At 43.4% G+C, this 71,607-nt stretch overlaps 4 protein-coding genes and 3 pseudogenes across 12 annotated transcripts; 5 read left to right on the forward strand and 2 right to left on the reverse strand.

Moving 5' to 3' along the window:
* Window positions 1-1,012: 1,012 nt before the first annotated feature.
* LOC125524834 (phospholipase D alpha 2) lies at window positions 1,013-4,515 on the forward strand. The gene is made up of 3 exons (XM_048689860.2): window positions 1,013-1,233; window positions 1,794-3,729; window positions 3,819-4,515. Exons 1-3 carry the CDS (start codon window positions 1,126-1,128, stop codon window positions 4,253-4,255), a joined length of 2,481 nt encoding a protein of 826 aa, XP_048545817.2. The 5' UTR covers window positions 1,013-1,125; the 3' UTR covers window positions 4,256-4,515.
* Window positions 4,516-21,042: 16,527 nt separating this feature from the next.
* Window positions 21,043-25,742, forward strand: LOC147962384 (uncharacterized). Its single transcript, XM_087534178.1, has 12 exons — window positions 21,043-21,168; window positions 21,400-21,493; window positions 21,578-21,640; window positions 21,727-21,930; window positions 22,022-22,113; window positions 22,209-22,259; window positions 22,349-22,477; window positions 22,540-23,394; window positions 23,485-23,815; window positions 23,958-24,540; window positions 24,660-24,866; window positions 25,466-25,742. The coding sequence occupies exons 1-12, from the start codon at window positions 21,043-21,045 to the stop codon at window positions 25,740-25,742; spliced, it is 3,012 nt and encodes a 1,003-aa protein (XP_087390304.1).
* Window positions 25,743-26,102: 360 nt separating this feature from the next.
* On the forward strand, window positions 26,103-26,984 carry LOC147962385 (uncharacterized; annotated as a pseudogene).
* A 6,488-nt stretch (window positions 26,985-33,472) lies between these two features.
* LOC125522426 (thiosulfate sulfurtransferase 16, chloroplastic) lies at window positions 33,473-35,171 on the forward strand. Its single transcript, XM_048687491.2, has 7 exons — window positions 33,473-33,561; window positions 33,639-33,707; window positions 33,797-33,922; window positions 34,065-34,138; window positions 34,580-34,650; window positions 34,748-34,801; window positions 34,888-35,171. Exons 1-7 carry the CDS (start codon window positions 33,473-33,475, stop codon window positions 34,960-34,962), a joined length of 558 nt encoding a protein of 185 aa, XP_048543448.1. The 3' UTR covers window positions 34,963-35,171.
* A 966-nt stretch (window positions 35,172-36,137) lies between these two features.
* LOC125523234 (hydroxyphenylpyruvate reductase pseudogene) lies at window positions 36,138-44,928 on the forward strand (annotated as a pseudogene). 8 transcript variants are annotated; one of them, XR_007290146.2, is made up of 4 exons: window positions 36,138-36,645; window positions 37,522-37,588; window positions 43,018-43,053; window positions 44,368-44,928. The product of XR_007290146.2 is annotated as a hydroxyphenylpyruvate reductase pseudogene, transcript variant X2 (transcript). The 8 variants fall into 8 exon arrangements; XR_015612283.1 differs by having other exon boundaries at window positions 44,459-44,928; XR_007290145.2 differs by having other exon boundaries at window positions 36,142-36,626.
* Window positions 37,595-39,490, reverse strand: LOC147962386 (uncharacterized). Its single transcript, XM_087537857.1, has one exon. The coding sequence runs from the start codon at window positions 39,481-39,483 to the stop codon at window positions 37,753-37,755; it is 1,731 nt and encodes a 576-aa protein (XP_087393983.1). The 5' UTR covers window positions 39,484-39,490; the 3' UTR covers window positions 37,595-37,752.
* On the reverse strand, window positions 41,351-43,687 carry LOC147962387 (uncharacterized; annotated as a pseudogene).
* Window positions 44,929-71,607: the final 26,679 nt, after the last annotated feature.

Here is a 71,607-nt window from a genome sequence, read left to right on the forward strand (position 1 = left end):
AAGGCTGCACCTCCTTATGGACACTGCAGATCTGAAGTAAGAGTTATTTACCTTAGCCTCCAGCTCTCAGTTTACACTTGAAGCAAGGTGCAGAATATGTGCGTGCGAAGCAAATCTAGGTTACCAAAGTCCTAGCAAACTGGTTTTGCAGCTCGTAATCACATGCGTAGTAAAATTATGAATGCCCATCTCATTGATGGATCTGGTCAACTAGATTGACGGCACCACGTAGTATGACTTATGTCATTAAAAGCTAAATATGTCTATTATTAAGGTGAAAATAATAATATTGGACTTCTCATGCATTAATAATATTTCGATGGTGCTTGTTTCCAATGATTTCCATGTGTACGAAAAAGTAACAGCCAAACAAGCATGTTAAAGACTATTTTATTTGTAACAAGTCGGATAAGGATGTAGCTAGCGTCAAGATTGGGCTTTCCGCACGGTTCGGTTTAGCACATGCGACTGAGGAAGTGGCACATGATTAACCTATAGACCAATTCGTGGGTGCTAGGTTATGTGAATGGCATCTAGCCATGCAAGTGGCACATGATGGATTAACCTATAAATCACTTGGCTAATTTGGCGCTAGGTGATTTGAATAGGATCCACAGCTGCACCTCGATCCTTGTGGACGCGGCGGATCTGAAAGCAAGAATCGATGAACTTAGCCTCCAGCTCTCAGTCCACACGCACGTTTTGAAGCATCTTTCTCGTTGGACCTGTGCGCAACGCTTAGCAACACTTCCAATTGGCCAATTGGTAATTTGGATAGGATCCGTTGAATGCACTGCCTAGAATCGACTGAGGCAACTGGCCGTGGCACATCATTAACCAACGAACCAATTGGCCAAGTGGCACTGACACATGATTAACATACAAATCACTTTGCCAATTGGGCGCTTGGTAATTTGAATAGTGCACCTCCTTGTGGACGCTGCTGGTCTTATCTGAAGCAAGAATGGATGAACTTAGCCTCCATCTCTCAATCTTCTGCTATAAATGCACTGCCTAGCAACACCTTGTGACATCATCCAAGTGAAGCAGCTTGCCCACCGGTCACCACTCACCACCACATCCTCCATTCCCGTTCTCCTTAGCAATCCAAGGAGCTAGCAAGCAATGGCGAATCTGCGGCTCCATGGCACCATCAATGCTACCATCGTGGGGGCCGACAACATCCAGGATCGCTCCCGCCACACCGGCATCGTCCCCAGTTTCCTCGGCAATGTACGTCAGCTGGATGTCTTGTTGGTCTTTTCATTTTACACCAAAGTTAGCTTCGCTATAGTGTCACTAATTAAAGAGCCCTCCCGTTAAAGCTTTACATTTTTAGTGATAAATCGAAAATGCTGCTAAAACTTGCTATTTTCTGCTGTAGTACTAAATCTGGAGTCATTTAGCAGCGCTATAAGTTGCTATTGGACTAAAACTTTCTAGGCTTTTCGAAAGTCACGTCGCAGCGGCCCAAATTTCTATCTCATTCTACCTTCTTGTTATATATATTGATGCAAAACTTGGTTATTGAATTAGGATGCCTTATCAGTGCTCGAATGTTTTAGTGTGAACATTTATATGTCAAGTATATGGGATATATCACATGTGATGCATGATTGCATGCATATTTTTTCATTTATTATTATTATTTTAGAAATGCTAAATGGGCTTTAGCTAGCTTTGCTATAGTTTTTGACAGAGTCATCGCTGAATGACATAACTAGCTATTTAAAACTATGGTCTACCTTACACTCTGAATTATCGACTTAACTAAAAGCTATTCCCGTACGTAGATTGTGCAAGGTGTCCAGGAGACGACGGGTTTGGGCAAGGGCCTGCCGCGGGTGTACGCGGCCATCTACCTCGGCAGTGCATGCGTCGCCCGGACGCGTACCATAGCCGTCCCTTCAACGGGAATCGCGCGATGGAACGAGCCGCTCCGCGCCTACTGCGCCCACCACGCCGCCGACGTCGTCATCTCGGTCATGATCGAGCAGCTCGGCCTCGCCGATGACACAGTCCTCGGCAGCGCCTACCTGCCCGCTCTGGAGCTCCTCAACAGCGACGACACGATCGACCGCTGGTTCGACGTCCTTGGCGCCAACAGGAAGAAGCTCTGGGATGGGCCCAAGATACAGGTGCAGATCAACTTCCGCGATGTCGCTGACCAAGGCCTGGCGTGGGGCGGCGGTGTCGGCGTTGGCGGCGCCAAGGTGCCCCATACCTTCTTTTCGCAGAGGACGGGGTGCAAGGTCACCCTGTACCAGGACGCGCACGCGTCTGAGGAGTTCGACCCCAAGATCCAGCTCGACGGCGGCGGGCTCTACAAGCCTGGGCACTGCTGGGAAGACCTGTACGACGCCATCAGCAATGCACGGCATCTGGTGTACATCACCGGCTGGTCGGTGTTCCCCCACATCACGCTGGTGCGGGACGGGGAGCAGCAGGAAACCCTCGGCGAGCTCCTGAAGCGCAAGGCCAGCGAGGGCGTGCACGTGCTCCTGCTGGTGTGGAACGACGTCTCCTCCATCGAAGGCGTGTATGAAGCCGGCCTCTTGGACACGAGGGATGAGCTGACGGAAAAGTACTTCCGCGGCAGCCGCGTGCAGTGCGTCCTCTGCCCGAGGAACATGTACCTCAGAGGCTACATCTTCGACGCCAAGAGACCTACCGACTCCATCTTTTACAGCCACCACCAGAAGGCAATCGTCGTCGACCAGGAGCTGCCTTCGTCGTCGTTGTCGGACGGGCGCCGCCAGATCGTCAGCTTCCTCGGCGGCCTCGACGTGAGCTATGGACGCTACGACACGCAGTCCCACTCCCTGTTCAGGACGCTGGGCACGGGGCAGGCGCACAGCAAGGACTTCAACCAAACCAACTTCAGGGACGAGGGTGCGACGCTCGAGAAGGGCGGGCCCAGGGAGCCATGGCACGACATCCACGCCAAGGTCGAGGGCCCTGTGGCATGGGACGTGCTCCACAACTTCGAGCAACGATGGAGGATACAAGGCGGTGACAAGGAGCACCTGGTCGACCTTGTAGCCATCGAGGGCAAGGTCGCACCGTCCTCATTGCCAGTGACACTCCCCGGCGACCAGGAGGCGTGGAGTGTGCAGCTGTTCCGGTCCATCGACAACATGGCCACCGTGGGCTTCCCCGACTCCATGGAGGCTACCTACGAGGCCGGCCTCGTCCAGGACAAGCACCATGTGTTCGAGAGGAGCATCCAGGACGCCTACATCCATGCCATACGTGCCGCAAAGAGCTTCATCTACATCGAGAACCAGTACTTCATCGGCAGTTCCTTCCAGTGGAAGTCCGGCGTCGGCATAGATCCGGCGGCAGTCCAGGCGAATCACACGATCCCCAGAGAGCTGTCTCTCAAGATCGTGAGGAAGATCGAGGCCGGTGAGCGCTTCGCGGTCTACGTCGTGGTCCCCATGTGGTCGGAAGGCTACCCTACGCATATGTACAGGCAGGCGATGCTGGACAACCAGAGGAGGACCATGTCCATGATGTACAACGACATCGCCGCTGCGCTGCAGGCCAAGAACATAGACGCCGATCCCAGGGACTACCTTACCTTCTTCTGCTTAGGGAACCGCGAGGCGAGGAACCCAGAGGGCGGCGAGTACCAGCCTGCGAAAAGCCCAGAGGACGGGACGGACTATGCCAAGGCGCAGAATGCACGCCGGTTCATGATCTACGTTCACTCCAAGATGATGATAGGTACGTAATATCTCCCCTCTGTTATTGTGTGCTTGCATTGCATTGCATTGCTTGATCGCTAACTAATATGCACGTCTCGTCTTGTTCAGTTGATGACGAGTACATCATTGTCGGATCTGCCAACCTCAATGAGCGGTCCATGGCGGGGAACAGGGACACCGAGATTGCAATTGGCGCGTACCAGCCGCACCGCATCAACACCGGTACTGAGCTCGCCAAAGGACACGTCCATGGCTTCCGGATGTCGCTCTGGTATGAGCACCTCGGCAAGACGCACGACGACTTCCTCCGCCCGGGGAGCGTAGAATGCGTGCGGAGGGTCAACAAGATGGCCGATGAGTACTGGAACCTCTATGTCGGCGACGAGCTTACGAGCGACCTCCCAGGCCACCTTCTCACCTACCCCGTCGCCGTAAGCAAGGCCGGCACGACCTGGATGATACCGGGATTCGAATTCTTCCCTGACACTCAGGCTCGCGTCCTTGGTAAGCCAACTGGACATGACGATTATTTCATGAGCACATAGATGGAGCCAGGTTTGCTAGCTGCTCCTAGCTAGTAGTGGTGTTTGATTAATTCTGGCACGTCAGCTTTCTTAGTTACTCCTAGGATTTAGTTACTGTTTTCCTAAAACTATTTCCCATTTTCTGTTAGCTAGTTTGTTAGCATGAACCGCGTTTTGTGCGAGCCATGCCTTTGTACCGCGAGCAGGCAGTTCACACGCTTTCCCTTTCATGAATAAATGGAGGAAGAAATAATGAGAAAACACTCTCTCAAGCTCTCATATATAGCTCTGGCCAACAGCTTGATTCTACTCCCTCCGAACCAAAGTGTCGTGTCGTGGTTTTAGTTCAAATATTAACTAAAACCTCGACACTTATTTTGGATCGGCGGGAATACCATTTATCTTCAGCTGTTGATGTCGTGTTTTGAGTCAGAGTACCATTTAGCTAGGGTTTTGAGTCAGAGTTTGTGCGATGGAGACTGATTATTTTCGCTACAAATACAACATGCCGACATAGTACTAGTATATATCTTACAGAAGCACATATCAATATTACTCTGTAAGCATTTTAAATCTCACAAATAAATCTGAAAACACGCATTAAATAAGTCATCACACCTTATTTCTCTGGAGAAGGGATTGAAATAGCGATGACCTTGTTCTCTGCAGAAACGTTACCGGAAAAGAGATGCAATGTTTCCTGCCCTCCCTGTTATGCAACGATTCTACAATTAAAATATGTAAAATTATCAGTTCTACAGAAAAACTTTCAGATATTCAGTGGCATCGAATTAGTGAGTTACAGTATATGCACAACCGAACAACTAAACAATTGAGGAAGCTAGCTAGGCATTCTGACAACCCATGGTAGTACGTTATTTGCTTTGCCGAAAGAGTTTGAACCCCAACCCTGAAAGCTGACTGCAGCCCCGTTATTCAGAGGATGTTACTGGAATCTTTTGAAAGATTTAATTCTTTAGTAGTGTACTACCTTGGCAAGTGTGGATTTTCAATTCATGAGTCAAAGTCGTTGCCCCCAAGTAAGTAAATCATCCATTAGCCTTAGATCTTGCGCTGGCCGCCAATTTAAAAGGCGCTGGACTGTTACTAAACTAAACTAAACACTGTTATATGTTAGTAAAGCATGCCATTGAGCCACACTATAAACAACACTACTTGGCTTCAGATCTCGTGCTGGCGGTGTAGCGGTCTTCAAGGCCCGTGCACGTGACATCACTTAAGCATCCATCAGCGTACCATCGAGTGAAACGAAACATGATATTTCCTGTCTCTTCCTCGTGGTTTGTTAGTAGGCAGAAAGAGTTTATTTGTCTCCAGCCCAGGGGAAGAAAGAAAATAACAAGTGGTTGGTGAAGATGGGGAAAGAACACAGGAAGCTGAAGAGTGGACGGAGGGAGTAAGCAAGCAGGGCCTTCAATGTAGATTGTGGCCTTTTTAACCTGCTCTGCCACCGTGCTATAGTAAGCTGCAACCATGAGCATGAGGAGTACCACTACCAGTTCACTGCAATAATATTGAGTAGCTGTCTGTGATCAGGTATTCAGGTTCATTGTGCAAGCTACGTACCTACAGTAGCTTTGTGTGATCGATGTAGCTTAATTATCCATAATGCTGATCGAGGTATGAGGTGCTATCCTTGCGTCTCAGTGGGTGAAAAATCCACACGTCTCTAATCCAAGAATTCCAGTCGTTTCGGTCTATTCAAACAGTCCGATCGAATTTCACCAAGAGATGAAATAATCCATCGATGATGAAAGGTAAAACAAAACAGGAGGCAAATTAATTAATACCTTCCTTGATGCAGTCGATGTCGACGAGAAGTTGTTCCTGCAATTTTTGCAGATAATATAATTCACCCTCCAGCAAACGAAAACAGAACGGAGGAAACCGGTTTGGGGGAATTGATTTGTTGGTCCGTAGTGTACGTACCTAGGGTTCCTGGATGCAGACATGCAGTAGGCCAGTAGCCGAGCTCCCTGCGCTGCGCGCCTGCGGCCAGGGAGGCAAAGGCGTCATCGGTGAGGTGGGCCATGTTGGATTATGGATGGGCTTAGGCCCATATAAGACACTAATCCCTGATTAATCTCTAAGGTCCATGCGTGTGTACGGTAAGTGGTGGAAAGTATGAGAAGTTTAGTCCCATACTGCTACAGTAAGAAGAGTGAGACCTTTTTATAAGGGCTGCTCTACCACTTGCTATTGGGAGCTTGGGAATAGGAGCTGTACACGCGCACTCCTCCTCCTCCTCCGCCGCCCGCCTCGCCTTGCCTCGTCACGCCTCGTCACGCGGCGGGTTACGGGAATGAGAGCAGGTGCCGTCAATAAGGTTTTTGGGGAGCGTCTCAACGCGACTGCTCCCGATCCGTCCCCAACTTCGTCCGCCTCTGCTTCCACTACTTCCCCTGCATCAACACCATGGCCGACGACGCCGCCTCCAAGAAGAAGGCCACGGACGACGCCGAGGCTGCTGCTGCCATAGATGGTTCGATTCTATGTTCTGTACGTGCTAGTATGCTTAGGTATCGCTATGAGATGCATACCTTTTATGCCATGCTTACTGTTCACTCGTGGATAAGTCTAATCGAAAAAGTGCTAATATTTCCAACATGCCCAGGTGAACACCCCGCCGCCGATAGGGCAAGCAGACCCCACGGGCCGCTAGCGAAGAGTACAACCGAGGAGAAGCTCCTACCGCCATGGCAGTGGGGATTCAGATGGGGACAGAGATGAAGACCAGCCCGAGCTGGAGGGGAGGGTTTGGGGAGGAGGAGAAGGTGGGGGTGCTCTCGCTCTCGCAGGAAAGAGGAGGGGAGAATGTGGAACCTCCCGTCGTCAGTGTGGCCGGAGCAGGAGGGGACGGCGGAGACACACAAGTCCTGTTCTATTGATCAAATACCACTTAAAGTGGGATACAATAAGGATCGTGGGGTTGAAATCAAACATGGTGTCCCTCATCCAGAGAATTGAAAAACTTAGCTAAACTATCTGCTTCTTTATTTGCCGTTCGTCCTTCAAAGATAAATTTGCAGTTAAAATTGGCTGCACGCTCCTTGATCTCTCTTACAATGCTCTCATAGTTGCTCATTGTGCCTTCATATATCTAGTTGACAATTAGCTTCGCATCCGACGCAACAACAAAATTATGGATGTGCAAATCCTCAGCTAGCGACAGGGCCTCTCGGCAAGCAATTGCTTCGAGAATAACCAAGGCTGAGCTACCCATAAACGAACCCCCTGCACTTCGGCAAAACGCAACTGCAGATCTGCCAAGTCCAGAACATGCAACACTAGCATCCACGTGGATTTTTGCATGGTCCGGCGGTGGCGCCTTTGATCTGGTAGTTATGTCTGTTGGAATAGTATGGATTGATATCCTTGTAACCGGAACAATCTCAAGGTCAGCAATGAATCTATTTATAAACTGATGGGTTGCTGAGGGCGTTTGATATATCTCTTCATGGATGACTTTTCTCCTGGCCCACCAGATTGCCCATAGTGTCACTGATAGTCTGGCAAAAGACTCATGTGAAAGTGTGTCAACCATCGAGAACAACCATTGTTTCGCACTCGGTTCCGTAGTTCTGCACAAGTGTTCTGCTAGATCACCATCAACAAGTGCTCATACGCATCTTGCCATAGTGCACTCAAGTAAAGAATGTCTCCAGAAATCTGCACCTCCACATAATGTACACTGACTCGAAGTAGCCATTTTTCTATGTGCTCTCACATCCTCAGTCGGAAGGGAATTTTTTGCTAACCTCCAGAGAAATATTCGTATCTTGCCTGGGACTGGCATTTTCCATAATGTGGCATCTTGATCATTACTCAAAGAGCCAGAAGCCTAGGCGCCCTGAATCGCTGCCGTTCGCGTGGATCGGTAGGTGGGCCGCGGCCCAATAGCATTTACCTGTTGGCTCGTTCGTCTGCTCGTCCGTCACTGATTTTGAAAGAGTTCACAAAATTTAAAAATGTCCTAGATTTTTTTAAAATTCACAAAAATTGAGGAAAAAGTTCATTAAGTTTTAGAAGTTTCAATTTTTTTAAAAAATATTGAATTTTAAAAATTCTAAATTAAAAAGAGAATAACGGATTTGGAAAAGGATCACCAGTTTGAAAAATGATAGTGATTAGGAAAAAGTTCACTAAATTTAGAAAAATTCGTCAATTTCAAAATAACCCTGAATTTGAAAATAGTTCGTGCATTTGAATAGAAATGGAAATGAAAACCAAAAAAGAAAAAAAAAGTAAACTAGGTTCCGCTCACTACATCAACTAAAGCAACTGCATCTGGAGCACTTACCAGGGAAAATAGAATAAATAATGACGTAGTACGAGGGGATTTTTTTTCTCACTATTTTGCCATCCCGTGATCAGTTCCAATTTCGTAGTAGGCGACATACTCAAAGTCAATAGATTCATGTCCTTTTTCTATAGAAATAGGCTTGGTCAAGTGCTTAAAAAAGAGGTGACCCGAATGATTTTTAAGTAGAAAAAGAAAAATAGATAGAAACTGAACAGTAATCCATGACAAAGAAAACCAGAGAAACCACCCCGAAAAAAATCCAGCGGGAACTGTCCCCCAAACCAGCGCTATCGTGCTAGGGAGAGGATCATTTTGGGTCTGCATGTTATGTGTCGTTTTAGAAAACAGGTTACTAAACTGAGAAAAGTTCAAGAACTTAAATAAAATATTGAATTTAAAAGAAATGCAAAATTATAAAGAGAATCATGTGTAGGTGCCGGGTACTAATAGGCATACTCTGAAAGCGTTCTAAAGAAAGTGTGCTACCAAGTTCTATGCATATCAGCCTAAGGAGCATAGCATGAGGCCATGCAGTGAGTGAGTTGTCTTGCAAGCCAACCTAAGGCATTCCACCATCGCCATGTGATTTAATTTAACATTGAATTTTCAGCTTGTATCTTTAGCCATGAATTTCGAACCTCAAATGTTGAGGCTCATAATCTCACAAAGTATGCTTTATCCCTAGGGTTCGCCGCCATGTTTGGTTAGGCGACCCCGGTGATCTTGTGTTCATCCTTGTAAACATTGAGATGTCGTAATAAAGCTTAGTGAGATTGTAAAAGAAAGTTATTTACCGATAAAATTATTTTGGAATAGGGAGTCTTTCGCCATCACACGGTTGTTAATAAATTAATAATACTCTAAGCCAAGTTTAATTAGACATACACATGATTGCAATGATATTAATTTTTGAAGGGGTTAAGTTTCAACCACTTGCATTACATGAAATTTCAAAAATGATTGCATGCAAATCATGCTCCTAAAGTCTTCTACGACATGAAAGGGGTGCCACACAAACACACACAAAGGAGCTTCTCCATGACGGACATGAAATAGTGTTATCCTAAAAGTATGAGTACTCCTAGAAATTATATGTTTCTAAAAAGAACTTCCATCAAATAGAGAGTTTCCCTAAAAAGGAAGATAAACAAAGAAATGGATGACTAGAGAATAAATATGGTTACCATTCTGTCGTTTGGTCCCTGATCGTGCCATCGCCCTTGTTAGAACTTGTTGTTCCATGCATAGAAAATCCATGGTGTCTATTTTGAACCTGTTTTTCTTTACATATGATGGCTTACTGGTTTGAAGGGTAACTAATTTCTTCTGCACTTCTGTCATATACAACCAGCTGTGTGCATGCATCCTAGTTCGTTGGGCCAATTCGCAAGTCGTTGGATTAGTTGATTCTTCTTGGTACAAATGAATGCATGTCGATCTAACGTTCTATGTGCGTGCAAAGGTGAAATATATACCTCAAAATTAATAATAATATCAAAGGGAGGATCATTTCTTCCTCCAAAAGTTGCGTATGTTGCTTCTGTTCATCGTTTGCGCGCATCGCCCGTCTAGGGAAGCATTCACATCGTTTGTACGCTCCAAATCTACTATTCCTGGTGCCGTCCTCCGCACCCAAGCCATCTCATCATCATGGTGTTCAATGAATCACTCATACGCCAGATGGCCACGACCTAGGTGGTTACCGACACAATCTAATCGCCAGGGTGTTCCCAAAAGCGCTTAATGTTGACCGAAAAGATAGCCCCTATTATTTCATGTATTATTTCAAAAAATTCTGGAAGTTTCGTTCGTTGGTTTTTCGAAATCGGTCATGCGGATCGAGCCAGTCACGGTCATCCACCTCGGCGAGGACATGTTCAGGACTACTTCAGGTGCAGCTTTCTTCCCGCTTGCTACCAACCATTGTCATAAACCAAGTAGCTTGGTAGTATAACTGTCTCCCCAAACCATGTGCAAGTGCAAGGTTAACGTTGGATAGGACAAGAAAACACGTGGTTTCCCTTCTGTTATTGTTACAGTATATTAGATGGGAGAGACCAATGGAGCAGTGGGTAAAGTTGAACACGGATGGATTCTTCTTATCGGATGGAACAACCGGTAGTGGCATGATCCTTCGTGACCACCAGGGAGAAATTGTGTTCAGCACCTGCCACCACCTTTTTCATTGTCATGATGCGTTAGAATTTAAACACTGTTGGCCATTAAAGAGGGAGTCTTACTTGCATTACAATGGAGCCAAAAGCAAATTATCGTTGAATCAGACTGTTTGAAGGCATTAAGTCTTATTAAGAGAGAGAGAGAGAGAGAGAGAGAGAGAGAGAGAGAGAGAGAGAGAGAGAGAGAGATGGACATATCACAAGTTCACAACATAGCTTTACTGATCATGAGATCAAATTGCTCAAGGAACAAAGAAATTCATGTATTACTTACATTAGACGTAGTCAAAATAATGCTAGCCGCCTCTTGGCTTCTTATTTTTGATAAAGGATGGATTTTATTGATTCATAACGTCGCGTCAAGAAAATACAATCATCATGAACACACCCGACCTCTGCACAACTAGGATGCACACAGCCAACACCAACACACACACACAAAGAAAAAAGAAAAAGCGACCTCTAAAAGTCTTGTTGAAGCGAACTACAGGCATGTAGCTGCAACCATCAACATCAACCACCACCGATGACAGTATCCAAACTGTGAGAAAAGTGCTTCAACAACGATGCCTCAAAGAAGGACACAAGAAATCTTGATAGTGCTGTGGTTGGTCGGCATGGTGTCGAGCACCCAACTCATGCATTTTTTCCTGATAGTGGTGTGGTTCAAGTAGGGCGCAATGGAAGTTTTTGAATCGGTGAACATTGTTTTAAATCAATGGAAGTTTTTGTGAAATTCATGAATATCTCGCAACCAAGTCCCTGACAATTTAGCACAAGTCAGGTGAAATTTCACCGGAAATTTCGGCAGCATAACGCGTCATTATGTTGGGAATGAAGAATCGCAACATGCATGCACAACGACGCCACAAATCAAATCGCTCCACGGCCATAGCTTCTGTTTTGTGTGCCTTGGTGAATCGTTTCCATGGATTTATTTATTTCTAGCTAGATTATTTACTTCAAAAGGAACTGTGGTGTGTACCTAGCACAACTTATTAGCTTAAGGCAGTGTTCTTTGTTTAGCTCGGTCATAGCGTAAATGTGCTGCCGTGCTCATGTTGGTGGTACCGTGAAATCATTTTTTAAGATAGTGACTGGGGAGTCTGATTTCTGACAACACACTACTCACTACTAGCATACGAGATATCGCACTTCTTGAAAAGGAAAAGGACTAGGGCCATTGGCTATGCAGCATTAAAATTGGATATGAGTAAAACTTACGATCGAGTGGGACTTTCTGGAGAGGATCCTACATCAGCTGGGATTTTGTGATGGTTTTGTGAAACGAGAGGGGAAGTTCAGCACCATGGTTCACCCAAACCTAGACTCGGCACCGTTCGATCTCGTACTGTTTTCATGTGGATCTGAGCTCAGTCAGCATTCAAACTTCCTTGATCTTGTACTGTTTTCCTTGATTCATCTCTCAATCAGGTTGCCTATAGCCCTGCGTAGGCTTTTTTTTAACCCGGTGGGCTGGCACACTTATCAATGTATTGTAGCATGTGAGTCCAATCCCTAGTGCTTAAAATACATTATTCTGTTCATGCATGTATGCATGCAGATTTGGATGTTCTGTATCCTCATAAACAATTTCAGAAAATAATGTTGATATTTGCATGTTTTACAAAAAACCATGCAGCAGGGGTCAAAAGTCCATTCAAATTTGTAGAAACACAGCCAAACTTCATATTTTTGCACAGATCACATCCATATGTTTTATTTTTGTGACACACTGATGCATGACTCAAAACCCTCCGGTCTCCGAAAATGTTTTACTATGCCCATCTAAATCTACAATATTTTTGCATTAGAATTATCTTTTTTTACTTTATCTGACACCTGACACATAGTTTCTTCATCTTTAATAGAGGCCAAAGAAATATACAAATAGTCAGGCAATATTTTGGTGTGCAGCCTGTAGCATTTAAAAGAAAAACTGTAGCTATGTAATTGGTCAGGGCACCATGCCAGGAAAAGCACCACGGTGGAGGCGAATATAAAATTGTAGACTGATCTGGGTGCACTGTAGATAGCCATTGCATCGACGAGGGGATTTTTTATAGCCTATACTACGGGCATGCAGTAGGTTTTATTAGTAAATGTTAGTGTGATAAGTAGTTCTTGATCACCCCCGCCAATTTTCCTGATGCAAGTTGTGCACACATCCCGGTATATCCTGCCTGTAGATGTACGGTGTGGAGCATGGGTTCGACTGGACCATGGCTCCACACAATATTTTCATTTGTGAAACTTATTTCTAAGTGCATCCGTCCGGTTTCCTATAAGTTCAAGATAAATAATTCTTATACTGAGATGATTGTACTAGGGAGAGGCTTGAGGCAAGGGGATCCTATATCCCTGTATCTTTTTCTGCTGTGTGCGGAGGGTTTTTCGGCTACAGCAAACGGAGCAGGCGGGTAGTTTGAGAGGCATCCAGGTGGCTTCGATGGCTCCAACGGTTACCCATCTCCTTTACGCCGATGATTCCTTGGTTCTGTTTGAGGCCAATGCTGAAGGTGCGTCTGAGGTCAATCGTATATTGCAAGCATATGAAGCAGGCTCGGGACAGATGATAAATCAAGACAAGTCGTCTATAATATTCAGTAGGAATACCAAGGTTGCTGCGAAGGATACAGTGATGCTTGCACTGGGGCTTCAACAGGAGACTACCAACGGGAAGTATCTAGGCCTTCCAATGTACGTTGGCCGATCTGTTTCACAGTGCTTCGAATATATCAAGGATCGTTTGTGGTTGAGAATACATGGCTGGCTTGAGAGGTTTCTGTCAATGAAAGGGAAAGAGATCCTGATAAAGTCAGTGGCCCAAGCCATTCCGTCTTACGCCATGAGTTGTTTTGATCTTACAAAAGGGCTGTGTGAGGAGTTAAGTAAAATGATCTGCAAATATTGGTGGTCGCAGCAGACTTGGGAGGAGAAAATGCATTGGGTCGGATGGGAAAAAATGAAGCTATCCAAGGAGGAAGGCGGGCTGGGCTTCCGGGATCTATATTCCTTTAATATATCATTGCTCGCTCGGCAGGCTTGGCGTCTGATTCAATCGCCTGATTCGCTTTGCGCTAGGGTGCTGAAAGCTAAATATTTTCCTGAATGTGACATTCTCTCGGCTACTCCGATGGCCAACATGAGCTATACATGGAGAAGTATTCTCAGAGGACTGGAAGTTGTAAAGGAAGGTTATATCTGGAGGGTGGGGACAGGAGAGAACATTAGGATTTGGTCTGACCCATGGATCCCGAGAGACCATTCCAGGCAGCCGCTGACTAGACAAGGTCCTCATCTGCTGACGAAGGTCTCAGAGCTGATTGATCCGATGTCGTCTGCATGGGATGAGCAGTTGGTTCGACAGACGTTCATACAACCTGATGCAGAAGCAATATTGTCCATTCCAGTCTGCGAGCAGCACGATGATTTCATCGCTTGGCACTATGATACAAGGGGTCTGTTTTCTATCCGCTCTGCTTACCGGGTACACACCGAGATGTGTAACAGACAACTAATCAGACCAAGGGGTGAAAGTACTGATAACTCAGCTTGGAAGAAAGCAGTCTGGTCTGGCATTTGGCGTGTGAATTGCCCTGGGAAAATTCATCATTTCATGTGGCGTTTTGCACACAATAGCCACCCGTTGCATATGAATATTGAGAGGAGAGGTGTTCAGCTTGACACGCGATGTGCTGTTTGTGCCCATATTTTTGAGGATGGAGGGCATTTTTTCTTCCGTTGTAAGCATGTCAAAGCCATTTGGAGGGAGGCAGGTTTAGAGCAACAACGATGCATTCTAATGCAGGCTTCCACGCCGCTGGAAGTCCTAGAAAAGGTACTGTCTATGCCGGAAAAGGACAAACTGATGATTATTTATCTACTGTGGCGCTGGTGGTCAGAAAGGAATAGGATCAAACACGGCGAACGTCGACTTATGCCCAGCTCCCTCGTAAGCCAAGTTTCAGAGATGATTACTGAGTGGCAGCATACAAATATTTCAGAGCATAAGCCCTCTGCGAGAACAAAACCAAGTTGGAAAGTCCCTCCCGCTGATTGGGTGATGATCAATACGGATGCAACTTTTATTAGCGACAGTAGAATGGGAGGGTGGGGATGTATTGCTCGGGGCGCGTCTGGTGATGTCTTGTTTGCTGCGGCGGGTAAGCTAACAAATATTTCTGAACCTCTGCAAGCGGAAACAATGGCCCTTTTGAAAGCATTACATTTGGCGGAGGATTTTGGAATGGGATGAGTTATTTTCAGTACAGACTGCCTGGTCCTAAGTCAAGCTTTCGGCTCAACTTCTGCGGATCGTGCAAGACTGGGGACTCTATTCCCTGAGACAAAGTTTCTGCTCCGTATGGGTTTTATTGAATACAAGGTTGTTTTTCGTCCCCGTGAGTGTAATGTGCCGGCACACTTGCTTGCTGGTCGTGGTGTGAAGCTAGAACCAGGAAGCCAACATGTTTGGCTCACTGGCTTGCCCTCTGACGTAATGGGTGTTGTGGCCGCCGATTTGGTCGAGCCCACTAGCTAATGGAATGCATGGTGTTCCACGTCAAAAAAAAAGTATGGTAGTCAATTTTGTTTGTAGGGTTCAGACTACCTAGTCTTGTGTTTGGTTGAAACTCCAACCCATATTCAAATTGGGTGTTCGATTTTCATAACTAGATAGTCACGATGCTAGCCAAATGTTTGTTGTAGCCTCCATCATATTTTAACACCTATGCTCATCATTTTAGTTTTTAAATTGCTGCAACAAAGTTGAATGGGTTTAAGTTTTCTGGTTATACTACTGCAACTTGCCTTTGACTGAGACACTAGCTACGAGTACTAAACTAGTGTGTCTGCTAATATTTTCTACTCTAACGACCTAGTATGCATCAATCACATGTGCTTACTAAATCAATTAATCACTCTAGACATGCACACCAGTTGAAGCAAGCAAAGGCGCCAACCGCAACCTGTAGTTACTAAGAAAAGGATGTGTTGAGTTGAATTGAACCCCAGTTACAGCCGCTGAAACAAAATGCTATTACTACTCCTCTGTACAACAACAATGTGCTCTGAGTTTCAGAGGAAGTGAGTTGTTCGAAATAGACGTAGAAGAAAATGAAAATAGGTAGTACTATTTTTCAAAGAAAAAAGTAAGTAGGTAATGTTTTTCTTGTCAAGTTCATGCTTCGTAGTTTTGTGTATGTAAGCACGGAAGTAAATGTAAACGTCTAACATTAGCTAAGCATTCTTTGTAATCCAACAATCCAAAGCAAAGGAAAGAAGAGCAGAATACTACAATCTAATAAGCAAGCTGATGTGTAAGCAGTATTCAACAAGTATTACGTACGTGCAGTTCAAAGAAGGACTGGATCGATGGTACCATAGCAGCAGTAGAACAGAAGCAGTAGCAGACTAGCAGTAGTTTAAACACAAATTTAGACATTGCTCAGCGGAAGTACGGCAGCAAACAAATAGCAGTTAAAAGTTAGAATATGTCATCTTATGAAACATTTGCATAACAGTAAGGCAACTACTTCTTATGCTACTTCTTGTAGAGTCTGTCAGGCCTGCATATATTTAGCATCCACCTAAGTTTATGAGTTGACTACTGAAATGGCGTTCATGTCTACTCCCTCCGTCCGTGAATAAGTATACATCTAGATTTTGTTCTAAGTCAAAGTTTTAAAATTTTGACCAAATTTATAGAAAATAATAGTAACATATATGACATCAAATGGGTATATTATCAAAGTACATTTCAAAACGGATCTAGTGATACTAATTTAGTGTCATAATGTTTTTTACTTTTTCCTAAAAAGTTGGTTAAAGTTTTAAAACTTTGACTTAAGACAAAAGCTAGATGTACACTTATTTGCGGACGGAGGGAGTACATTAGTATCCACCTATGTAAACCCAAGCCACATACTCTGAACATATATGGACATGTCTCGGAATTCTGTGTATGCAAGATCTACCCAAATCAGTTTGAAAACGAAGGAAAAGGGGAGGGGGGAGGGCATAGGGTGTAAGGGATCTCACCGAGAAGGACGGGGGGTTGCTAGCTGGAGGGCTCGTTGGCAATTGGAACAGGCCGCTGGGCGACCGCGAGACACGGAGGGGCGGTTGGGGTGTTTGGTCTCTGCCACGGTCGCCTGTCGGCGCTTCACGTCGAGATCAAGCAGACGACGACAAGACACGGGCGATCAGTGTTGATGCATCATCGGAAGGAACGGCGTGGCACAGATTTGGATCTTCATGCATGCATGTGTGTTGTTGTTGAGGCGAGGTGGGGAGCAGATGGAGAGGAAGTGGGAACGTGGGGAGGAGGAGCCGGATCGAGATTTATAGGAAGAGGAGGGCGAGCAACGAGCAGGGAGGCGTTGGATGCCAGAGCGATCCGCGTGAGGCACAACGAGCGGCGGATGGATCAATGGCATGCACAAACGAAAGAAGGGGGTAAACAGAGGAGAAAGCAGCAGCACCTGGCAATTACGAATCTCAAAGCAGCAGCACCTGGCAATTACGAATCGCAAAGCAGCAGCACCTTCATCGTCCTCGTTCTCCGTTATCAAATCCCTAGCCGGCTAGCCCAGACTCGATCCCCAACTTCTCCAACGTCCACAACTCTTGCCGTCGGTGTGCTCCGCCCTAACTGCTCCCCACATCGCCGCCGGCGTGCACCACGACGCCTGACGTGATCCCTCTGCTCGGCGTGATCCATCCCCGTCGGCAACGATGCGTTCGTTGGCGGCCAGCTCGCGGCACCGACGCACCGCCGCCACGGCATGCTCCTCGACGCTGGGCTCAACCTCTCCTGCTCATGGCGTCGTATCCCTGCCGGCACCGGCCTCGTTTGTCGGCAGCCAGATCGCGGCGACGCCCCGGCTGCTTGTACTCGCCGTCCTCGGCGATGCTGCTCGCTGGCGTACTAGGCAGTCTGCACACACCAAGCGTCTCATCGCCGGTGTGTAGCTATGATCACTGCTTCTCGGCACCAGGGAAGATGGAAACAAGTCGCGGGCTATTGGTAAACGTGCGTTGGGCTGGAAGTCAGGACTGCCATGTGTCATGCGCTCGACGTGGTCTCCCGTTTGGCTGGGTACGACCCGGTCGTACAAGATTTTTTTCCGTGCTGGGAGCCCTGCACGCACTATGATGCAGGGCCAACCAGTCGCCACCACCTGTCTCCGTTGGCCCCACAGCTTACTAAATCACATTTTTGTTTCTCTTATAATTTACTCAAAATTCTCTATCTTTGTTTATCCTGGCGGCGGCCATTATTCTACAGAGTTAGCTTCCGCGAGAGAGGATTCCCCAAGGTGAGGTCTGTAGCCCGTGGTCGTGGCCTTGGCCAGCGGCAATACGACAGCGTTTGTGGCTAGCGCCGCCTGCCTCTGGTGAGCCGAAGCGCGAACCAAGGTAGCGGCAGCTGCTCACATGCCGCCATTCCCCGCCTGAGCCGACCAGCTACGTACCTATGAAAAGGTGGAACTGAAGGGCTTGCGACCGCCGGGCGATGAGCTGGATGAAGCATTGCTTCGCCGAGATGCTGCAGGAGGACGTGGATGCGCACATCAAGATTGGAGCTCGATGCAAGCTCCACATGCCGGGGCGAGTGGTAGTTCAACTCATGAGATATAGTCAGGAAGAGTGTATACACATTCACAGATGTTAACCCATGTACGAACTGAAGTTTGATGTCCAGCTTCACCTATCCATTCTAATTTGTTTTCAATCACCTAATTGCAGTTAAGCTCCAGAAAATCATCGTAATGCAGCGCATCACACTCGTCATGCTCGGGCTGGAGGAGGAAGAACCCATGCTCCTCCCCCTCGGACTCCAACGACTCCGCCGCGCAAGGCCATTCGCTCCCCTTGACGGCCTGGTACTACGTGACCACTCTCGCCCGCGTGAAGTCCCTCTAGGCCAAGCTAACAAGCAGCTCCTCCTTTTGTTAAACTGTGTTCCAGCCACGATTGCCATGTTGAGAACGATGTTGGCACCCCGACTATCACCGGCAAGGAAGATTCGGCCAGCATCGCCGTGCTCTAACAGTCATGGGTCGCGGCCCAGCTGAGCATTGTCCAGGAATCCTCGTAGGCTGCAGAGACCGGGTGCTTCGGCGCGAGGCGGTAGTCGACTAACACAGACACAGCCAGGACATCGGCCTTGGAGATGACGAAGTTGAGATGCCCGTGGTACATCTCCGACACGGCTGAGACGAGGACCAGGCCGCCGCTGGGATAAGGAAAGATAGAGAATTTTGAGTAAATTATAAGAGAAACGAAAATGTGGTTTAGTAAGCTGTGGGGCCAACGGGGACAGGTGGTGGCGACTGGTTGGCCCTGCAGCATAGTGCGTGCAGGGCTCCCAGCACGAGAGCACGAGGTCGGGCTCTCGTGCTGGGAGCCCTGCACGCACTATGCTCCCAGACAATGAAGTGGACTGGGATTATATCAACATCATGATGAACTTTAATTGAAGGGTACAAAATTGATTGGCTGAAAAAGGTAAGCATGTCGGATGGGGTAACTGAAGACGTACTTAATCGTATGCTGCATTGTGATTGAATTCTAACTTGTTTTTTCCTTGAATTAAAATCCAGTTGATGTTCCCAGTGCTTTTCATGGACTGCTGGTCATTATACATTCTCGATACTGCAAAGAAGGTTGTGATGGTGCTTGACCCAACCGAGACAGGTCCGACAGATGAGATGAAGAGGAAGCACGAGGCATTAGCGAGGAAGTTCCGGTTTAGATTCTGCCACCTGTCCAATGTCATGTTCGGTGCAGGGTTGGTCGAGACGACTGGCTGGACATTTGTGTACCCCCTGGTGGCGCAGCACGAACCATGCATGAGGTGAGTTCATCTCTGTGGATCATGAAAAAGGAAAAAAGAAAATGCCTGCCTTGACACTAATATCCGTGCACCATGCTAGTACAGGATAGCGGTGTGTATGTCATGCACTACATTCTGGAGTTCACTGGTCTTTACCTTCGTTCAATGCTTACCCAAGTAAGATATGGCAAACTTGTGGTTGTCTGAAAAGTATGAATATATAACCGAGTTGGTGACTGAATCATTTGTTTGTCGTGTGTTTTTCAGCAGGTACAGCCTGAGCACCTAAATAAGAAAGAAAATTGCATACGAGGCCGTGATCATGAAGGGGAACAAGGGAGATATCCTGTATTTCCTGCACAACGAAATCGTTGGCTGTGCGCGTGCTTCTCCGTGGAATTGCCCGTTTACGTTGATGCCCCACACCCGTTTGTAGGTGAATAGGCTATGGGCCTGCGTTAAGTTTTTACCCAAGAGACCTAAGCAGACTAATTAAAACTACGGACGTGCGAGCAAAGTTGTATGGAGAGATTGCCCTCTATCTGAATTCACAGTGTCATAACTATTGCGATTTGTGCTCTTACTAAACGTGAAAGGCTTGCACGGCTGTGTTTATGGCAAAAAAAAATGCCTGACTGAATTTCTAAATGTACAGATTTGGGCTATTTGATTGAGCAACTGCCGTGAGTGCTTGGTGAAAACTTCGATAAGACTCCCTCTCAGACGTGTGCTTTGCACGTAAGATGCATTGAGTGGTAAGGGGGATCGCCGTGAAATTCCTTAGTGTATTGCTGACCGTAGATGGGGCAGAAAATTGAGACATGTAGATGTCCAGGATACGATTTTTTTGAGTAAAGCTTAACTCCCCAGTTAAATACTACTCGTCTCCTGGACATCTGCCACTGCTTTACTCAAAAATATCGTATGTACTCAATTGTCTGTAACAGCTGCCACATATGAAAATATCTGACGTGGGAAAGAGAGAAAGGTCATGTACAACAGTATCTACTCAGCTGTCTGTAACAGCTGCCACATATGAAAATATCTGACGTGGGAGAGAGAGAAAGGGTAAAACGGCCAAGCCTGTCTGCAAAAATACCGACGATCTAATCCCACATAAATCGCTGCTTACAGATGGCCTTTCCCCCCGTTGTACGAGTCTGTCGAACGTCCTGGGCTGCTGAGATCTCATGTTTTGTGTGCCAGATATTTAGGAGCAGTTGGAGTTTGATAGCCCGCCTACTAGACACCCTATTGATGCGTTTAGTTTTGATGGTGTCTACAGATAATGTGTACAGATGCTATAGACACCATCCGTCTATACCAATGTACATGCCCTCATGCGTACACCGTTTGATATTTTTTGCTGAGGTCGGTTGCTGGCCTATAAATAGAGGGATTAGCTATCAGTTTGTTTCATGTTCTTGGATCGTGCTCTCCCCTCCTACTCTGATGGTGCGCCGTGATGCCCGTGCTCCTCGCCATCGTGGTCGCCCATGTACGACCCATAGTGGGATTTCTGGTGCTAGTCGTATTGGTCGCGCTGGCGTTGGTGGTTCTCATGGTTCTGTACGTGCTTCGTCTGCTGGAGGTGTCTACTTGGGGGTAGTTTCTGATCGTTCATGTTCGCGTCCACGGTCTACTGTGTTCGGGCGGCGGCGAGGTCACCGGGCAGTTGACCCTTTATTGGATCTCCCTTCTATTGGTTCTTCTCATAATGGTGTGTGGTTTGCATTATTGTTTATATTGTTTTTGTAATTTTCTACTACTTAGTTGTTGTATTGTGATGTGATGACTAATTATTTACGTGTTGTTTTTTTAGAAGATGGATTTGCATCTTTGTGTGCTCGGGAGGCACGTCGCCGTCGACAAGAAATCCGTATGGGAAAGCGACCTGTTGATTGTACTCAGGGTTGGTTTACACTTAGGTTTTTAGTGTACTTTTTTGTGTTCTCATTGATTTTGTATAATTAGGTGTTTCTGTTTGTTTTATATTGCAGGTGTATATTCGTTTACTTTCTCCAATGGTGTATCATCACTTCCAATTTCTGATTCTCATTTTGGTATGTTATCTTTTCGATCTGTTTATTTGGTGTACGTATTTTTTTCTTCTGTTTTCAGAGTTTCCCTTTTTTCCTTTTTTTTGCAGGCCAATTGAATGACAGGGATGTTGTTGAGATTGGTGTCCAGGTGGTTGAAACAGGTGGTGGTGAGTGTGTTGACACTTCTGTGGATGCGCCATCTGAAAATTCAACTCTTCACGACCATCAGTTTGGCAATGAGTTGATAGTTGTTCCTCCACGTGTTGTCCCATTGTTGAGCATGGGTCCTCATGACAGGCCGACCCTTTTAGGTTTGTTTCATTATATACTGGTGTTTGTGTTTTTTAAATATTTTTGATATCTGTTCATGTGATTCATTAGTGATACTTTTGTTATATTTAGTCCTAGGCACACCTATTTTGGATCACTTGGATACTTTGTACAATCGGCGCAAACGCAAGTTGATTCGTGATTTTCGATCAGGAAGAAAAAAGGTATCCATTTACTGCTACAATGTTCTCTACTACTGATCTGTAAACGATGTTTAATTACTTTGTGGTTTTAGCATGCTTATGTTTTTTTATTACAGTTCGACCGATGCAGCCGCCTTTTCCTAAGGAGTATATTTGTTTACTTAAAGGTAATATTTTGTGTTTGCTTCTATTTTTTTATATGGGTCTCCTTGGTTGTTCCGATTTATTAAATGTACTAATTTATAACTTTTGCCAGTTGTTTCACGGGGGAGGTCTTATTATGGTGCGCCAGGTTTTACCTGTCGGAAATGTGGGGCATTTTATTGGTTTCATGAAGGGTCCACACGTCATAAGGATGCTAATCCTCGACAGCCTATTTATACCGGTTGCTGCCAAGATGTCAAGATTTCTTTGCCAAAGTTTGCTTATTGGCCCTGTCCGTTGAAGGATTTACTTCGTTTCAATGGTGGCCTTGTTTGTGCCCGTTTCATGCGCTTGATTAGACATTATAATTCTATGTTTTGTTTCACATCTCTTGGTGCTCAAATTGATCACAGTGTTAACTTTGGGGGTGGTCCATATGTATTTAAAATGAACGGGGTCGTTTATCACAGGATCGGTCCTCTTATTCCTTCTGAAGATGAAAGCCCTAAGTTTGCACAGCTATATATTGTTGATTCAGCTGATGAAGTCAAAAGTAGAATTAATGTGTTCGATCGTGAAGGTGATAGTTCTCTTGAGCCTGATCCAAAGATAGTAGCGAGCCTCATTGATATGTTGAATAGGCATCATCGTTTGGTACACAAATATGGAATTGCTCGCCAAAATTTGTCTTCTCCTGATGGGCCAAAGGTTTCTATTCGCTTCTTAGGAAATGATGGCGGGCCTCACGGCACACGTTTTTCTGGTTCAATGGCCTCTGAGGTGGCTGCTGTGATTGTTGGTGATCTTACTCCTGAGCGCAAGAAATTTGATGTGGTTGTAGAGACACATGCTGGTATGTTGGAGCACGTATCTTCTCTCAATTCTAACCTTATGGCTCTACAATACCCCTTGATTTTCCCATATGGGGATAAAAGTTATCATTTGGGTATTAAATATGTCAACAACGATGATGATTCTTCCAATGTGAATACATGTGGTGTTCTGTTTGAAGAGACACCTGATACTGGTGCTATTGTGCCTCTGCGTTCTAAAGTGCTACGGAGCCAAGTTTCTATGTTGGAATATTATGGTTATTATCTTCATTATCGTGAGGGGGAACCAAATCCTTATACTAGTTGTGGGCGACTCAGTCAACAGGTGGCTGTCAATGCTTATTCTTGTGTTGAGTCGGACCGTTTGGAGTATCATTTTTGGAATCAGGACAATTTACGATCTGAGACTTACCAGGGAATATCTGATGCAATTGGAGAAGGTAGTTCTACTGGAAAGAATGTTAGTGTGCAATTTATATTGCATGGAAGTTTTACTGGTGGGCGTCGGTATATGGTTTTAAATTATCATGATGGAATGGCTATTTGTCGTGAATATGGTGCTCTAGATTTATTCATCACTTTCACATGTAATCCAAAGTGGCAAGAAATTGTTGATGCTTTTGCTTCCGAGCCTGGACAGGTTCCTGCTGATCGACCTGATATTGTTACACGCATTTTCAACATGAAGTTTGCTGAATTTCTAACTGATGTGAAAAATGGTTCGCTTTTCGGTCCTATTCAAGCATGTAAGATACATTTCCATGCTAATTTTTAAAATCTTACTTTTTACTTATTTATTTTGATATTTAATGCCATCCTGTCTAGCTTCATGACTTGGATTCTGTTTTTTCAGCAAAATATTTGATACATTTATTTTGTTTCATGTAGATTTGTATGTTGTAGAATTTCAGAAGAGAGGTCTTCCTCATACTCATACATTAGTTTGGTTGAAGGCCAGTACCAAGGATCCTTCTCCATCTTTTATCAATGAGCTAATTTGTGCTGAATTACCAGACCCTTTGGTGGATCCTCTTGGATATGCTCTTGTGGACGAATTTGTGGTACATGGTCCATGTGGAGTGCACAATGATAAATGTGCATGCATGAAGAATAATAGTTGTTCCAAGAGGTTTCCAAAACCTTTTAGTGATGAAACAATGGTTGATGACGTCGGATTTCCTGTTTACCGTCGTCGCCACGATGGTCGTTATGTGCTCAGAAAGAAGGGCACTCTACAGCTTGGAAATGAGTGGGTTGTTCCCTATAATATGAAGCTGCTTAAACGTTTTGAAGCTCATATAAATGTTGAATGGTGCAACAAAACAAATCTTTTAAAATATTTGTTCAAGTATCTTACAAAGGGGCATGATGTTGTACGAATGTGTATTGAAACCATCAATGAACGAAGAGGTGTTTTTACTGTTCCATTTCCTACTGGTAGAAATGAGATTGACGATTACATCAAATGCAGGTTCGTATTGATATTTTACTTTTTTGTGCAATTAACTTTTGTTATATTTTCTTTTATTTGTGTTTTTTATTTTATGTATATTGAGTTGTTAAAATTGTTTTTGTTACTCTTGTGCCAAGGTACCTATCTGCATGTGAAGCTCTTTGCAGAATGTTTGCCTATGATATTCATGGACGACCGCCTTCAGTTGAGAGATTAGTTGTTCATCTTCCTAATATGAACAGAGTTATTTTCAGTGAGGAAGCCAATCTTGATGGAGTATTAAATAATCCATCTGCTTTGAAGACAATGCTGACTGAATGGTTTGTTGCAAATCATAAGCACAGGTCTGCTAGATCGCTTACGTATTTGGAATTTCCAACTCAATGGGTTTGGAATGCTAGCGACAAGCTATGGACAAAGAGAAAACAACAAAAAAGCTTGGCAGCAAGATAGGTCGTATTTATCATGTACATCCTGGTACCGGTGAATTGTTCTTTCTTCGGATGTTGCTCATGGTTGTTCCTGGTGCTACTTGCTATGAGGATTTGAGAACACACAATGGTCGACTTTATGATACTTTTAGGGAAGCATGTCAATCCAGAGGATTAGTAGGTGACGACAACGAATGGTTTAAGTTATTTGATGAAGCTATCATATGGGCAAGTGTATTTCAGTTGAGGCATCTTTTTATGACCATTCTTCTTCACTGTGAAGTTGGAAATGGTCGTGCTCTTTTCGATCGGTTTTGGCCAAGTATGGCCGAAGATATATCACTTAGGCTGTCTAGAACTTTGGATAATCCTAGGCATAAAGTGCCGAAAGATTCTCCACAAGATCAACTCCTTTGTGAGTTATCTTCTATGTTTATTAAAAATGGATCGTACCTTTCTTCTTTCAACTTAACATCACGCAAGATACCTATCAAGAATGAATGCTTAAACAGGTTGATTCTTGAAGAGTTAAGCTATGATGCAGCTAAGTTGGCTATCGAATCAGAATCACTGTATCAAAAATTGAATGATGAACAGAGAAATATATACTTTGAAATATTGGGTGCTGTTCATGCAAACAAAGGAGGAGTATTTTTTGTTTCTGGACATGGTGGCATTGGGAAAACTTTCCTTTGTAATTCAATTATTGCTGCCCTTAGGTCTGAAAAGCAAATAGTGCTCGTCGTTGCCTCATCTGGAGTGGCATCTCTTCTATTACCAGGTGGCTGAACTGGACACTCAAGGTTTACAATTCCACTTGACGTTCATGAACAGAGTCAATGTGGTATATCAAGAAGTTCTATGTTGGCCGGGTTATGCCAGAGGGCATGTCTTATTCTATGGGATGAAGCTCCAATGACTCATCGTTGTTGTTTTGAAGCTTTGGATAGAACATTGAGGGATGTTCTTTCAGCTGAGAATGAAGAAAATCGGTTGTTACCATTCGGAGGAAAGACATTTTTATTCGGTGGTGATTTTAGACAAATTTTACCAGTCGTTGAAGGTGGAACAAGAGACGCCATTATTGGTGCCTCACTGATGAGCTCGCCGTTATGGGCTCATATGAAAGTTTTCAAGTTGCATATCAATATGCGGCTATCAAATCCGAATTTGTGCCGAGATGAACGTGCTGAGTTAGCAGATTTTACTGATTGGGTGCAAAATATTGGTAATGGCTCCATTGCTATGCATTGTAAGAATGATGAGACTACACTGTCTTGGATTTCCATTCCTGAGGATTTGGTGTTAAACCCCATGGGAGATCATATGCATGCTGCTGTTGACAATATATATGATGATTTCCACTTGAATTATGATAATGGTGATTATTTATTACAACATGCTATTGTATGTCCCACCAATAATGTTGTGGATGAACTAAACGATGTAGTTTTTGGCCGTGTTCCAGGAGATTGCACTAATTATTTAAGTTGTGATTCAATATCAAAATCTACAGATCCCATCGATGAAATGGAGTCATTTTATCCGCCTAAATTATTGAATTCTATAGTTATCAACAATTTTCCACGACACAAAATTGGACTTAAAGTTGGTGCTCCTGTCATGCTTCTTCGGAATATTAACCAGTCATTGGGCATGTGTAATAGTACGCTGTTGATTATCACCCGATTAGGTGACAAAGTATTGGAAGGAGAAATTATTGCTGGTACAACCAAGGGTCAACGTGTGTGCATTCCGTGGATAGTTCTTAATTCGACAGGGTGCAAATGGCCATTCACATTGAGAAGGTTCGACTGTGTTATGCGATGACAATCAACAAGAGCCAAGGTCAAACACTATCGAAAGTTTGTGTCTATCTTCGAGAGCCCGTTTTTCTCATGGTCAACTGTACGTTGCCGTGTCCCGTGTTACCTCTCGGAATGGACTTAAGTTTCTTATAGAGGATGTAATGGTTGTTCCACTTCTGAAACCAGGAATGTAGTTTACAAAGAAATAATCTGTCGTCTATAGGACGTCTTACTCTTTTGTTTCAGTATGCATATCACCTTTTGCTTTCTTAGTGGGTAGTTGTATGATGTAACTATTTTGGCATGTATTAAAAAAGTTGTATACCAAAGAATCCACCGTTTCCGAGTTGGTACTTTGAGTGCATCTTAATGAGGTGTTGGCAACACATTTTCATGCTAGCACTATGAGGAATAAATACCTCCTTGACACTGTAACCTTTGTGTACTTTATGAGGCAAATGCAAGTTCTGTTTTTTCTACGTCGCTGCTGAAATCAACACACGACAAGATGTACCAAAATTAACCATACTTTCTCTCAAATTTCAAAAAGAAAAACTAATGCATCTTTAAACGTGCTTTCACTCTCACAGGCGCGGCGTGCCGCCGCGCGCAAATAGGCTAGTTACATCTTAATGGAGTGAACAAAAGACTAAGGGAGGATGATTCAGCGGAGCAAGTCTGATTGATTTCAGAGACGGGCAGGTCGGGTAGCCGTTGAAGTGGCTGACACACGGAGACGGCTCAGCCTGGCGCACGAGAATCTCTGAGCCGTGCATGGTTTTGTTGTTCCGCCTCTGACCTTACCTTCCATCGGTGCAGTTAATGCGCCCACGCGCGGCCTATTTTTCCATCGATACATCTGCTATACAGACGGGAATACAACGACTGGCACTGATCCATATGCTACTGGACGAGCATGATTTCGAGATCAGCTAAGCTCAGGCTCAGAATTGAATATTCGTTATCCATCTTCTCTTTTTTCCTATCTTCAAGGGAGGCAGGTATCTAAAGCATTCAGCGAGTAGATTCCATATAGTATACTACTACTTTGCTGCTGCTTGGTAAATGGACTTTTTTAGGGGAAATTTGCCGCTTTATTAAACTAAACTAAACCTGGAATCTCGTCCGAATTACATCCAAAATAAAATCTGGTGGGGAGCCCACCCAAGTCTGACATCGCTCTTCTCCTACGCCTACACGCGCTAACTTATGTGCGGCTCCATTCCCAATATGACAAACCCAACACCTTGAACTCCTGCCTCGAGTTGAGCATCTCCTTGATTTCGCTTACCCATGGCCCTACAGCGGACACGTTCCTTGAACCTTGCTTGATCATTTGCACCACAGAGCTGCTGTCCATCTCAACATTGAGGTGCTCAACATTGAGCTCAATAGCTAGCTGAATAGACCGATTGCGAGCCAGCACTTCGATCACTTCAGGATCGACAATATATGGTATATAATAATGGCATTCTCCGGCCATGAAGGCGGCGTTGTGATCTCGAAGCACTGCACCGCCTCCCCCCTTCTCTCCATATTTTGAGATAGCACGGTCAGACCTTGGTCCATCCCTTGTTAGGGGGTTCCCATCTTTGGATGATCATGGGCACTGGTTGTCGCGCCCTCGCTGCATGCAGTAGCTTCCATTCGCCGACATGCACTCTCACAGAAGCCATGATTTCATGTGGGGGCATGATCTTCTTCCCATACCACGCATCATTACGTGCAAGCCAGAGGCCATATGCCACCTGTACCAGCACCTCCCGCTCGTCTTCCGATGCCCCGGCCAACCAGCCCAGTAACCAGGAAACCAAGGCGCTCTGGGAGACCATTGAACCTAGTGGGATCGCCACTGAAACTCCCAATTCCGACCGCATCAGCTGCCAAAACTGCACTGAATGTTGACAGGCCCAAAACCGATGAACAATGGTTTCCTCTCAGCCACATTCAACACAAAAACACCTGGTTTTATCTGTTAGACGAAACAGCTCCGCTCCCACTGCTAAACCATTCCGAATAAGCCTCCACATGTGAATCTTGGCCTTAGCTAGTGCATTAGTCTCCCATAATGCCATGTATCCTTTGTGCTTGTTCACTGAGTTTGAAGACTACTTTGCTGCTGCTTGATAAATGTCGTGACTATTTTGTAGCAAATAACAATACCGAAATGGGGTATATATAGGGTGACTGAGTATGCACATCACATTCCCATCACATAAAAAAATAATATGTAAAACGTCAATTTACTAGGGTAAGCTAACAATAAAAATGCATACTTATTTATATCAAACTTTTTTACTATAAAGCTAATAATAATAATATGTTAGTACTAATATTTTGTTATGCTAGCAGGGTAAGGCACATAAATAAGTTTGTGAATTTTGTGGTATGATGTTTTGTAACCTCTTTTGACATCTGTTTTTGCAAAATATTGGACCTAAATTAAATATAAGTTTGTGAATTTTGTGCTATAATGTTTTTCCAGAAATGTTATATTATTTTTTCATAAGATTTAGAAGGAGATAGTGCCCGTAAAAGCTTCGACTTAACGAATCTATCTTAGGTAGATAAATAATAACAAAATTGCATAGTACTTTGAAGAGTAATGTGGGGTCTTAGATCTGCTGTAGTATATTTATATGTTTTCATGTCCATGTTATTATATTTCAATATCTTGATAGAGCGCTCTAGAGCATACATGTCTAAACAAGTCTTGATAGAGGATATTGAGTATATCAACATATGTCGAGACTATTGGATCGGTGCGCTGGTGCTCCTGACTGCTGGACCGTTGACTTTTAAATAAAATAACCCTAAAAATAAATTTGAAGAAGTTCATAATTGTTTTTAAGAAAATGCAAAGATTTGGAAAAATTTCTGATTATTTTTACAAAAGTTCACATATTTTCAAAAATGGTATGAGAGTTTAAGAAGTTCACATCATTTGAATAAAAGGTCCACAAAATTTTAAAAGTTTCTTATATGTTAAAAAATCATGAATTTGAAAAGTGATGTGAAAATAAAAAGAGAAACGCGGATTTTGATAAAGTTCACACATTTGAAAAAAAACAGTGAATTAAAAAAGTTGACAAAATTGAGAAAAGATTATGAATGAAAAAAAATCTAAATTTGAAAATAGTTCACGCATTTGAAAAATATGAAAAAGGAAAAAGGGAACCCAAAAAAAAGGAAAGGAAAATAGGAACAAACAACCTGTGACATAAACATTTTTTCGTTCTTTTTTTAATTTTTGTTTATACTTCTAAATTTTCTAAATAACATATTAAGAAAACACTTGACACAACCATTTGAATACAAAATAAATAAGCATTTGAAAAATGTTAAATGTGTATAAATAAAATGTTTTCTCATGTATAAAAAACATACTCTCTCCTATCCATATTATTTGTTGCTCAAACGGATGTATCATGACGTATTCTAATGCAAGATACATCTATTTGAGCGACAAGTAATATGGATCCGAGGGAGTACAATATGTGTGAAAAGTTGATCATGTATGTAAAAATCATGTTAGTGAAGCAATTGAAAAATGTAAAACCAGTAATAGAAAAATGTTAAGCAAGTATTTGAAAAATGTTAAATGTGTATAGAAAAAATGTTGAGCATGTAAGAAAAATCTCAAACTAGTATTGGAAACTTGTTAATCAAGCATTCAAAATTTTAAAAATGTGTATACAAAGATTATTGACCATGTATTAAAACCGTTAAGCTTGTATTTGAAAAATGTTAAAAATGTGTATAGAAAAAATGTTGATCATGTATTCAAAAAATGTTAACCAAGCATTTGGAAAATTTTAATGTATACGGAAAATGTTTCTCAACTTATGGGAAAAAATATGCAATGTGTGTGTAAAACATTAATCATGTATTTAGGAAATGGTAAACAAGCATTTGAAAAAAAATTAAACAAGTATCTGAAAAATGTTAAATGTGTATAGAAAAATGTTGACTATGTATTAAAAAATGTTGACCATGTGTTATACTAAGTGTTCCTAAGGAACATGGGAAAATTAAAAAATCATTGAAAACCAAGAAAGAAACAAAAAACTAAAAAAAGAAAAATGCGAAAGAAAAGAATAACCGATGAAAACCATGAAAGAAAAAAAAGATAAACCAAAGAAACACGAAAGAAAAAAAAATGAAGCATAATGATGAATAACAGAAAACAGGAGAAGAAATAAGAAAACCAAATAAAAACAAAAGAGACAAATATTCAGTGTGTATTTGAAAGAGTGTTGATGATGTATTCTAATACATGTTAATAAGATCTATTTTTTAAAAAAGTACATCATCTATTTGTGAAATGTACAACATGTATAAAAAATAATTCATGTGTGCACTGAAAATGTACACTCTGCCCTGAAAAACTAGACATGTCTTGATGAGAAACGAAAAATGATGAAAACCGACAAAGAAACATAAATAGAACAAAATAAACCAATAAAAACAAATAAAATGTAGTATAATGAAGAAAAGACCACAAAACAAACAAAAGCAAACCGAAGAAAAAAAAACAGAAGAAAAACCATTGCAAGAAAGAAAAGAAAACAAAGAAAATAAAAAAATAATTGTAGAAAACCCAGAAAAGAAACAAAAAACTGAAGAAAAACATAAAGAAGGGGAAATCATGAAAACTGAGATAGAAATATAAAAACCGGTTGAAAACAAAGAAAGAAACAAAGAAAACCAGTTAAAAACTAAAAGAAAACCGAAGTAAAACAGAAAAATGAAAAAAAAAAATCAAAGGAACCAGAGAGAACACAAGCGTCTCGATCGAAACTAGATGTAACCAAGAATAGACAAAATTGGGCTGGCCCAATGTATCACCTTGTCGAAGTCCCCGTGACGGTGCCAGGCAGTCCATTAATTTTTGACTGAAATATGGCAAGAAATTGATTGTTGTATCACATTGCATGATCCACTTCACCCGCTCATTAGAGAATTCCGCCTTCAGCATTGCTTTCTACAAGTCGACCCGATCATAGGCTTGGAAAGATCAAGTTTATAAGCACAACTAATCATGGTTTCTTTCGTGTTGTTGATAATGCAAACATTCGAACGCCACAATGGCATCATCTAATATGAGGTGGCTATGTACAAAACCACAATGGAACTCAGAAATAATACCATCCAGTAGTGGCCTCAATAGGTTTACAAGACACTTGGAGACTATCTTGTATAAGACATTGCATAGTAGGCCGGAAATCCTTTAGACATCCTAGCCGAGCATAATTTTTGTTTTATGGGCACAACTAATTAAGGGGTACCCTTTGAAGAGCTCCCGCGGAGTTCACTTTCTTTGTCTGGGAGCGCGCCAAGTGGTGCACCCAGCAGCCACCACATGTCATGTGCTGGGCACACCCTCGGGGCTTTTGGTATTTTTCTTTTGTGCACGTGTTTTCAGGTTTTTTTTTGGCCTTTTGGTTTTTGCTTGGTTTCCCTAGGTTTTGGCGGGGGTTTTTCCGGGAAGCAATGTTTTTTCATGAGAAGCACAAGTGCACAACTCTACTTTAAAAAAAAGAGGAAAAATCACATCATGCGCTTCTACGCGAAAGGGAAAAGCACATCTGTGCTTCCTCGAAAAAGGAACAACCATAGTCTATGCTTTCACGAGAAGCATGATGTCTACTACATAATTTTATTCTTATAGACTCTGTTCGGCCTCTAAACGCAGAGTTTTGTAGGACAACAACAATTTTTTCCCAAGTGATGACTTAAGGTTTATCAATCCTTGAGAGGTGTACCTAGGGCCCCTGAATGCAGTAGGCCAGTAGCCAAGCTCCCAAGTGAACACCCCGCCACCGATAGAGCAAGAAGACGCCGCGACCGCAAGTAAGGGCGTAGAGGAGTACAATTGAGGAGAAGCTCCTGCCGCCATGGTCGTCGGGATTCAAATGGGACGGAGACCGGCCTGATATGGAGGGGAGGGTTGGAGGAGAAGGTGAGGGTGCTCTCGCTCTCGCAGGAAAGAGGAGGGTAAGGAGAAGATGGAACCTCCCGTCATCAGTGCCGCTAGAGCAGGAGGGGACGGCGTAGACACACAAGTTTTCTCCTAGAGATACAGTGCTCCAGGCTCTCTGAATCGCGCCGGTGCTCACGCGGATCGGCCCAATAGCATTTACCTGTTGGCTCGTTCGTCTGCTCGCTCGTTCGTCACTGATTTCGAGAAAGTTCACAAATTTTAAAATGTTCTGGAAATTTTTTGAATTCGTTGGTTTTTCGAAATCGGTCATGCGGATCGAGCCAGTCACGGTCATCCACCTCGGCCAGGACATGTTCAGGACTACTTCAGGTGCAGCTTTCTTCCCGCTTGCTACCAACCATCGTCATAAACCAAGTAGCTTGGTAGTATAACTGTCTCCCCAAACCATGTGCAAGTGCAAGGTTAACGTTGGATGGGACAAGAAAACACGTGGTTTCACTTCTGTTATTGTTATAATACAAAGTTGGGTCATCTATTTTAAAACGAAGGGAGTAGCTAGCAGGCAAAACGTACCATTGATTTCTCCAATCTCGAATAAATAGGCGCCCAAGTATAACTTCATTTGGAAACCCTCCTGCCTTCCTTCCTTCCTTCCGCTTATTGTGCCCAGTCCGGCTCCGGAGTCCCCAAGAACAAGAAGAGGAACAAGGAGGAGGAGAACACATCGATCCATACGAACGCCGCGACCGAGACGATCGAGAGATAAAATGGCGTCGGCCTGCTTCCTCGCCCGCTGCGTCTCCGTCCCCGCGCGCCTCCTGGCCAACCCCACGCCCCTCGCCATCACCACCTGCAGGTAAGTGTCTATACAACGGATCCTGGATCCTTTCGGCTCCGATCTGCTTCATGCTCTGTCTCAAATCTGACCTGCAGGCTGCGGCGGCACGGCGCCGCGGGAGCGAGGCCGGTGCGCGCCGCCGGGAGGATGCTCGGCTCCGTCAGGTCGGTCAGGGTGATCGATCGGGTGGGACCGGTCGAATGACAGGGTTTTATCTGTGTACTTACACGATTGTTCCTTCTTCTCGCTCCAGATACGGCACGGGGGCGGCGTTGGGCCCCAAGGAAGCGGGTGCGGAGGTGGCCGCCGTGCCGCCGTCGGTGCCGGTGCGCGTCGCCTACGAGCTGCAGCTGGCCGGCCACCGCTACCTTGATGTCAGGTAAACATTTTAGCACACGACGACGAACCACTTAACCACACAATCACCTGCTTAATCCTCTGCCTCTGCCTTTGCACTTTGGACTCTGCAAATTGTATTGCATCGATCGGAAACCTGTTTTGCTGATGTCTTGTCTCTGCAGAACGGAGGGCGAGTTCGGCGGCGGGCATCCAGCAGGAGCGGTGAACGTCCCCTACATGCACAGCACCGGCTCAGGTAATTCATCAAGCCCACTTCACTCCAGTGAAGCTCCCTCTTGTGATCATAGAAAGAAATACTATATGGAACCAATGTTAGCAAGATCAGTTATAGTTAATCATCTAGTCCAATGTGAAAACGTATTGTATTTTTGGCCCAGAGTGGTTTCAGAATATGAACATCCGCACTGACAAATCAGGGTAGGCAGCGCTGCAGTCAGTGGGCAGGTAAATCTGAACCTACACGTGAATGCACGTGAATTGTGGTGTCTTCTCTTGGCGCCGCGAATCGCCGTCACTGGGTATTGTTTATTGTTGCTTGGGACCATGATGAGGAGCATTTTAGGGGACGCCGATGAATGAATGAACAACTGTCCAATGTTATGGATGATCTTGGGCATGTCCTTATGGATGAAGTTTACCTTCTCTTCTCTGACCAAATTTAAATTCCCATTGGCAGGGATGGCGAAAAACTCGTGCTTTCTTAAGCAAGTATCCGCGATATTCAGGAGGGAGGACGAGATCATCATCGTACGTCTTCCACTGATCCGAAACATGCTCCATTTTTTTTTCCATTCATTCATTCGGGTCATCATATCCTCCTTATATTCTGAAAACTTAACGACAGGGATGCCAAAGTGGCAGGAGGTCTCTCATGGCCGCAGCCGAACTCTGCTCCGCTGTAAGCATGTCAATGGCAATCCATCTTATCATCGCTGCTGTTTCACAAACTGCTCGCTGTGATGTGTGCAATGCAAACTTTTTCAGGGTTTCACTGGCGTGACCGACATCGCCGGAGGGTTTTCTGCTTGGAAGGAGAACGAGCTGCCGATCAACCAGTGATGTCGTCGACTTCTCTGAATGTTTCAGGAACATTATAATCTGTCTTTAGGCTGCTCTGCTCCAAGGTTGTAACCGCTATGGTCGTCTTGATCTCGGATTCAAGACACCATGAATAGTGCACTGAATAAATTAATGTAGCTTGCCATTTATGTATACGATATGTGCAAAATGTTCGAACAACAAGACATTATGAGCCTGTTCAATATTCCTTTCGACGCCTTCTATAAAAAAAATTAAGCTCTGATCTGTCTTGCAATTGGTATGATGGCACTCACAGCTCAGTGACAGAGTACACAATGTGGGCACTGAATCTGAACTGAAATTAACAATATACAACTTGAACCATGACAAGGAATGCAGTTCATCAACGGCCCTTCCCAAAAGCAAAGAACACTGTTCCTTGAGGGAGTGAAATGAGAATGAAGAAGCAAAGCACAAGCCCCCTCGTGTGCACTACAACCTGTCAACCTATGCATACTAGTAAGCATGCACGTGCAACGCACGTATATTATAAAATAATAAAGTATCGTCATACAATGAAAAGTATGCCTATTCAGAAATGCAGGACAAAAAATCTCACATGAATCATAAAATTTAACATCCAAAGACCAAAAGATTAACAAATTAAAAGAAGTCGACTTCAAAAAACAAATATGAAAGAATCTTATACTCGCTCCGATTCAAATTAGTTGTCGTTCAAACTAATACACGTAGTAGGGAGTAATCTGTTTATAAAACTATCAAAATAATCATGAGTGAACATTTTTTCTAAAATCTTCTGACTATGCAAAAAGATACTCTCTTCGTTTCGAATTACTCATCGTAGAAATGAATGTATTTAGATGTATTCGGAACGAAGGGAGTAGCAGGTACATAGTCAAACAGGACATGTGAGTTAAGAAAACGAATTGGACAACGTCCCACTCTAATAACATGAACCAAATGACCGTAAAGGCTATTTTGATATAATAATAATAATAATAATAATAATAATAATAATAATAATAATAAAAGAATAAGAAAGTGGACAGCGCCGGACGTTGTATGTGTATTACTTTTTGTTGAGCGGCTTATTTGTGTACTGTATTCCTTTTTTTTATTGAGAATATGTACTGTATTCCTTTAATCAAAGTGAAACGCTATCGATCCAACTGAAAAAAAGAGCTATCCATCGGGGAAAAATCTGGACACGCCCACTCCGCCCACTCTCCCTCCCTCTCAGTTCAGCTGACCTTATCTCTTCTATCTTCTATTTGTCTTCCCACCGCTGCCGTCCATGGTCCTCCCGTCGATTACGGCGATGGAGTCCCGGGGCGTGCTGCTGCTGCACCCCATGAATGGCTACCTGGAGCAGGAGCTGGACCGCGTCTTCCGCTTCTGGGACTCCCCTCTAGACGGGGGCGCCGAGTTCCTCCGTGCGGTCGTCGGCAACGCCGGATACAACGCCGACGCCGCGCTCATCGATGCGCTGCCGTCCCTCGAGAACATTGCGTCCTCCGTGGGGATCGACCGCGTCGACCTCACCAAGTGCCGCGAGCGCGGGATCCATGCTCACTGACATGCTCACCGACGCCGTCGGCCTCGTCATCTCCGCGGTAAGGAAGATCACGCATGGTGACCGCTATGTGCGCGCCGGCTTGTGGAAGGCCAAGAGGGACTACACGGTACACACTCACCACGCGGGTTGGTTTTAGATGCTTGCTCTTTGACTTCCGTTCATATTTTTTTTTCTATCCAACGATTGAGTGCATTATTTAGTGATACTCATTTTATAATTGCCCAATTCGTTTCACGATACCTTGTGTCTTTAATTTAAATGAAAAATGATCGACGATTGCTTGCATTTGGGCCTTTTGGATTGAAATCATGAATCTCATGGTGTATTCTTAGTTTTCTTACATATACTGAAGACAGTTCATCTGTCCACTATGTCTGCTGTGTTTGCACTATGAACCACCCAGGCAATTAGAACTTCAGAACCAAAGCACCAGTACTCTGATCCTTGCATCAGTACTTTCCTTATTTATCATCTGGGAGGAATAGTCGGAGCCAGATAAATAAGGTTCATGTATTGCAATCAAAACTGCACATACAGCTAATAAAATCAACTGATAGTGTAATATTCCTATGAGTAGCAGCAATGATATCTTTTGCTATATCTAAACAGGTCTTTGTGTTATGAATATAGACCATATTAGAGATCTGATGCTTACTTTACTGTTAAACATAGACAAGAGGCTAGCAAATGATTGAAATGTCATTCTGCTTCAAGTTAGAAAATGCTAAAGTAGTTTTTTTTTTGCGAAATAAATGCTAAAGTAGTTGAGGGGCTAAAAATCAGATTTATTATAATGGATAAACAATTCCCATGGTATAATTTACAACTCCACACATTTCACGTTAAGAATGAAGCCGGTCTCCATGATTTCAGTGATGTCTCCAGATAAGAAATTTGGAATGCTAACAAGAGATAAACACGCACATAGCAATTAAAGTGATTTTGTTCCTGCCATCTTATATTTAAGCAAACTGCTCACTTGTGATGTTTTGCTATTGTAGGTTAACATGATGCATGAGTAGTCTCGTGACGAAGACCTTTAACTATGATGTCATCTACTCTCATTTGGTACGTGCATATGCAAACTTTTATTATAAATTGCGGAGACATTTCCTCTTTGATGCTTATATAGTTCGGTCTGATCAAAACCTGCAAATGAAAAAGAAATGTTAGATCTAAAAGTAGTCATAAATACAACACCATCCAAAAAATAATGGAATAACGCACCTGCCTCATCTCTCTAAAACATCTCTGTAGACAATGTTCTTGGTGCTTTTCCCGGATTTGTCAACCTCCTTGTTTGGCTTGGCCAAAATCCGTGTCGTCTCTCTTGACACTCCCCTCGACAATGCAACATATAGCTGACCATGTGAGAATACAGGCTCGGGAAGGTAAATACCGACGTTTGGGATGGTCTGACCTTGTGCCTTGTTAATTGTCATCGCAAAACTCAGGCGGATGGGGAACTGCTTTCTCTTAAGTTTGAAGGGAAGTGAGCTGTCCTCTGAGGGCGACATAGGGATCCTAGGTATGAACACCCTCTTTCCAGCATGCTGACCACCAACAATCTCCGCATCGATTGCATTATCCTGGAAGGCTCTAATCATAAGCCGTGTTCCGTTGCATAGACCGTTATGAGGGTCGAGGTTCCGGAGCAGAATGACTGGACAGTTAACCTTTAATCTCAAAACATGTGGTGGCAAACCATTTGGTGTGATCGAGTTCAGAAAATCAATTGTGTAATTATTCTGCAAGTCATCCTCGATTGAGTCAAAGCTATGGTATAACTTTTCTTCGCCTGGAAACCTAGAGATCATCTTGTCGTTGAGGTCATCCACATGATCGTTCTTGGTCGATAGAATTGCATGTGCGCTCATGTACTCTCTTGATCTAGCATTAGCATGCAGCGATGGAAAGACATCTTCGATGAGCTTGTTAATAGCTTTTTCATCATCGGCATAGCCAATCACAATGTCGTCAGGGAGACGCACATAGTCGTCGCCTATTGTCTCTTCTGTTCCATTACCGATCCTTAGGAGGTATTCAGAGAACCAAGGATCAGCCTGTGCCCGCATATTGCGCGTGAGGTGTATCTTGCGGGTCTTCTCCCACAAATAGGATCTCAGGAGTGTAGCATCCGTGATCTGTGCTCTTGTCCCACGTGTGACAACAGGAAGGACTTGCCGAAAATCCCCACCAAAGACGACAACCTTTCCCCCAAATGGCAAAGGACACTCCATTATATCCTGGAGCGATCTATCAAGCGTCTCAACCGCTTGACGTTTTGTCATAGCGACTTCGTCCCAAATTATCAAGGACGCCTGTTTAAGCAACTCTGCTGTACCACTCTGCTTTGTAAAACTACACATGCTGTTGTCAGTGAGCTTAATTGGAATTTTGAACCTGGAGTGCGCAGTCCTTCCTCCTGGCATTATCGATGCCGCTATACCTGATGTAGCAGTTGCGATTGCTATTTGGCCCATGGAACGCACCTTTGCAAGCAAGGCCTTGTACAAGTATGTCTTCCCAGTGCCTCCTGGACCATCAACAAAGAATATCTGGCTTTTTTGGTTCATCACATGATCCATTATGTCATTAAAACCAGCCAACTGCTCATTGTTCAAACCGTTAAATAGATCTAGATGTTCTTTGTCCACTGTGACTTGCCTCTCCTCTGTTACTTCTTTGTACTGAGAGTCATAAGAACCATTGGTCTCAACCAGATCCGGAAGTCCATAGTTTCTAATATCCTTTCCCATGGATTGTAACATATCCTTGATATCTCTAAGGACCATATGCTCAAGTGTTGCCTCATCGGATTGATTACGACGGTAATCCTCAGACATTGATGCTAGATGTTTGTCCCACATCTGTCGGATTTCTGTTGCCTCACAGAATACCAGTATAGTCGCAAACAACCGTCTTAGGGCACAAGGCATTTGAAATGTGGCTGCCTCCGTCATGCAATCATCAAGAGTCTTATCGTGCTCAATGAGGCCTAAGTGCTCGCATGCCTCCCTGAAGGAACTGCATGGCTTGCCATTTACTGTTTTTAAATCATCAAATGAAGTGGCACCTCGGACATGACTTAGGAGCACACGCAAGTAGTACCTCTCTCCTTCAGCAGGGTGTGCATACACAAGTCTTCCAATCTCTTACTTTTTCTATTCTGCCAACTCTTATTTCCAGCTATCCATCTATAATGTTCTGGAAACTCTCTGTACAGCCATTTCCGTGCTTCTGGAAACTTCTGGTTCATCCGTAAGTACTCGGTAAGCATGGACTTGGAAGAAGATGGCCGAGCGACAACATCTTCCAGATTTTCACACGCTTTAAATGCAACCGTATGCATGTTTGGCAAATGAAGCTGGAGCTGTAGCACAGATGGACTGACACCAAACATTTTAAAACCGAAAATCCTATAAATAGCTTCTGGAGGAGATACATAGCGTGCATCCCTATACTGTCGGATTTCATTGATGATTCCATCTTCATTGATGATATCCTGCTCGAATGCAAATGATGTTCGATCATGCCCTTTATAGATGTACTTGAACAAGTACTTGACTGCCTTAATGCTCGAGCATGCTTCGACATTAATGTGGCAGTTGTATGTCATAAGTAGATAAGGGTTGTAAGGGACTACCCATCTATTGTCCAAATCAGCTCCTCTGATCCGAACCCTCTGCCCGTCGTCCCTCCTTCTATATATGGGATATGAGTCTTTCCCTTGCTGTGTGGCATCGCAAAAATCTCGCGGATAATGAAATCGACACTGTCCCTCAATCATGCAAGGACAACTTTTTTTGAGCTCACCACAAGGTCCGTGTAGCATGTTTTTGACGACCAGATCATGTAGAACGGGGTGTTTCTCTTTGTCAGGTATCTCTGCAGATATCACCCGATCATAGTCATCTGGGGTCGCTAACTTGCTTTTTGCTTTCATGATTAGAAGTATATGCTCATGAGGGAGGCCTCGTTTCTGAAACTCCGTGACATGTACATAAGCTGCTACTTCTCCGAAATGCTTACCCTTAGTCAGTAAGTCCATCATATGTCATTGTTTAGCTCTGTATACTCTTGCCACCAGGTCTGGACGGTCCTGTGGCAGTTGTCCAGGCATCAGTTCCTCTGTTATCTCCACCCAATAGGGATTGCAAGTCATCGTAATAAAATAATCTGGTTTGCCCCACCGCTGGACAATTGCCATTGCATCCAGGAATCTCCGCTGCATGTCGCGATCACCACCAGGAAATGTACGTGGAAGCACGATTCTTTTGCCAATCCGATCACCGCGTGACTCACCAGCAACAACGGTATCAACAAGACCCTGTAGTAGTAACCAACGTTACAGAAAAACATGGAACATGTATATTGTCGTTGCATTATAATGTGTTAGAATAAACACAAACACGTTACCTGGTAGAGGTCGGCGCGTATAACCTTCTGATTTTCTGGCTTCGAGTACCAGTCAAGCCTCATACACTCAATCTTGATATACATGTCAACAGCCCACTGTTGGAAAAGGCGCCCCCCGAACAAGATGATGTTTAAAAGTTTCTTCCTGACCTGCAGCTTGAAGCAGTAGTACTCCCTTGCACTAACAAATTTCCTGGATTGTGTTGCATTCACCTCATTGTCACCAAAATCCTCATCTGGGTTATCATCGTTGTCCTCTACAAATTGACAACATAAATATCAGTGTGCTGGCTGGACTCATAATGATTGACACAATAAGAATTGAAGAATAAGAAATGATGACCGATACCTGCAGGTAAATCAGTGGCATGGTCTTCATGTGCTACAAAATTCCCAACTTGTTCGCTTTCTCTAATCAAGTTTTCCTCTGATAGATAGATGAAAACATAAGTTTACATTAATAATAGCAAGCCTAACCCTTGTTAATGAACACATACCTGTATGTATATCAATGTCTTGGTTTCCTTGTGGTGTAGTATTATCCGATGAATGATGGGTCCTGTCATCGGGGGGACCAACATATGGCATCCAACGATTCCAACCAATCTCCCCACGCGGGAAGAATAGGGGATAAGACAACGGGTCATAGCACCCATAGTATGCTCTAATATAGAGGGGCCGTTCTCCTTTTTTTCCATGCATGACAACACTCCTGTCAAAGCAATTTTGTGGGTCACTCCCTTCAACCCATATCGCTGCCACCTGAGAAGCCGTTGGGGCATTGTACCTTCGTTGATCCAGCTTGATATCCGTGTTTAGTGAGATCCTATACTCATCTAGATTTGGAACAGACCCAAGGCTCTTGAAAACTTGCGCATAAGGGTTAGGCTGTAGTATTCACAGAATCTTCCGTATGAGATCTATCTTAAGGTCTGGAGATCTGTTAGCCCTGTGAACCAAGTTTTCATCTGTATCATAAATATAGAGTTGGAAATGTCGAGGGCCATTATCAGCCGGCACCAGATCATCAAGAGCGTGGTACAACCCGCCACACGCACGAAAAGTATATACTCCAGTTCCTGCCGCATTGCTGACTCAGCGATCAAGGGTGACTCCTAAACTTGTGAATGAGAAGTGCGAGTTGAAATATCGTATATGCTCTCTGAAATATTTAGCATCCTCATCAGCTTGACATGTAAACAACCGTTTCAACTCTTCTGGAACCTCTGGAGTAAATATACCGACTTTTCCTTTTCTGCAACAAAATGCTGGCCCCTCGAATGGAAACCGCAAAGCCCCACAGTGAAGGCAGTCTGCAGCCTTTTTTAGGACATGGTGCTTTGTAGGTAGGTTTCGGTATATGAATTCATCAATATCTGCTACGGGTCCTGCTTGTGCATTCTGGCGTCCAAGCTGGTATGACTCGAAAGCAACATCTAGCACAGAAGGACAGTAGGTATTAAATTATCACTCAATACAACTAAAGTGTGCACTTGAGGGTGCTAAGTTGGAAAATACATAATGGACATACCCTGATCCATAAATATTATAGCTTCTTCATCAGGATCATGGTATGTGGCTTCTCCATTCTGCAGTGACTCCATGTAATCTAGTACGCAATATGTTGGTCAAATATAAATTCCTCAAATATATGGATGAAGACATTCAAATGGGAACGACAGTATATATAATGTACCTTGAAAATTGGTTTGTTGAACAGGAGGCTCAAATATTCCATATGGGTCAGCTGTCTGGTCGTTGCCCACTATGTAAAATCATAAGATCAATACAACATAACAATATAGGTGTTCTAGTAGACGTAGGGTCGGCAAAACTACCTTGCAGATTTTGAGTGTTTTGAGCAGTCTCTGTTGTTGGTTCTACTCCTCGCCTATCATTAGCCATGGACTTTTGAGGTTGATTGGAGGCATTAAGAGGCTCTATACATTAAAAATGAAAGAGAACCCAGATTACGGTAAACACGCTTGCACTATAAGTAATATTGATGCGTGATTATAGTAATATTGTTCCTTACACTGTACAAATGCCTAATGATATACCTGGTGCAATATCTGCAGTGACATTGGAAATTGTTTCCGTTTCGTGACCAAGAGGTACAACAACAGCTCTCAGTCTCCCTGCAATTTCTACCATCTGATATGCATCATTCCTATGCAACCAATTGGATTCATCAATGTTTCCTAAAATATTGTCCTCGTGAGGAGGGATCCCTTCATGTGATTGGGATGAAGTTGGCATGTTTGATAAGCCTGCAAGAAATTTGGTGTCACCACATCAGTGCATATATTAATATACTCCATCCGTCCTAAAATACGTGTCTCAACTTTATACTAACTTTAGTGCAAAGTTGTACATAAGTTGAGACACTTATGTTGGGACGGAGGGAGTATCTCTGAATAATATGCGAGATAATAAAAGGAAATGACTATTTGATGGTAGCACACAACCTGCAAATGATATTGCTTGTAGCTGGCTGACACCCGATTGTCCTGTAGCTGGTGTGCGTGACACATTGTCAACATTGTTAACGGTGGCAATAGATGTCTTTGACTGTTCACGGGATTGGCGTTTTCTTCTTAATATTTCATCCCTGTTCTGTGCATACCGCTCCCTGTCCCTTTGCCTCCTTAACTCTTTAGGGTCTACATAGATGCAAAAAGCTAATTAGCTTCAACAGTTAGGGGTGTATGTAATGCGTTGATCGTCATTACCAATGGATGTGGACATCGGTGTTTGTGTTTCATCTTTCTGGGCACCGGTCCCTGTAGAAGCCTGAGACAATTTTTTCTGACTGTAGGCTTGACGTTGTCTTTTTAATATGTCATCCCTATTTTATGAATACCGTTCCCTTTCCAGTTGCCTCTTTTGCTCCATATGATCTACATCTATGATACATTATAGTTATAATTCAGAGTCTCAAAATGTTACCTGAACAACAGAACATAAACCAACAGTACAAGGTTATTTTTACTTTGGGTCATGGCCAGGGGTGTATGTGGCACACTTTGCTGGTCATTAGGCAGCGCTTTTGGAGTCCCGTTATTTTGGCGTGCATCACGACGCCGTTTGAGAATGGCATCTTTATTTCGTGCATAGTATTCTCTGTCCCGCTGCCTCTTCAATTCCTTGGGGTCTGTATAAATACAAACAGAAAATTAGCGCATAAGCAGTAACAGTGTTCATCATTCAAGAAAAACTGTAGCATTTAGTAGGCAGTTAATTACCCACGGAGTGGGAGTTGGTTATATCCTAAAAGGGGATGCGTGCCCCCGCGCGATTGGGAGATGACATACCGCCGCGTATTAGTACAATCTGCCAAGAGGGTTGAATTAAAGCATATTAGTGGCAAATAGCATTCACGTACACACAATATTATTATGAATAAACATGCTTGTATGTTTATGCAGGATACAGGCTCAAGATTTTTGGTTTTCATTGATGTCACGCAGGATGGTGCGGTTAGTAGATTGACTGTATCATAAATTCTGCTCACCTTAGGCCTTCAGGGACTTGCCGATAGCGAGGAGGCGACGACGGAGGAACGGCTGCCCACGGTACGGTGCGGTGCAGGGCGGCGAGGGCGTCGTTCCGGAAGCAGACGATGTTGGCCCAGGGCGAGGGGATCTGTAGGGCGGCGAGGTCGGGGCGACGGTGCTATGATGCAGCGATGGGATAATTGTTTCCTTCCTGATGATGCGTGATTCCAGGTGTTCCCTCCCAGCATGGTATGGTGTAGCGATGGGAAGTTATTTGTTTCCCTGCGTGTGATTGATGATTGGGAGGGATGTGGAGGTGATTTCCTCTGCGGTGGAACAGTCCGTCCGTGTGTAAATTATTAAGTGCACCCCAATCAACAGATGAGGTTAAGGTTGACCATTAGATTGATTTTAGTGGGCCTAATCGTAGGGTGGTAATAGGTCTGTGTACGTTTAATGGGGTGCGTGAAGAGAAGATAATGTTTGCTCTTTTATTAGTAGTAGAGAAGAAATTAACCCCATTAGAATAAACACACTTGCCATGCGTTTGTTCACGATACTGCATGATGTTTGAAGCCATCTTAGAGCATCCACAATGCTAGGCGCTTATCTAGCCGCTAATGGAGAAAACAAACATCTGGAGATTAAAAAAGAATCTCAACGCCCTCTCATTCTTTTTTCCTTTTTTTGCGGGACAGCCCCCTCTCATTCAGTGCTATACTCTAATGGCAGACACTAACATATCTTCAAAACAAAGGCCAAGTGATTGGGAAGGAAAAAGGCAAGCCCTCATATGCATAATTTTCGTGGTGATGCCACACCCGGCCCTGGGAATCGTAGGTGCATTTGTCGATCGGCTAAGAAATCTATCCTAGTGCCCTCCACTAGAACCTGGCGTCGGATCCACCCTTAAGATTGTGTGCATCAATCGATGGAAAGGCCGGGCATTGCCTTATTTTGAATTTGTTTTTCAAGCAATCTCATCTTCGTTTTGGGTTTGAATTGTCACGGGGGTTTCTTGTTGACTCGAAGAGTTGATTATATTGTGCAAGTGGTGTTTTTTCTTGAGTGGGAGTCCATGGATTGTGCAAGTGGTGTTGACTCCTCTGGCAGAGGAAAAAGAAGAAGTGGTTCTGACCCAAAGTGTTGGCAATCCCTATTTGTCACCCTTGTAACAAAAGTGTCGAGCAATTGCACACAAGGAGCGACCGAGCGAACAAAATGGGCAGACCCAGTTAGCTATAGGATTTCGGTTTTAGGAAGATGCAACTCAGGTTTTCTTGCCATAAGGAACCTTATCGAAAGTTCATGTCTTTTTTTTCGTATTTCTTATTTTTATTTGTTTCCTCTACAGGTTTTTTTTTTTGAGAAAAATGATCCCCAATTTTTTACGAAAACATAATTTATAAAAATGTAAGATTTTTTTATTTACTTTTACTTATTAAATGTTAATAAAATTTAAAAATATGTTCAACATTTTACAAATAGGTCTCATCTTTCTATAATTTTTTCATAAAACCTAAAAATAGTGAATTTAAAAACATATTTCATGCTTCTAATATTTATTCAAATCGGTTGAAAACTAAAAAAGACACCAGAAAACCACCCAAAACAGAAGACGAAAAGAAAACCAAACTAGACCTGAAGGCATATGATACAACGTTCAAAATGCGCTGGCGAAGGAATGCAGGTGTGTGCGTTTTCTAGACAATCTATTGCACCTAGCTATAGATAGGAGCTCCCCAAATAGGGGAAGACTATGTGCTGCTTATTGCGAGCCAAACGGCTGCCAACAGGATCCGGTGCTGCGCTGGCTCAGTAGGACATGGCTCGTTATGATGACGTCACTAAGAATTTTTCTTTTTTTTATTTTAAATGCATAACTTAAATTTACTTAGGAAAGTTTAAAGTACGTATTTGAAAAAAATGATAACATAATATAGAAAAAGTTGCCAGTTTTAAAAAAAATTAATAACTAGGAAAATGTTCCCGTCTTTCAAAACAATGTGTGCGATTTTGTTTAAACGTGTATGCCATGTAATGTTTTTTAATATAAAACAATCTTTCATCCATTTAAAAAATGTACGTGACATTTTATGCAAATATTCCCGCGTTTAAAAAGATGTTCATGACAATTTAGAAAATGTTATATACATTGCAGAAAAACATTCGCATCTGTTAATAAAAGAGTTTATTTCAATTAAAATGTAAATAATATTTTAAATAAATAATCACATTTTTCCGACAAAAATGTCCACGGAATTTTCAAAAAATAGTCTATAATGTAAAAAATGTATGCCTTCTTAAAATATATATTTATTGCCACGAAAAATGTACAATGTAATTTTGAAAATGTTACCGTGTATTCAAAAAAAGTGGTCATAACATGTATATTTTAAAAAGGTAGATCATGTATTGGAAAAATATCCTACATGTATCAGAAAATGTTTCACGTGTGCTCTAAAATGTATATTGTGCACCGAGAAAAACTTAGACATGTGTTAAAAAAACAAAACCTGTAAAAACTGACAAGGAACAAAAAGTAAAACAAAATACTGAAGAAAACCAAGAAAGACAAAGAACCAAAGCATAACGAAGAAAGAGAAAAAAATGAGAGCCAAATTATAATATAATTTTTTTTGTAATTCATGTTGTAAAATTTTGGATTACATTACTGAAATTTGTGAACACTTTTTCATGAAATTGTTTTAAGTTTTGTGACCATTTTTTAAGTTTATGAATATCTTTGAAAAATATCCATATGTTGCTTGTTGGAGAAGAAGCCACTAGACCATGACAGGAAGCAATGTCATTCACTCTGCTAAAAGACCTCATCAAAAACCACATGCATAATGCAGAGACAGCACCAAATCTACCACTCTAAAAGTCACAGCGGCAACAGGTGGCTTCCCAACTCCGGCTCGCTTCGGCGGAAGGAATATGCAAGCCGGGGGCAGTGGAAGAAGTGTTTGTGGGCGCTGATGTTGGAGATGGGGACCTACGTGGGATTGGGGCTTGCCGGCGGTGGAATCTGAAGGAGGAAGGCGAGGAGCGACTGAGAGAGAGAAGGGGATCCAGAGGAAGAAGAGGAGTGGCTGAGCGAGAGAAGGGGATCGGGAGGAAGAATACATGGAAAAAAAGAAAGATAAGGTGGGGCGGGGGGGGGGGGGGGGGGCTTTGCGAGACGTAGGATGATCTTGGATCGCATGGCTTGCGCTCGACCGGTCGAAGTTTTGGCCAGCGCGTCGGGTACAGGCGTTTTCCCAGATTTAATGATCCGTGTTGGAGTTGCCCTAAATACTTGATGTTGTCATCTGCTCACTGGCTGGCGTGATGTGGCTGGATAACAAAACCGCTGGAAAAGAATTTGGCAAAACGAGAATGCTAAATTCCTGCCGACTGTCAGTTTGCAACAGATCCGAACGATTCGTTCACCATTGGATCCGCATCCCCCACGCACCATCTCGCACCTTTTTTTTGCCTACTCACACATGTCTTTAGAGGCAGTTTCCTTTTTTCCGCCCATCATTCCCGCGAAGGAGTTTCCTTATTTTTCAGCCATCATTCCCGCGATGGAGTTTCCTTTTTTTTTCGGCCATCATTACCGCGAGGGAGTTTCCTTTTTTTTCGGCCATCAATCCCTCGCCCAAGTTTCTTTTTTGGGTCCCTCAATCTGGTTCAATTTCTCGCAAAAAGCTAGGGAGCTTGGAGTCGAACCTCGTACCCCTATAGGTTAGTTATGGACTCAATAACCACTTGGGCTGCCTCGGCTTTCACGACAAATCTAGTTTTCTTTTCTTTTGTACTTTCACATATCCAGCCAAAAAATAACTAAGTTGATGTCCATTAACAATCTCAAACTAAGTAGAATTTTTGTGTGAACTAAGCTCATTTTGTCTTCGGATTGAAAAAATTATGGATCCGGCAAAAAATTCTTAAAAACAAAACCCCGGTAAATTCTATGTAGATAGCATATACACCATGCACCTAATATTTTACACAAAAACACCGTGGTAACTTTGATCGAGCAAAAAAGTTGTTAAAAAGATTAAAAAAATACCCCTCGATAACTTCTGTGTAAACAACATGATAACATAAGCACCGTTGACCTGATAACCTATGTACAACACCATGATAACATTGAACCAAGGAAAAAAATTGTTGAAAACATCCTATGATAACTACTATGTAAATAGCATGGTAATTTATGCCCCACATCACCTCGAGAAAGCTATTTTCCAGTCGACTGGAAATTCGCTAATAGATCCGAACGATTCGGTATCCGTCCGATCGACATCTCACGGTAACGATCGAGCGAGTAAACTACTCCTTCCACACGTCCCGCGCGCGAGAAAATCAGGGCCCCCGGGTCCCCACGTCACCCATGCAGCATCGCACATCCTGCGCCCAAGGAACGACTTGATAACTTATGTGTTATAGACGTGATAATTTACATAGTACATGCCTGGTATTTACCTGAAAAAAATCATCAAAAATATCGGCATGTTATCTAGTTTCAAAGGTCTTGTCGCGACGAATCTTTATGTGAAGACAGTTTCTCAATCCCACGGACGGTTTGAGCTACAAAATATTTTGAATTTTTAGTTTTGAAAAGAATTTAGGCTGACATCATCAGTTTTTCTGCATGCATGTGATTAGCTGCTAATTAAACTAACTATTAGTGGACAGTGAACACACACATAAAAAGGAAATGATATGAGCTATGTCGGAAGTTAGCACTGTCCTTATGTGAATAGCATGGTAACTCACATATCGTAGACCTGATAACTTATGTACCTCGGTCCTAATAACTTTGGCATGGGGGGAGGGGGAGGAGGTGATGAAATATGCCCTCGGTAACTTTTGTGTGAATAGCATGGTAACTCACATATCGCAGACCTGATAACCTATGTACCTTGGTCCTGATAACTTCGGCATGGGGGAAGGGGGTTGATGAAATATCCCCTCGGTAACTTTTTGTGTGGATAGCATGGTTACTCACATATCGCTGACCTGATAACTTATGTACCTCGATCCTGATAATTTTGACATGCGGGGGAGGTGATGAAATATCCCATCGGTAAGTTTTGTGTGAATAGCATGGTAACTCACATATGCGGACCTGATAACTTATGTACCTCGGTCCTGATAACTTTGGCATGTAGGGGGGGGGGGGTTGATGGAATATCCCCTCAGTAACTTTTTGTGTGAATAGCATGGTATCTCACATATCGCAGACCATGATAATTTATACCCCGGTAATATCTGTAAACAACATGGTAACATATGTAGCTCAAGCGTGATACCTTACTTAGCCCAGAAGTAGTAACTTTTGATCCGAAATAAAAGTTGTCTGAACAAATCAACATAGTATCTAGTTTTGATGCTTTCTTCGAGAATCTTTTCAATCGGACCAACGGTTTGAGCTACAAAACATTTTGAAGTTTCAAAATAAAGGGGAATCAAGGATGACATCAACTTTTTGGTATTCTAATTCATTTGCATGTGGGGAGAATTGGAGGACCACTTTTATGCCCCGGTAATTTCTATATAAATATGATGGTAACTTACGTATCATAGACGTGATAACTTACTTAGCCCGGGCCTGATAACTTTTGACCCCGAAAAAAAGTCATCGAAATATACCAACATGGGATCTAGATTCGAAGATCTCGTCGCGACGAATCTTTGATGTAAAAACAGTTTTTCAATCGGAGCTATGGTTTGTGCTACAAAACATTTTAAAGTTTGAATTTCAAAAAATCTTTGATGACATCAGCAGTTTTGTTTTTATATGCATGCATATTTAACAATGTATCTGCAAGCTACGCGCGCATGCAAAGTCGTCATCGCTCGTCCTGCATGCATGCGTCTTTGCGGCGATCGTCCGTGCCTATAGCTAAAATCCTGCCGTCCGGTCGTTAGCACAGTCCGACTGCGCTAACGACCAGCGACAGATCCAGACGATTCCACCCACGTACGATCCGCTTCTCTTGATGTGGGAATCGATCCATCGCATCTTTCTTTTTTTTCTTCTAGCGCAATAAAAAGAATTGGCGGAAGTGGGAATCGAGCCCACCACCTCTTGGTAGAGCATAGTAGTTCACAACCACCTGGTCTAGATTGAGCCAATGATTAGATTAAGGTTAGATAGTATTTGTACTGCTACTTAGCGCGACCTGGAAACGAATAAGTTTTCTTTCTTTCCTTTTATATTTTTTATCCTATATAGATGGCCCGGCTGCTCTGTTAATATTTACAACATCATGATAATATTAACGTAGTAAAAATTGTTGACATATCATGGTAACTTCGTTGTAAATAGCATGCCAGGGTACACAAGTTCTTTTTTTTTGCGAGGGTACAAAAGTTATCAACCATTTGGTACGTAACTTATCATGTTTTTTATACATAAGTTACCGGGGAATATTTTAAATATTTTTTCTTGGGTCAGAGTTACAGCTGGGTGTTGTAGAAAATTATTATACTTTGCAGTCTCTAAAAATCATGATATTTACACAAAAGTTATTAAGAGATGTTTTTAAAAACTTTTTTCTAGGTCAACGTTATCGTGGTGTTTGTACATAAGTTATCATGACAGTGGTACATAAATTATCATACTATTTACACAGGGTACGTTTCAAGCAATCCCTCGCGTTGAAAATATTACCGTCATATTTGTATCTAAATTATCAGGGCTGCAGTGCATAAATTATCATGTCATTTACACAACAGTTATCGGAGTAATGTTTTCCAAAGAGAAAATTTTCAAAGTCAAAGTTATCAGCTATGTTGTGTGTATATTATCATATTATTTGCACAGAAATTACCGGGGTATGATTTTCAACAACTTTTATCCTAGAGTCAAAGGAGTTACCACGGTGTTCGTACGTGGGTTATCAGCTTTGTTGTGTGTATACTACCATCCTATTTACACAGAATTTATCAGGGGTTGTTTTCCAATATTTTTCCTGGGGTCAAATGGTTACCATAGTGTTTGTGCGTGAATTATCAACTTTGTTGTGCCTATATTATCATGTTATTTACATACAAGTTACCGGACTAGATTATTTAACATTCTTGTTGGGGAACGTAGTAATCTCAAAATTTTCCTACGCACACGCAAGATCATGGTGATGCATAGCAACGAGAGGGGAGAGTATGATCTACGTACCCTTGTAGATCGCAACGGAAGCGTTGACACAACGTAGAGGAAGTAGTCGTACGTCTTCTCGATCCGACCGATCCAAGCACCGTTACTCCGGCACCTCCGAGTTCTTAGCACACACACAGCTCGATGACGCTCCCCGGGCTCTGATCCAGCAAAGCTTCGGGGATGAGTTCTGTCAGCACAACGGCGTGGTGACGATGATGATGTTCTACCGACGCAGGGCTTCGCCTAAGCACTACAATGATATGACCGAGGTGGAATATGGTGGCAGGGGGCACCGCACACGGCTAAGGAACGATCACGAGGATCAACTTGTGTGTTCTAGGGTGCTCCCCTGCCTCCGTATATAAAGGATCCAAGGGGGGGGGGTGCGGCCGGCCTAGAGGAGGGCGTAGGAGGAGTCCTACTCCTACCGGGAGTAGGACTCCCCTCCCGTTTCCTTGTCCAAGTAGGAGAGAGGGGGGAGAGAAGGAAAGGGGGGCCGCCGCACCTTCCTCCTTGTCCAATTCGGACTAGGGGGATAGGGGGCGCGCGGCCTGCCCTGGCAGCCCCTTCCTCTTCTCCACTTTAGGCCCATAAGGCCCATTAACCCCCCGGGGGGTTCCGGTAACCCCCCGGTGCTCCGGTTTTATCCGAAATTCATCCGGAACACTTTCGGTGTCCGAATATAGTCATCCAATATATCAATCTTTATGTCTCGACCATTTCGAGACTCCTCGTCATGTCCGTGATCACATCCGGGACTCCGAACTAACTTCGGTACATCAAAATGCATAAACTCATAATAACTGTCATCGTAACTTTAAGCGTGCGGACCCTACGGTTCGAGAACAATGTAGACATGACCGAGACAAATCTCCGGTCAATAACCAATAGCGGGACCTGGATGCCCATATTGGCTCCTACATATTCTACGAAGATCTTTATCGGTCCGACCGCATAACAACATACGTTGTTCCCTTTGTCATCGGTATGTTACTTGCCCGAGATTCGATCGTCGGTATCCAATACCTAGTTCAATCTCGTTACCGGCAAGTCTCTTTACTCGTTCCGTAATACATCATCTCACAACTAACATATTAGTTGTAATGCTTGCAAGGCTTATGTGATGTGCATTACCGAGAGGGCCCAGAGATACCTCTCCGACAATCGGAGTGACAAATCCTAATCTCGAAATACGCCAACCCAACATCTACCTTTGGAGACACCTGTAGAGCTCCTTTATAATCACCCATTTACGTTGTGACGTTTGGTAGCACACAAAGTGTTCCTCCGGCAAACGGGAGTTGCATAATCTCATAGTCATAGGAACATGTATAAGTCATGAAGAAAGCAATAGCAACATACTAAACGATCGGGTGCTAAGCTAATGGAATGGGTCATGTCAATCAGATCATTCACCTAATGATGTGATCCCGTTAATCAAATAACAACTCTTTGTTCATGGTCAGGAAACATAACCATCTTTGATTAACGAGCTAGTCAAGTAGAGGCATACTAGTGACACTAAGTTTGTCTATGTATTCACACATGTATTATGTTTCCGGTTAATACAATTCTAGCATGAATAATAAACATTTATCATGATATAAGGAAATAAATAATAACTTTATTATTGCCTCTAGGGCATATTTCCTTCAGTCTCCCACTTGCACTAGAGTCAATAATCTAGTTCACATCGCCATGTGATTCAACACTAAGAGTTCACATCACCATGTGATTAACACCCATAGTTCACATTGTCATGTGACCTATACCCAAAGGGTTTACTAGAGTCAATGATCTAGTTCACATCGCTATGTGATTAACACCCAAAGAGTACTAAGGTGTGATCATGTTTTTCTTATGAGATAATTTTAGTCAACGGGTCTGTCACATACAGATCCGTAAGTATTTTGCGAATTCTATGTCTACAATGCTCTGCACGGAGCTACTCTAGCTAATTGCTCCCACTTTCAATATGTATCTAGATCGAGACTTAGAGTCATCCAGATCTGTGTCAAAACTTGCATCGACGTAACCTTTTACGATGAACCTTTTGTCACCTCCATAATCGAGAAATATCTCCTTATTCCACTAAGGATAATTTTGACCAATGTCCAGTGATCTACTCTGTACTCCCTTGCTTAACACAGTGCAGGGTATACAATAGATCTGGTACACAGCATGGCATACTTTATAGAACCTATGGCTGAGGCATAGGGAATGACTTTTATTCTCTTTCTATCTTCTGCCGTGGTCGGGCTTTGAGTCTTACTCAATTTCACACCTTGTAACACAGCCAAGAATTCTTTCTTTGACCGTTCCAATTTTTGAACTACTTCAAAATATTGTCAAGGTATGTACTCATTGAAAAACTTATCAAGCGTCTTGATCTATCTCTATAGATCTTGATGCTCAATATGTAAGCAGCTTCACCGAGGTCTTTCTTTGAAAAAACTCTTTTCAAACATTCCTTTATGCTTTGTAGAATAATTATACATCATCTCCGATCAACAATATGTCATACATATACTTATCAGAAATGCTGTAGTGCTCCCACTCACTTTCTTGTAAATACAGGCTTCACCGCAAGTCTGTATAAAACTATATGCTATAATCAACTTATCAAAGCGTATATTCCAACTCCGAGATGCTTGCACCAGTCCATAGATGGATCGCTGGAGCTTTTTAGTTAACACCTTTAGAATCGACAAAAACTTCTGGTTGCATCATATACAACTCTTCTTTAATAAATCCATTAAGGAATGCAGTTTTGTTTATCCATTTGCCAGATTTCATAAAATGCGGCAATTGCTAACATGATTCGGACAGACTTAAGCATAGATACGAGTGAGAAAATCTCATTGTAGTCAACACCTTGAACTTGTCGAAAACCTTTTGCGACAATTCTAGCTTTGTAGATAGTAACACTACTATCAACGTCCGTCTTCCTCTTGAAGATCCATTTATTTTTATGGCTTGCCGATCATCAGGCAAATCCATCAAAGTCCATACTTTGTTCTCATTCATGGATCATATCTCAGATTTCATGGCCTCAAGCCATTTATCAGAATCTGGGCTCATCATCGCTTCCTCATAGTTCGTAGGTTCGTCATGGTCAAGTAACATGACCTCCAGAATAGGATTACCGTACCACTCTGGTGCGGATCTTACTCTAGTTTACCTACGAGATTCGGTAGTAACTTGATCTAAAGTTACATGATCATCATCATTAGCTTCCTCACTAATTGGTGTAGTAGTCACAAGAACAAATTTCTGTGATGAACTACTTTCCAATAAGGGAGAAGGTACAATTACCTTATCAAGTTTTCTACTTTCCTCCCACTCACTTCTTTCGAGAGAAACTCCTTCTCTAGAAACTTTCCGAATTTAGCAACAAAAGTCTTGCCTTCGGATCTGTGATAGAAGGTGTATCCAATAGTTTCCTTTGGATATCCTATGAAGACACATTTCTCCGATATGGGTTTGAGCTTATCAGGTTGAAACTTTTTCACATAAGCATTGCAACCTCAAACTTTAAGAAATGACAACTTAGGTTTCTTGCCAAACCATAGTTCATACGGTGTCGTCTCAACGGATTTAGATGGTACCCTATTTAACGTGAATGCAGCTGTCTCTAATGCATAACCTCAAAACGATAGTGGTAGATCGGTAAGAGACATCATAGATCGCACTATATCTAATAAAGTACGGTTATGACGTTCGGACACACCATTACATTGTGGTGTTCCAGGTGGCGTGAGTAGTGAAACTATTTCACATTGTTTTTAACTGAAGGCCAAACTCGTAACTCAAATACTCTTCTCTACGATCAGATCGTAGAAACTTTATTTTTCTTGTTACGATGATTTTTCACTTCACTCTGAAATTCTTTGAACTTTTCAAATGTTTCAGACTTATGTTTCATCAAGTAGATATAATCATATCTGCTCAAATCATCTGTGAAGATCAGAAAATAATGATACCTGTCGCGAGCCTCAATATTCATCGGACCACATACATCAGTATGTATGATTTCCAACAAATCTGTTGCTCGCTCCATTGTTCCAAAGAACGGAGTCTTAGTCATCTTGCCCATGAGGCATGGTTCGCAAGCATCAACTGATTCATAATCAAGTGATTCCAAAAGCCCATCAGCATGGAGTTTCTTCATGCGCTTTACACCAATATGACCTAGACGGCAGTGCCACAAATAAGTTACACTATCATTATTAACTTTGCATCTTTTGGTTTCAATATTATGATCATGTGTATCACTATGATCGAGATCCAGCGAACTATTTTCATTGGGTGTGTAACCATATAAGGTTTTATCCATGTAAACAGAACAACAATTTATTCTCTTACTCAAATGAATAACCGTATTACAATAAATATGATCAAATCATATTCATGCTGAACGCAAACACCAAATAACACTTATTTAGGTTCAACACTAATCCCGAAATTATAAGGAGTGTGCGATGATGATCATATCAATCTTGGAACCACTTCCAACACACATCGTCACTTCACCCTTAACTAGTCTTTGTTTATTCTGCAACTCCCGTTTCGAGTTACTAATCTTAGCAACTGAACTAGTATCAAATACTGAGGGGTTGCTACAAACACTAGTAAAGTACATATCAATAAGATGTATATCAAATATACTTATGTTCACTTTGCCATCCTTCTTATCCGCCAATCACTTGGGGTAGTTCCGCTTCTAGTGACCAGTCCCTTTGCAGTAGAAGCACTTAGTCTCAGGCTTAGGACCAGACTTGGGCTTCTTCACTTGAGCAGCAACTTGCTTGCCGTTCTTCTTGAAGTTCCCCTTCTTCCCTTTGCCCTTTTCTTGAAACTAGTGGTCTTGTTAACCATCAACACTTGATGTTTTTCTTGATTTCTACCTTCGTCGATTTCAGCATCACGAAGAGCTTGGGAATTATTTTTTGTCATCCCTTGCATATTATAGTTCATCACGAAGTTCTACTAACTTGGTGATGGTGACTAGAGAATTCTGTCAATCAATATTTTATCTGGAAGATTAACTCCCACTTGATTCAAGCGATTGTAGTACCCAGACAATCTGAGCACATGCTCACTAGTTGAGCGATTCTCCTCCATCTTTTAGCTATAGAACTTGTTGGAGACTTCATATCTCTCAACTCGGGTATTTGCTTGAAATATTAACTTCAACTCCTGGAACATCTCATATGGTCCATGACGTTCAAAAACGTCTTTGAAGTCCCGATTCTAAGGTGTTAAGCATGGTGCACTAAACTATCAAGTAGTCATCATATTGAGCTAGCCAAACGTTCATAACGTCTGCATCTGCTCCTGCAATAGGTCTGTCACCTAGCGGTGCATCAAGGACATAATTCTTCTGTGCAGCAATGAGGATAAACCTCAGATCACGGATCCAATCCGCATCATTGCTACTAACATCTTTCAACACAATTTTCTCTAGGAACATATCAAAATAAATACAGGGAAGCAACAACGCGAGCTATTGATCTACAACATGATTTGCAAAATACTACCAGGACTAAGTTCATGATAAATTTAAGTTCAATTAATCATATTACTTAAGAACTCCCACTTAGATAGACATCCCTCTAATCCTCTAAGTGATCACGTGATCCAAATCAACTAAACCTTGTCCGATCATCACGTGAGATGGAGTAGTTTCATTGGTGTACATCACTATGTTGATCATATCTACTATATGATTCACGCTCGACCTTTCGGTCTCCGTGTTCCGAGGCCATATCTGTATATGCTTGGCTCGTCAAGTATAACCTGAGTATTCCGCGTGTGCAACTGTTTTGCACCCGTTGTATTTGAACGTAGAGCCTATCACACCCGATCATCACGTGGTGTCTCAGCACGAAGAACTTTCGCAACGGTGCATACTCAGGGAGAACACTTCTCGATAATTTAGTGAGAGATCATCTTATAATGCTACCGCCAATCAAAGCAAGATAAGATGCATAAAAGATAAACATCACATGCAATCAATATAAGTGATATGATATGGCCATCATCATCTTGTGCCTGTGATCTCCATCTCCGAAGCACCGTCATGATCACCATCGTCACCGGCGCGACACCTTGATCTCCATCGTAGCATCGTTGTCGTCTCGCCAATCTTATGCTTCCACGACTATCGCTACTGCTTAGTCATAAAGTAAAGCATTACATCGCGATTGCATTGCATACAATAAAGCGACAACCATATGGCTCCTGCCAGTTGCCGATAACTCGGTTACAAAACATGATCATCTCATACAATAAAATTCAGCATCATGTCTTGACCATATCACATCACAACATGCCCTGCAAAAACAAGTTAGACGTCCTCTACTTTGTTGTTGCAAGTTTTACGTGGCTGCTACGGGCTTAAGTAAGAACCAATCTCACCTACACATCAAAACCACAACGATAGTTTGTCAAGTTGATGCCGTTTTAACCTTCGCAAGGACCGGGCGTAGCCACACTCGGTTCAACTAAAGTTGGAGAAACAGTCACCCGCAAGCCACCTCTGTGCAAAGCACGTCGGGAGAACCGGTCTCGCGTAAGCGTACGCGTAATGTTGGTCCGGGCCGCTTCATCCAACAATACCGCCGAACCAAAGTATGACATGCTGGTAGGCAGTATGACTTATATCGCCCACAACTCACTTGTGTTCTACTCGTGCATATAACATCAAACCATAAAACCTAGGCTCGGATGCCACTGTTGGGGAACATAGTAATCTCAAAATTTTCCTACGCACACGCAAGATCATGGTGATGCATAGCAACGAGAGGGGAGAGTATGATCTACGTACCCTTGTAGATCGCAACGGAAGTGTTGACACAACGTAGAGGAAGTAGTCGTATGTCTTCTCGATCCGACCGATCCAAGCACCGTTACTCCGGCACCTCCGAGTTCTTAGCACACGTACAGCTCGATGACGCTCCCCGGGCTCCGATCCAGCAAAGCTTCGGGGATGAGTTCTGTCAGCACAATGGCGTGGTGATGATGATGATGTTCTACCGACACAGGGCTTCGCCTAAGCACTACAATGATATGACCGAGGTGGAATATGGTGGCAGGGGGCACCGCACACGGCTAAGGAACGATCACGAGGATCAACTTGTGTGTTCTAGGGTGCTCCCCTGCCTCCGTATATAAAGGATCCAAGGGGGGGGGGGGTGCGGCCGGCCTAGAGGAGGGCGCAGGAGGAGTCCTACTCCTACCGGGAGTAGGACTCCCCTCCCGTTTCCTTGTCCAAGTAGGAGAGAGGGGGGAGAGAAGGAAAGGGGGGCCGCCGCACCTTCCTCCTTGTCCAATTCGGACTAGGGGGATAGGGGGCGCGCGGCCTGCCCTGGCAGCCCCTTCCTCTTCTCCACTTTAGGCCCATAAGGCCCATTAACCCCCCGGGGGGTTCCGGTAACCCCCCGGTGCTCCGGTTTTATCCGAAATTCATCCGGAACACTTCCGGTGTCCGAATATAGTCGTCCAATATATCAATCTTTATGTCTCGACCATTTCGAGACTCCTCGTCATGTCCGTGATCACATCCGGGACTCCGAACTAACTTCGGTACATCAAAATGCATAAACTCATAATAACTGTCATCATAACTTTAAGCGTGCGGACCCTACGGTTCGAGAACAATGTAGACATGACCGAGACAAATATCCGGTCAATAACCAATAGCGGGACCTGGATGCCCATATTGGCTCCTACATATTCTACGAAGATCTTTATCGGTCAGACGGCATAACAACATACGTTGTTCCCTTTGTCATCGGTATGTTACTTGCCCGAGATTCGATCGTCGGTATCCAATACCTAGTTCAATCTCATTACCGGCAAGTCTCTTTACTCGTTCCGTAATACATCATCTCACAACTAACATATTAGTTGTAATGCTTGCAAGGCTTATGTGATGTGCATTACCGAGAGGGCCCAGAGATACCTCTCCGACAATCGGAGTGACAAATCCTAATCTCGAAATACGCCAACCCAACATCTACCTTTGGAGACACCTGTAGAGCTCCTTTATAATCACCCATTTACGTTGTGACATTTGGTAGCACACAAAGTGTTCCTCCGGCAAACGGGAGTTGCATAATCTCATAGTCATAGGAACATGTATAAGTCATGAAGAAAGCAATAGCAACATACTAAACGATCGGATGCTAAGCTAATGGAATGGGTTATGTCAATCAGATCATTCACCTAATGATGTGATCCCGTTAATCAAATAACAACTCTTTGTTCATGGTCAGGAAACATAACCATCTTTGATTAACGAGCTAGTCAAGTAGAGGCATACTAGTGACACTAAGTTTGTCTATGTATTCACACATGTATTATGTTTCCGGTTAATACAATTCTAGCATGAATAATAAACATTTATCATGATATAAGGAAATAAATAATAACTTTATTATTGCCTCTAGGGCATATTTCCTTCAATTCTTTTGGGTAGAAAGGTTACCATGGTGCTTGTACGCGAGCTATCATCTTTTTTTTGCTTATATTATCATGATATTTGCACAAAAGTTATCGGGGGTATTGTTTTCAACAAATTTCATTCTGGGGTTAAAAGAATTACCGTAGTGTTTGTATGTGAGTTATCAGCTCTATTGTGCGTATATTACTATCATATTTACATAAAAGTTATCGGGGTTTGTTTTTCCACTAAATTTTTCCCCAGTCAAAAGTTACCAGCTCTATTGTGTGACCACGGTTGTTTGTTATATTGTCAGGTCGTGCGTAGATTACTGTGTTATTTACACGAAATTGATGTGTATATTATCCTGTTGTTTAGACAGAAGTTATCGGGATATGTTTCAATATTTTTTTTCCGGGTCAAAATTACCAATGGTATTTGTATGTAAATTATCAGATCTACTATGCATAATTGTGCTATTTACCTATAAGTTATCACGGTCTTTGCATCATAATTTACTAGATCCGCATACGTCAAATACCATGCTATTTGCACACAAGTTCCCGGTTTTGTCGCCTGAGAGAAATGGATTGAGTTGTTTTTCCTTTCCACTTATTTAATAAGGTATAAAATACATGTAATCTGCATGTAAAACCAGTAGATAGAGTTAGCTCACTTGGTAGCGTGCTATGGCCTCAACCAACAGGTTCTAGGTTCGATTCTTGCTAGTGCCGTTTTTTTTCTTTCCACACGCGAGACTGAAAAGAAACCGGATCGAGCGATTGTTGCGCGGAAGACTGAAAAAAAACTGGATCGAGCGATTGTTGCGCGGGATGAGAGCGGTCGCCAGATAGTACGTCGCTAACTGCCAATCGACAGGAAAATAGCATTCTACAGCATTTTTTTTTGCGGGTAGCAAAACTACAGCTGTATAGCGGCAAAACTACAGCTATTAGGTCTTTGTGTGAACGTTTGAACATTTTGTGTGAGGACAAGATCTCTAGCTGTCCTATCGGCCTCGCCCTCGCCCACATTATAACCCTGAGAAGAGTGTGGATTTTTCCTAACTAGTTGCGCCCACAACTCGAATCTTTGCCGTCCATCTCCGGTGCAGTCAAATCAGCCTACCCCACTGCTGTCCCAGCCATGCAGCGTATTGCTGGGCATGTGATTTTTCTGATGTACGTATATGGAGCTGTATTGCATCCTTTGTGGGCCAGCTGCCTACAGATTCTCCTGCCAACTAGTACTGCTAGCCCACTTTCTTCAGATTCTTCCCGTGCACAGCGACGTGCGATACCCATGGTCGTTTAATCACAATACATGTTACGAATGAGGTTAGAGGCTGCTGAATAATTAATGACGCGTAAAAGTTTAACATGGTTGTTAGTTAGTATATCGTAGTGCCAGCCAAGTTTTTTTTTGGGTAGATTCACCATAAAAGTTCTGTTGAGAAGGACAGTAAAGTTCAGGGGGGCAGACCGCACAGTCTGTCCTCCCACACCTCCACAGCTTTCCTCCCTTTTATCCATCTCCTCCACCCTCAGCTCCTCCTTCGCCGATGCTAAAAACTACTCTATTGATTCAGAGGCACTGCTGACGGCGGTGCGGCGGATGATGTAATGAGCTATTATCGTTTTCATGTTTCTGTTGCGATAGTTCCTGTACCCTCTCCCCTGAGCTTGGGCTGTACTAGTACGTGCATGCAGGAGCTACCAGGATGGGTGAAGCGAATTGACTCGAGCTAATAATTCTTTAAATGTGCAGATTTATTTTTTTACTTGTATTAAATGAATGGTTACTGTCTATGTGTAAAACACTGGTGCTAAAAAGTTCTGTGAAGTTGCCAAAAAACGTTCCCATATAGGGAAATAAAAGTGTTCTACAGAGTGGCTGAAGAATCTCCAAGACAAAAGTTCAAAGAAAAAAATCCATCAGCCATAGGTGCATGTGCGGCGCACAGCTAGCACGTCACCAGCATGCTGCGGCTAGCTGATGCTCATCTCTTCGGCACAACATTGCATTACAGATATATATATGTCTTCATATCTTTTAATATATTATGTAAAATGTGAAATAATTTATTTAGTTGACTTTTTAATGGCGAGCTCTTCGAAACAAGTCTAATATTGATATATTTTGAAGCTAATATATTAAGTCATAGTTGTGCTTCACTATAAACAAACATTGTAACAAAAACTTCACTAATCAACTGTAGTTTTCACATTATTGATTTTTTATGAACCAAGTCCAAAACTATTAGCGCGACTAGGGCAAAGCCATCTCTCTATCTGTACCCGGCATCGTTCTCACCAACCCGCTTTGGTGATTACAATGCTCCAACATAAGATATAAATAAAAAATATCAATTGATATGGTTATTATTATGTGCGGTTGGCATAAAACTTGCTGTCCTTCGTCATGCTCGATTAGACCTTTTACACAGGCGTGCTAGCTTCCTTGTTATTTCCTAGAATCGAATTTCTGCGTCTACAACTATTTAAGTTTTGTGGACTTTCCAGCACCCGTGGATGATGGAAGAACTAACTAGGTCTCTTTTAGAACTGCTAGAATTTCTTCCCCGTCTTCCTTATTCGAGTCATTCGATATAACATTGAAGTTCTTAAATGTTGAGTGCAAGAGGCCCACCTTCATGTATATACGCCTGCTACCTCGAAATTTCTTCTCAGATCCCCGATGAAAAAACTTACCAATCGATAGAACATTAAAGTTCTTAATGATCAAGTGCAAGAGTCCCGCCTTCAGGTCAATATCAAAAGTATAAGCAGACCATCGAGCAAATCAAAGCGAGCGAACTCCAACATCGAGAGTTATTGCGCCTCCAAAGAATTTGTACTGGTGACGGTTCTTACCATCTGTCTACATCAGTGCTCTGATTTTGCTCTCTCCAAAATTTGGATCCTTCTCTTTCAGCTCAGAGAAGAGCTGAATTGTCTTCCTGATGTCATCATCTCCCTGTTGCTGATTCATCCTCTTGCATAGATAACGCAGAGACCTCTTGTTAAAGGGCAAGTTTTCCATATCTCCAGAAAAGCTTGCAATCACACCGAAAGTCTTGCTTAATGATATGTTGTTGTTCCTAAGGTGCATGACAATGTCTTTGGCATGGGCATCAATGTGCCTGTGAGATGGCCAGTGCAACTTCTCTCCACATGTTTGTGGCATACCGTGATTATGCCCATACTTCATATCATGGATGAACCCGCCATGGTTTCATGTGCGATGCAACCTCATAAGCGCAGGACATTGGCAGCATACTGAATGTGAATTCTCCCTGGTAAAGTGGTGGTGAACAAAGCAAGTCAGTCGTAATTGTGGAGTTCTCAAACGAGAAAGATCGTTCAGGGTACACTGAATTCTAGCAAGTGCACATGTGGGCAAAGTGTGTGACATAACTCACCGCGCATCCACAAACTATGTCCTGGATGTTGGGGAACGTAGCAGAAATTCAAAATTTTCTACGCATCACCAAGATCAATCTATGGAGTAATCTAGCAACGAGGGAACACTGGTAGAAAAAGGGCCTATAGTCCCGGTTCGTAAGGGCCTTTAGTCCCGGTTCAGGAACCGGGACTAAAGTGTCGGTACTAATACCTCCCCCCTTTAGTCCCGCTTCAATCCAGAACCGGGACTAAAGGCCCTCCACGTGGGCAGTGCGCAGAGCCCAGCCAGGAGACCCTTTGGTCCCGGTTGGTGGCAGGCATCCACGCGTCAGCACTTCTGTGGCTGGGGTTTTTGTTTTTTTTTGAAAGGGGGGGGGGGTTTGGGGGTTTTGGGGGGTTAATTTAGGTGTTTCATATATTGTGTTAGCTAGTTATAATTAATAGAGAGAAGTGTCCTCTGTTATGTCCGTGCTTGGTCGACGCTACGTACTATACATACGTATATAGAGAGGACTAGACACGCTAGCTAGCTAGTAATTAAGCAAACGAAGGAAATAGAAAGATCGTCATGAACATATATGCATATATACAGAGAGAAGTGATATCGACCACCTCTCCTTCTCCGAGAGATTGGTCGAACAACAAGTTCTCGTATATCTATCTGACCGGCTACATATATACAATAATTATCTCTTACAAATATAATCATACGGACTCAGGGTCCACATAGAATTCTCTGTCTTCAGGGATCACGTGGTCAAGAAAGAATGCCGCCAATTCCTCTTGAATTCCTCGCATGCGAGCTGGTGCTAGGAGTTCATCCCGCTTCCGAAACATCTAATTTAAAGAAGGGGGTCAATACATATATATATATATATATGAATGAATGAAACTCAACACAAATGATGGTAATAAAATAAAATTGTGAATGTTGTTATTTACGTACTTCATATTGTTCGTCAGTGTAGCCCCGCTCACAGGTCGTGTGGCGGATGGACTCGCAAACATAGTATCCACAGAAATCATTCCCTTGTTGCTGCCACAACCACTTTACAAGAAATAGAGGTTAATCAAACTGATAAGCAAGAATGCCAAATGGTATTGATGAAACTAGCGCTTGAATGACTAGTAGATGCGCTTAAAATGCTACTATAGCTAGTACTTACTTTCGGGTGTCTAAATTGCAGCTCCTTCGGCAGTCCCGGAGCTTTTCTTGTGAATTTTCTCCAAACCCTGCCGGACAAAGAAAACAATTACTTGATATATCAGGAAATGAACAAAGTTGCTGATATGGTGGATAATGATCGATTTAACTTACTTCTCGAGTATTTGAGTCATGTCTGCATAGTCCTTGGGATCTTTTCGTCTTGAGTCTAAGACGGTTACTAGTCCCTGCTCAAGCTTAATATGTAGGAGAATATAGTGGAAACTGCACACGCATGCATAACTCATCAATTACATTACTATAACCTTGGCTAATATATAAGGGAAACCGAATACGCACAAGACAGTAACACTCACTTGAAGTTGTAAGGAAAGAGTATTATATCTTTGTTTTGATTTATTATCAACGATTCTAGCATGCTGGCCTCGGTTTCTGCGGCATGAAATTTAACCTGTGTTGCATCTATGAGATATGTGTTAATGAACCCAATATCACCGACTTGTCTTTTCTTCAATTCGATGATCTTCAATCTGCATAATATAGTGAGGATGATTATAAATACATGCAATGAAAGAGCTGAGCTATATGGAGAGACTTAATGATAGAAGTAGTAGTACTTACAGACAGTAGCAGGTGACCGTTGCTTTATCGAGGGCCAATTGATTGAAAAACTGATAGAACTCCTCAAATGGAACAGGCAACAGATCAATTCCAACGAGGTCATGCTCCTTTTTAACTTTCAAATACAAAGTACTCCCCCCCCCAGAGTCTCTGCAGATTTTCAAGTACCAATCATGCAATCTTCGCATCATCGTTGATAGAGATCTTTCATCTTTAACGAGAGGCTTCCCGTACTCGTATCTTTGTATCTGCACGTCCATGGGTTCATAATGTACTTCGTCGGGCAGGTAATCTGCAAGATTGCTATAACCGGGCACCATTCTCGGATCATTATCGACGTTGTGGCTAGGCACCTTGAGCGGGGGGCACGATTGCTTCGCTTGTTCGCCGAGCTGGGCAATTTGTTTCCCAGCTCGTCGTTCTTTCAGCCTTTGATCACTGACAGTACTTCCCGACCGCTCCGCTTCGGCAAATTCCTTTCCAATAATGCGGTCATAGTTTCCTTTCGGCGGATCAGACTTCGGTGGTTTTGTCAGGGCAGCCAGAGTGCGCTTCACTTTCACCCGATCTACCTTCTCCTCCGGAGGTGGATGTTTCTTTGCTTTCATCCCTTCAAAGAATTTCTTCACTTCTTCTCGCGCGATCTCGGCGTTCTCCTCCTGGTTCCTCTCGTATGGTAACTTCTCTGGAGTCTTCAGAGAAGGACCGAATCTGTATGTCCTCCCGCCTCTGGTTGTACTGCTAGACGCCGACCGAGCAGACGTAGCGGTTGTCTTCTTTACTTGCTTAAGCGGCGGAGGAGAAGGACTACGACGCGCCGGAGTAGCTGGAGCGGCGGCAGGTCTCTTCCGCCCTTGCTGACGAGGCGGAGAAGGAGGAGGCTGGCTGCTCGGGCGCGTCGGCGCAGGCGGAGAAGGAGGCGGAGTGCCGCCGCGCGCCGGAGAAGGAGCCGGCCGAGGGCCCTGATCGTCACTCGCCGGAGGAGGAGGAGGCGGTGGAGGCGGAGTGCCCTGACTCGCCGGAGGAGGAGGAGGAGGCGGAGGCGTCCAGTTCGGAAGGTTGATGAGCTCCTTCTGCCATAGGCATGGAGTCTTCAAAGCAGACCCCAGCCGAGTCTCCCCTTCACCGGTAGGGTGGTCAAGCTGGAGGTCCTCAAATCCCTCCGTTATCTCATCCACCATCACCCTAGCATATCCTTCTAGAATCGGCCGTCAGTGAAAAGTTGCGCCGGGTTCAGTAGGATAAACAGAGCCAACAGCCGCCTTGACCTTCAAATTCATCCATTGCGTCATAAGGTGGCAATTTTGAGACTCCGTGATAGCATCCACGGGATAGCTGGCAGGAGCCGTCAAGGCATGCTCTGGCTGAAGCAGCTCTGTGGAAGCCACGCTGCTTCTGCGCTGAGATGGCGGGGTAGCTTCGGGGGAGGCTTCGGCAGTACGTTTTCTGCGATTTGCTTCTCGTTCCTCTATCGCGTCCACCCTTGCTTGCAGCGCCTGCATTTGGGTCTGCTACACTTTTTTCCTCCTCTCATGGGATTTGTAACCGCCTGCGTCCGGAAACCCAACCTTCCACGGAATGGAGCCTGGCGTGCCTCGTGTCCGTCCAGGGTGCTCAGGATTCCCGAGGGCCATTGTGAGCTCGTCGTTCTCTCTGTCTGGAAAGAACGTCCCTTCCTGCGCTGCTTCGATATACTGCTTAAGCTTACTGACTGGTATGTCCATTTGATCGTTCGTCCAAATGCACTTCCCTGTTTCAGGGTCCAGGGTTCCGCCAGCCCCGAAGAACCAAGTCCGGCAACGGTCTGGCCAGTTATTTGTCTCTGGTTCGATCCCTTTATGTACCAGATCATTCTCACTCTTGGACCACTTAGGCCGGGCTACGAGGTAGCCACCTGACCCCGTACGATGGTGAAGCTTCTTCTTCGCAGCATTTTGCTTGTTTGTCACCGACATCTTCTTACTCTTTTCTGATGTCTTGTGGGCCACAAATGCGGGCCAGTGATCTCTAATCTTCTCATATCTGCCCTTGAATTCTGGTGTCTCATTATTTTCGACAAACTTATTCAGCTCTTTCTTCCACCTCCTGAATAGTTCTGCCATCCTCTTCAGAGCAAAAGACTTGATTAATTTCTCTTTAACTGGGTTCTCTGGATTTTCCTCAGGCGGTAGGGTGAAATTTGACTTCAGCTCAGTCCAAAGATCATTTTTCTGCATATCATTGACGTAAGACACCTTAGGGTCTTCTGTAGCTGGCTTAAACCATTGCTGGATGCTTATCGGGATCTTGTCCCTAACCAGAACCCCGCACTCAGCAACAAATGCGCTCTTTGTCCGGAGGGGTTCAATAGGTTGGCCGTCGGGCGCGATTGCTATGATCTCAAACTTTTCATCCGAGCTCAACTTTTTCTTCGGGCCTCGTCTCTTTACCGAAGTTGTGCTCGATTCGGAGGGCTAGAAAAAAGAACAAAGACTTAATTAATATGTGCACATACCAAAACAATGAATGCATCAATCAGCTAGTCAGCATAGGCTTAACTAATATATATACCTGGCCGGACTCGGTTCGGTCACCGGAGCCGTCCTCATGTTCTTCTTCTTGCACCGGCATTAGGTCACCGTAGCCAGCTTGTTCACCCTCTCCTTCCAGACCATCGGTTTCGTTGAGAAACAACGAGATGGAATCACTTCCTTCTGCGATTATGTCCCTCAACAACGCTTCTTTTGTTGCTTCGTCTAGGGCGGTGTCCATAGTTTCTACAAATATTTACAACATGGCAATTATTATTCAAACATGACAGATGGATATATTAGTGCCAAACGTAGAACTAGCTACCTAATCATAGTAAGCTATCGGGAGGGGGTATATATCGACAACGACGACACTACATCATGTTCGAGAGGATCGCCGAGGGGTCAGGAGGTTGCCTAGTGTCAAAGGATTCAACAAAACCATGTCTTCATCATTAGGCGAAAGTAACATGTGCATGATGGTACGAAGCTCTTCAAAGTTGTTCTGGAACGGACTCCCAGATAGGATAATCCGCCTTTTGGTACAAAGTTCAGCAAGAGCCTTCCGAATATCGCTATTTGGAAGGCCTTTGCTGAATTGGTACCAAAAGGCGGATTATTCTATCCGGGACTCCATTCCAAAACAACTTTGCAGAACTTCGTACCAACATGCCCTGGTTACTTCCGGCTAATGATGAAGGCATGGATTTCTTCAATACTTTGACACTAGGAAACCTCTCTCTACTTCCGGCTAATAAGAAGAAGAAGAAGAAGAAGAAGAAAAGAAGAAAAAAAAGAGGAGAAGAAGAAAGGAATAGAGGAGAAAAGAGAAAATAGAATATATTCTATTTTCTCTTCTTCTCCACTATTCCTTTCTTCTTCTCCTCTTCTTTTTCTTCTTTTTTCTTCTTCTTATTTATTTCTCCTCTTCTTTTCGGTAGAGGAAACCCTAAATAGCTAGCAAGTATCATGGGTGTGAGATACATGTGGCCTTCGGTGTCGGACACTACATCCACGTCCCACAAGTGACGTGGGCGTCGAAGCCCGCGCCACTTGTGGGATGTGGGTGTAGTGTCCGACACCGACGGTACATGTATCTCACACCGACGATACTTTCTATTTAGGGTTTCTCCTCTACCGCTCCTCGACCTCTCGACGACCCTCGTTCCCGATAAAATAAAGAGGAAGAAGAAGAAGAAAAAAGAAGAGAAAAAAGAATAGAGGAGAAGACTTCCTCTTCTTCTCCCTCTTCTTCCCCTTCTTCCTCGCCTCTCTCATGAATGTCCGGCGTTCTCGACCCCCCCCACCTGTCGAAGAAAAAAAAGAAGAAAAAAAGAGGAGAAGAAGAAAGGAATAGTGGAGAAAAGAGAAAATAGAATATATATTCTATTTTCTCTTCTTCTCCACTATTCCTTTCTTCTTCTCCTCTTCTTTTTCTTCTTTTTTCTTCTTCTTATTTATTTCTCCTCTTCTTTTCCTCTCCTCTTCTTCTTTCTTTCCTCTTCTTATTTTCTTCTTTCCTATCCTTCTTTTTCTAAAATTGTAACTTTTGCATATATAAAACTATTCTAAAATTGTAACTTTCTATATAAAACTTTCCTATCGGGAAGGGGAGAAGATCGAAGAAAAAAAAGAAGAAAAAAAAGAGAAGAAGAAAGGAATAGAGGAGAAGAAGAAAAATAGAATTTTTTTCTATTTTTTCTTCTTCTCCTCTATTCCTTTCTTCTTCTCGTCTTCCTTTTCTTCCTCTCCTCTTCTTCTCCTTTTTCCTCTTCTTTTTTTCTCCTCTTCTTCCCGACCCTCGCCCCCTCGAACACTTGGCGACCCTCGACCCTCTACCCTAGCTAGTTCCCGACCTAGCTTGTCGAAGTTATCTGGTACACACATATACATACATACACACATAGACTACACACATGCATACATACACATACATACACATACATATACATATCTGCATGCACACACATATACACTGCACACACATACACATACATACACATATATATACACTACACACATGCATACATATATCTCAAAAAAATTAACAGAGGCGGGCGGCGGCGCGGCAAGCGGAGCGCGGCCAGGCGGCGCGGCAAGCGGAGCGCGGCCAGGCGGCGGCGTCGAGGCAGAACACGACGGGCGGCGGCGGCGCGGCAAGCGGAGCACGTACGGGCAGAGCACGGCGGGCAGAGCACGGCGGGCAGCGGCGTCGGGGCGCGGCAAGAGCACGGCGGGCAACGGCGTCGGGGCGCGGCTGGCGGTGGTGGCAGGGCGCGGCGGGGGGAGAGGAGGAGAGGAGGGGAATGACACGGCGGCTCACAGTGGGAGCGGGCCGGGAAGGCGTCGGGGTAGGGCTCGACGGCGGCGGCGAGGACGGCGAAGTGGAGCAGCCTGACGGCGTCGGGGCAGGGCTCGGTGGTGGCGGAGGCGACGATGAGGGGCAGGGCTCGGCGGCGGCGACGGCGACGAGGAGGACGAGCAGCCTGGCGGCGTCGGCGATGGGGAATGGAGCAGTTGGCGAAAATTTCGCAAGGGTTGGCTTATATAGCCAGAGCAATGGTCCCTGTTCGTGAAACCAACCGGGACTAATGCCCCTCTTTGGTCCCGGTTGGTGCCACGAACCGGGACCAAAGGCCAATTCTCAGCAGCCCAAAGGGCGGGAAGCGGCGGCCTTTGGTCCCGGTTGGTGGCACCAACCGGGACTAAAGGGGGGCATTGGTCGCGGTTGGTGCCACGAACCGGGACCAATGCCCCCTTTAGTCCCGGTTGGTGCTACCAACCGGGACCAATGCCCTTGTGCGCCCCGCGCCCAAAAGTTTAGTCCCACATCGCTAGCTGAAGGGCGCCGGCACTGGTTTATAAGCGCTGCTCTGCCTCCCCATTCGAGCTCCTCTCTAATGCAGGCTTTCGGGCCTAAGCTTGCTACTGCCTGTGGGCCTATTGGGCCTCTGCGGGCCTGAATCCTGGCCCATGTAGGGTTTCTAGTCGTATTCAGGCCGTGGAGGCCCAGTAGGTGGCATTTTTTTTAGTTTTTTCTTTTTTATTTCTACATTTTTTTGGTTTTTTATTTTTTTATTTCTACTTAAAACTAAATACTTAAAGTTTTTTAGTGATTTCTTTTTGCTTTTAGGTCACAAAAATTATAAACTTTCTGTTAGTGCCATTAGTTTTAAATTTTGAATAGTTTAAATTTGAATTTTTAAAAATTTGTGTGAATCACTAGTTTATGAATAACTTTACTATAAAAATAGAATTTTTTTTCTATTTATTTTTTATTTATACTTACAACTAAATACTTATAGTTTTTTAGTGATTTCTTTTTGATTTTAGGTCACAAAAATTATAAACTTTCTGTTAGTGCCATTAGTTGATCATAACATAAAATTATATTCTTTTTGCTATTGAAGAATATTATAGTTTTATTTTAGTTGATCATAACATAATATTTTAATTGATTGTTTTTATTTTCATAAAAGTTTTGTAGTTCATTCTGTTTGCTATTAATTCATTCTTTGAGCTAAATGACTCCGAAATTGGAAAGCATTTCAAAATGAACTCTGAAAAGGTTGAAAGTTGGCATGGTATCATCATTTCACCCACATAACATGTTCCAAAAAGTAGAGAGGGTTACGACAAAAACTTGATGCACTTCGTGTACAAAATGGACAATCACTTTCGAAGTATCAAAGTTTCGAACCATAAGACATGAAAGCATTTCAAATGAACTCTGAAAAAGTTGAAAGTTTGGATGGTATCATAATTTCACCCACATAGCATTTGCTTATTGCGGGAGAAAGTCTTCACTTTTTCTTCGCTTGTGTCATTTGCTTATTGCGCCGTAACCATGGATAATCTTCATTGTTTAT

This window comes from Triticum urartu, chromosome 7A, assembly GCF_056163025.1.
Source record: "Triticum urartu cultivar PI428250 chromosome 7A, HENAU_Tu73, whole genome shotgun sequence".
Lineage (NCBI taxonomy): Eukaryota > Viridiplantae > Streptophyta > Magnoliopsida > Poales > Poaceae > Triticum > Triticum urartu.

Excerpts from the sequence above, each read along its gene's own strand:
- LOC125524834 (XM_048689860.2), top strand. The coding sequence starts at position 1,126 with ATGGCGAATCTGCGGCTCCATGGCACCATCAATGCTACCATCGTGGGG. Across the intron at positions 1,234-1,793 it reads TCCCCAGTTTCCTCGGCAAT|ATTGTGCAAGGTGTCCAGGA; the intron begins GTACGTCAGCTG and ends TCCCGTACGTAG. Across the intron at positions 3,730-3,818 it reads TCACTCCAAGATGATGATAG|TTGATGACGAGTACATCATT; the intron begins GTACGTAATATC and ends CGTCTTGTTCAG.
- LOC147962384 (XM_087534178.1), top strand. The coding sequence starts at position 21,043 with ATGCCCGTGCTCCTCGCCATCGTGGTCGCCCATGTACGACCCATAGTG. Across the intron at positions 22,260-22,348 it reads GTATATTTGTTTACTTAAAG|TTGTTTCACGGGGGAGGTCT; the intron begins GTAATATTTTGT and ends AACTTTTGCCAG. Across the intron at positions 22,478-22,539 it reads TCGACAGCCTATTTATACCG|GATTTACTTCGTTTCAATGG; the intron begins GTTGCTGCCAAG and ends TGTCCGTTGAAG.
- LOC125522426 (XM_048687491.2), top strand. The coding sequence starts at position 33,473 with ATGGCGTCGGCCTGCTTCCTCGCCCGCTGCGTCTCCGTCCCCGCGCGC. Across the intron at positions 33,562-33,638 it reads CTCGCCATCACCACCTGCAG|GCTGCGGCGGCACGGCGCCG; the intron begins GTAAGTGTCTAT and ends TCTGACCTGCAG. Across the intron at positions 34,802-34,887 it reads CAGCCGAACTCTGCTCCGCT|GGTTTCACTGGCGTGACCGA; the intron begins GTAAGCATGTCA and ends AAACTTTTTCAG.
- LOC147962386 (XM_087537857.1), bottom strand. The coding sequence starts at position 39,483 with ATGACGGAGGCAGCCACATTTCAAATGCCTTGTGCCCTAAGACGGTTG.